General features: G+C 41.0%; 6 protein-coding genes and 1 long non-coding RNA gene across 9 annotated transcripts; 3 read left to right on the forward strand and 4 right to left on the reverse strand.

The window, feature by feature from the left end:
- Window positions 1-495: 495 nt before the first annotated feature.
- Window positions 496-11,638, reverse strand: LOC135585878 (S-adenosylmethionine carrier 1, chloroplastic/mitochondrial-like). Of its 3 annotated transcripts, XM_065167087.1 has the most exons (13): window positions 11,553-11,638; window positions 10,225-10,295; window positions 8,935-9,039; window positions 8,367-8,449; window positions 7,829-7,905; window positions 7,165-7,255; window positions 5,688-5,741; window positions 5,529-5,624; window positions 5,279-5,368; window positions 2,644-2,695; window positions 2,183-2,244; window positions 2,021-2,101; window positions 598-967 (listed from the first exon to the last, which is right to left on the reverse strand). In XM_065167087.1, exons 2-13 carry the CDS (start codon window positions 10,277-10,279, stop codon window positions 851-853), a joined length of 963 nt encoding a protein of 320 aa, XP_065023159.1. In that variant the 5' UTR covers window positions 10,280-10,295; window positions 11,553-11,638; the 3' UTR covers window positions 598-850. The 3 variants fall into 3 exon arrangements, with proteins under 3 accessions (XP_065023160.1, XP_065023159.1, XP_065023161.1); XM_065167088.1 differs by having other exon boundaries at window positions 496-967; window positions 10,225-11,621; XM_065167089.1 differs by lacking the exon at window positions 7,165-7,255 and having other exon boundaries at window positions 8,363-8,449; window positions 10,225-11,627.
- Window positions 11,639-11,680: 42 nt separating this feature from the next.
- On the reverse strand, window positions 11,681-13,070 carry LOC135648726 (uncharacterized). The gene is made up of 3 exons (XR_010501049.1): window positions 12,716-13,070; window positions 12,081-12,123; window positions 11,681-11,997 (listed from the first exon to the last, which is right to left on the reverse strand). It is a non-coding gene; the product is annotated as an uncharacterized LOC135648726 (long non-coding RNA).
- Window positions 13,071-20,737: 7,667 nt separating this feature from the next.
- LOC135649862 (U-box domain-containing protein 17-like) lies at window positions 20,738-23,320 on the reverse strand. Its single transcript, XM_065168769.1, has one exon. It carries the CDS (start codon window positions 23,301-23,303, stop codon window positions 20,829-20,831), a length of 2,475 nt encoding a protein of 824 aa, XP_065024841.1. The 5' UTR covers window positions 23,304-23,320; the 3' UTR covers window positions 20,738-20,828.
- A 6,020-nt stretch (window positions 23,321-29,340) lies between these two features.
- Window positions 29,341-34,136, forward strand: LOC135649130 (uncharacterized). The gene is made up of 2 exons (XM_065167239.1): window positions 29,341-32,333; window positions 32,411-34,136. Exons 1-2 carry the CDS (start codon window positions 29,341-29,343, stop codon window positions 34,134-34,136), a joined length of 4,719 nt encoding a protein of 1,572 aa, XP_065023311.1.
- A 5,974-nt stretch (window positions 34,137-40,110) lies between these two features.
- Window positions 40,111-41,899, forward strand: LOC135648519 (uncharacterized). Its single transcript, XM_065166277.1, has 4 exons — window positions 40,111-40,581; window positions 40,832-40,978; window positions 41,099-41,182; window positions 41,255-41,899. Exons 1-4 carry the CDS (start codon window positions 40,141-40,143, stop codon window positions 41,561-41,563), a joined length of 981 nt encoding a protein of 326 aa, XP_065022349.1. The 5' UTR covers window positions 40,111-40,140; the 3' UTR covers window positions 41,564-41,899.
- A 2,122-nt stretch (window positions 41,900-44,021) lies between these two features.
- LOC135649131 (uncharacterized) lies at window positions 44,022-55,127 on the reverse strand. The gene is made up of 6 exons (XM_065167240.1): window positions 54,985-55,127; window positions 53,534-54,013; window positions 53,161-53,319; window positions 51,359-51,677; window positions 44,306-44,395; window positions 44,022-44,083 (listed from the first exon to the last, which is right to left on the reverse strand). Exons 1-6 carry the CDS (start codon window positions 55,096-55,098, stop codon window positions 44,022-44,024), a joined length of 1,224 nt encoding a protein of 407 aa, XP_065023312.1. The 5' UTR covers window positions 55,099-55,127.
- Window positions 55,128-61,259: 6,132 nt separating this feature from the next.
- Window positions 61,260-70,424, forward strand: LOC135650277 (uncharacterized). Its single transcript, XM_065169566.1, has 9 exons — window positions 61,260-61,671; window positions 62,756-62,883; window positions 66,223-66,279; window positions 66,517-66,630; window positions 67,788-67,856; window positions 67,959-68,042; window positions 68,646-68,804; window positions 69,967-70,047; window positions 70,150-70,424. The coding sequence occupies exons 1-9, from the start codon at window positions 61,401-61,403 to the stop codon at window positions 70,225-70,227; spliced, it is 1,041 nt and encodes a 346-aa protein (XP_065025638.1). The 5' UTR covers window positions 61,260-61,400; the 3' UTR covers window positions 70,228-70,424.
- The last annotated feature ends 316 nt before the right edge of the window (window positions 70,425-70,740 follow it).

A 70,740-nucleotide genomic window follows, 5' to 3' on the forward strand; every position in this document is an offset into this window, starting at 1 on the left:
ATCAAAAATATTTTTTTTTTACTTGAGAATTCTTTATTTTTTACTCATGACTGTGTCCATAAAGTTGATAATTTGTTTCGGAAAAGTACTATATATTTTTCTTTCCTAGAAAAAAAATTGACAACATATTGATTCCATTGATAACATACAATTAACATATAGTTGCAATACTCCCAAAAAAGTCTCATAGCCTGGTGGAGTTTCCACCCCAATGTAAGAAGCCAGTCAGGTGGATTGCCTTTTGGAATCCTGCAGAAGATGCTTGCACCAGAATCATGTCACTGGGCTAGTCTTGGCTTCTGTTTGCGAGGATAGAAAGCAGAAATTTCCAGATCAGTTTTCAGATCTGCAATAGATTTGCACCTGGGATGTAAAGATTGAATCCCAACACCCCAAGCATACAAATGTTATTACAAGCAAATTGGAACAACAAATGCACCCTAAAAGAGATCCATGAACAATACTAAGAAATTTAAAAGCATGAGACAAGTCAGCTCAACCAGTAAATATGGCCAAGGTCTCATTTGTACCTCTTGACATGCAAACAACTGCTGTCATGGTCAATCTGAGAAGCACATGGTTAAGCTCACCCCATAATGCCACTGCAAAGGTCTTGAGCTTTGATTTGCATAACATGAGTGCCAAAAGTGTCAAATAAGGAAGATGGGTAATAATCACAAAAACAAAGCACCATATAGTGCCATTATGCTTTAGATGACCAAAAATACAATTTGGATGGCAAAAAGAACCACCGCTGCTGATCATTGCCTAGAAAGAAAATTTCTGATCACCCTCCTAATGTGGTTGCTCAAGATATAACTTCCTCTCAGCATTGTCGTTGTGCAGTAGCCTAGGGTTTCAGAACCTGATCAAAATGTCTCTGAGAGAGCACCAGTTTTGACCTCTCTAAAACACCAAAGAAGATCGAACCACCAATACCGATCCATAACACTCTTGGCCCAATACCCTATCAAAGAAACTCAAAATAATGAAGGAAAGGAAAGGAAAGCATAATCTTTATCAAGGTACATATAGTTCTCTTAGTGCACCACACATAAAATCTGCAATTGGTAAAAGCTTATAGTAGGCTCTGGGATCTGCATGCACATTGTTGTATTGCAATTTGAAATTAAGGTAGCTAAGTAGGATACTTCTGCTTGCATACTAATCATGTCTTAAAAGTTAATTAATAGTGCGCTTGACATAGTGTTCAATGTAAGTGCTCAAACATATAAGAATTATTAGAGAAAGGAGTTAGTGTTAAAACTGTTGTAGTTGCATTATTCTCACTAGAATTAATTGTCTCAAGCATTTTTAAAGATCAAGTATATGATAGAGTGACTTCCATCAATAGAGATGATAGCGGGTAGGTACGAATTTCACATGAGCAAGAACCTATATTGGCTTGTTATCTAGGTACCTATTTTGGAACCCGACTCAGATTAAGTGGGTCAAGCAAACCCAACTGCCTAAGAAAATCTGACACCATCCCCACCTCACATTAAGAATGACAATGAGTAGGAAAACCAGGTCCAAACTCGAACCCAACTTAACTATCTAGGTACTAAACTCGAACCCATCCCCCAACAGGTACTTACTTTCCCACCCAAAGGGTACCAAATCCAATTTAAGCGAACTAGACATACATGGGTACCCAAAAAACCAAACCTATATAGCTCAAAGACAAAATCAGGACTGCAGGCCATTTCATGGTAGCTAAATTTACATTTTACCAAAGAAGAACATGATTGTTAATTATACAAGGCTTACCAGATTTGGTGTAGAGCATCAAGTTTCTTGAAAGTTGAAACATTAGATGATTATTAGCATTATAACCACAAAGTGACTCCACTAACACATTTTTCAAAAGGCCAAATCTTAGGTAGTAGTCATGCAAGATCTACACATGGCAACATAGAAATTAGTAATTCTCCATGCACAAGGTCATTATTAGGATGATGATGCAGAACTTTCTAAGCTGATGAAATGGCCACAAAGCACCAATCAGGAAGAATCACACCTTAAAGAAAGCAGCAGGACCTTCTTCTTTCAAAATCGTCTGAGCACAACTAATTACCCCCTTGTATTGGTTTGCCGAACCCTGCTACCCAAGCCAAATGAAGTGAAACATCCATCTATGGCTCTCACACATAAGAACAAGTCTAGAAGAAGTACGTGTTACCTGAACCATTAATCTTGTTTTCAGTACATCAAGTGGTGTAGTTATAGCCCCAGTCAATGCACCTGAAAAATGAAACATTCATACATCAGAACTAGTATCTTAGAGAAGTAACAACCTTCCCAAACTTCTAACTGGAGAATCTATTTGGACAATATTGTTATTTGATATTTATCATAAATCTGTATATATATGATGGGGGAAAAGAACTCAAATCCAAAAGCAAGCAAAAAGAGTACAAGATACGACAAAACCATGAGCAAATATTTCCATGTAGGAAATATTTGGCACCATAGTTAAAAGGGCAAGCAGATGTTTGGTATCACGAAAGAGAAAGGATGTCAAGAACTTTCAATTTCAAAAATGAACTACCTACGGAACGCGGTAGAACACTTAATAGAAGAGGCAACAAACAATACGAGAACCAACAGAGTGTGAGGACCAACAACAGAATTTGGGTTTACCAGCAAAAGCACCAATTATAGCATTCTCTGGATCACTCAACTCCCTCTGAGCCTGCATGAACAAAGAAAACAAAAGAGAGAGATTGATTACTATTTCACTCATTCTGCAGGGTAACAGTATCTTTATATTGTTGTAAAATTCCTCTAAGAGAGCTTTACAGTTTTAGGGTGCGACAAATTAAGTCAACCAAAGCATGTTATACAACTGCCAGACCAGGTTTTCAGGTGTGATGGCTTTGTTGGAAATGAATTTAATATTTTGCACAAATCAAACCCAACTCGACTTGTATTTCCATAGGAGATAACATATCAAGATAATCTAGAAATTCAATCAAGTTTGATCTTTTCAAATGAATCAATCAACATACACCTAACTGATTTGGCTGATCTGATGTCTACCAAGTAACTCAGTCCAGGTTTCTTTCAAGACCTCAACCAGATTCAGAAAAGAATAGAAGTGTTTGCCTTGTTCTGGGTCTTGAAAAGGGGCCTACACCTAAACTTTGCTTTTTTTGCCAGTTTGGAATGGATCAACTGAAGGACTGGACATAGAAAGCTTATCTGTTCCTTAAAACCTTGATAAATACATTACTAGGATTTCTCATCTTGTCAAACAACAACAATCGTTCAGGTTAAGCTATTGTTGACAACTTGACATCATATTTTTCACAAGACAACTGATCACCAAAGAAAAACAATATAATGCACAAATGAAGCTAAATGTTGAAGAACCTAGGTCTATTATTATAGGCTGTAATGAATTCCATAGAGGCATGAAAGTTCAAAAGGTTACTCCATCTGGCAACCATGCTGTCTTGTCAAGTTCTGATGGCTCATCCAGTTTTTCATTTTTATTAGTGAAAAAAAGGTTCCAGATATTGCATACCTGGCGGTAACAGTAATTGGCTAGGCATGATACAGTAATATATCATGACATACTGTGTCATAACCTGGCTGCGTTAGCTGGTGGCCATATGGCAAGGCATTTTTAATTTACATGTTAGGGAATATCATGTGTGCCATGTGGTGACATGCACTATCACACTAGAAAAGATGATAAGCAGTGACACAAACCAAAACACATGTTAAAAATATACAAACCTCTATACTGTGCCTATATTGTTCTGCAAATGATACAATGAAGTACTAAAGATATCTGTACCACTGTATGCAGCAGTGCCTTGGACCAGGACTGCCTCACCAGCAGCATGCCTTATGCCAACTGGTAATTCACACGGAGCAACATATTAGGAAACAAACATGTTGCCAAAACAAAGAGAGAAGAAAAGAAAGCGGAAACTGCCAAACAAATAAAAAACAAATATGATGGACATTGCAGATGCTCAAAGAACCTTCCCCATTGTCAGTGAAGGAAACCTCCGCACAGTCATTTTAATTCTTATTAATGGTTACCAGAAACATATCCCAAAGGACCCAAACTCAAAAGAAGGTAGAAATCTCACCCTTGAATTGAGTCACAGCCAATTCTAAAGGCCCAAAAAGTCATTTAATTTGAAAATCCTGCCAATCAGTTCACCAAGTGAAGCCATTTACTTAAAAGGACAAAAACCTGATGAATAGTGTACCCGCCTGATTATGCAATCAAAACATTTTTGCCACATGAAATGTACCAGGTGGCATGCCCAGCATGATTCAAAATTCCTTGTTCTGAACCAAGTCCAAGAATTGGCTTAAGGAATCATTAGTTAATGATGCTGATAACACTGAAATAGCATATCAAACATATGATCCACTAAAACAATGCAAGGCAACTTGACCTTGATCATGGTGTAAGCTTTATGTGTAATGCTCAAATAGTACTTTGTTGAAGCAAAGGGTTACTTGTTTCTCAATTATGCCTGCTTATATAACTTTTAGATGGATGAAATAAGTTGGAAATATTTGGTGCTTTGAGGTCCTAAGTTAGACTAAGGACACTTTGTTGAAAGACTAGCACACATTTTTTAAAACAATCTACATTGAAACATGCCATTTGATCTTCTTCCAGACGCATAAAATTGCATTCACCAAAAAGAAATTCATGTCTGGCTCTTGTCTATACACCACAAAACTGCCTTTATGAACAAAGGTGCTTTTGTAAGTCAGGCCTATTGCATATATCAACCAAAAATCCACAATCACCTAAACTTTAATCTTTGATTAACAAAAAAAAACAATTAACCTGAGTGATATCTTACTAGATTAACAGATTTTTGGCTTTTTCTTGCAACACTAATCTTGTATGATAAGCTTTTCGATCCATCTCAAAGTCACATAAAAGGAATGTATGCACTGATATCAATAGCATGTCAAAAACTTCAATGTTTTCCTACAGTCTTAACAGCAACAACCACACCATTTTCTTAGTTGTTAAAACTTTCTTTTTTAATAACGCTAACAAAATCCAGCCAAGCACATCCAGGAAAATGAATGGTTTACAAGGAATGAGGAGTACATGCTTCACAATTCGGATTCAGCAAAGAATTTGATAATCATAATCATCGTAGAGTATTAAATCACTTTGCTGACAGAAACATGCTTTTTACAGAAAGAAAGAAGAAACAGTTGACTATCTCCAAGTGCACATGCAAAGCATGCTTTGCTAAAGACTACAATGAGTTCATATAAATCTTACCGCAATTTTATATCCAATTCGAAGCTGCTCATATATACAAAATTGAATTGCATCAAATGGTAGATCTCGTAACAGAAAAGAACTGTATCCCTACAAAAATGAGTAGTTGGGCGAAGGTTAGGTAACTCAGTATTACTAAAATAGAAAATGCAATTGGTTTATTGCTGGAAAATGAGCACAACAAATACTGCATTAGCAGCCCAGAACAGGCTGTGCTACTTTCAAAGACTAAACACTAAACAGTACATACAGCATAAAGACCTCTGATCCCTTCTTTAGCAACAATAAGGCGAACAGCATTAGGTGCAGAGGTAAATTGCCCAGTCTGCATCCTTTGTTTGACTACCTAGAAAGAGAAGCAATCAGAATAAATTTGAAGAAAATTAAGATTTCCATTATGTTTTCTCACCTCTGTTGGAACACGAATAAGAGAAGCAGCAACTCCTCCAACAGCACCTGCAGTCTAAATAATTTCTTCTCACATTGATCAAATATGCATTAAAAATAACAAGGTTTCACCAGGTAACAAAACAGCATCAACTAAGAGTAAACAAAGAAATTCTACCATATCAAATTTAAATAATGAAGACTCATGAAATTTGAAAATCAACAAAAAAACCAATTATTGACAATCCACTATTTACTTCGGAGAATGTGCCTCTCTGATATAGAACTCAAACAGAAAATTTTAAGCATAACAAAGCTTTCACAATAAACTGATACCTATTCCTATATTATATTTTTCAGTTTTTTTTTAAATAAAATGCAAATTTTGTTGCTTGCCAACTATGCTCAAGTTTTATGATTATCCTGCATTTGTTTCCATGTTTTTGGAAGGAAGCACTAACTAGAGAAGGCTGTGTTGCGGGAAGGTCATAAGAACAATGAAATATGCATGAGACTTCTCAGGTTAAAGTTATGCCATGTGGCTGACCCCGTATTGATGTGGTCAAAGGCATGAATAGTTGTTTCACAGAACTTGGCAAATTTACCTGCTGTTTAGCATGAACTATGTCATTAGGCATGCAGACATGGAATAACTAAATGTTTTTCAGTTGTCTCTAATGGTCATCTCTACCATCTGTTCAACTTCTTAGCTTCTTCGATTAACCAAAGTCATCCTTGACTCTACCTGACTCACTCTTCCCCTACTTCATTATTTGGTTACATGGATCAGTCCAGGTTGCATTTCCTGTTATGTGTTGGCTCAATTCTGGAATTTTGAGTCATAATCAGATAGGTCCAGTTCACCTTAGCTCTTTCACCTACCATATACATCTAACTAAGCAGAATCAAACTACAATTAGAACACTCCAACAAACACTGACAACAGGCTACCAGTCAGTTCTCATAGAATTCAATAAAAAAACAGAGAATAAATTATTTCAGAGAAAATAAACAAACAGTAAATAAATCAGTAACTACATGCATTTGAATCCCACAAATATAAGCAAATTCTTATAGGAAGTACTACTTGAGGTTGAAATTAAAAGGAACACCAATCTGATCATGAAAAAAGATCATATGCCAAAATAGGCCAGGTCTACTGGCTTACACCTTATATCAACTTAACATTCTTGTTATAACCATTCAGATGCCTATGCTCCATTACTCCTTGTGAAATGATCATTTTCCAGAAATTGTCTTGGAAAAACAATTGCAGCAAAAATTAAATAAAAATTGCATGGACTTATTAAATGGAATAATATCATGTCTACCAACAGAGACATACAGATCAAGTCTACTGACGGGCACTTTACACCAAACTCACACAACAGTTGAACTCAAGCAGATGTCCATGCTTCACAACTCTTCTACAATGTTGACCGGCTAGGCTTTCCATTGGCTGACATACGCAGAAAAATTTTATGAAATTTGCAACTTACCAAATGTGCAAAAGCACTGAGATTCTCTGGAAACACCTTTAGTAATTTTTGTTTGGTAGGTTCATATATACCCACAAATATGCCAGAGGCCCTGTTAATCAAAATTATAAATATATTGGGGATTTTTGGAACAATGGCCAAAAATGAACAGTCATAAATACAAGAAAAAAGAAATCTCTGAGGCAAAAGGAATGCTATTAATAAGTTATAGTCTAAGAAATTAGGACTAAAAGATAGTAAATCAGAAAGAGTAACCATGAAAACTATTAACTCCCTTTAAAATACTCCAAAACTAAATTTCCAGAAAATAAGAAAATATAATGAATTTCATTGAAAGTAAAATCTGATCTCTTAAGTTGTAAATAGTGCATAACAATAAGCCAATGACTATTTCTATCTTAGATATGCAGTCAAATAATGACAAGATGAAGGCAGCACAATAGCAATCTGGTATCACATATAATTACCATGATGAGCCAAATTAGTTATAAAAAAAGTATGATATCATTTTGAAAACTTATCATATCAAAGTTAATGGATAAAACTATAACTTCTTATCATATCAAAATTAATGGATCAAAGTATAACTGTTTGTCAGTTTAGTATATAAAGAGGTCCATAAGAGAATTCCTGCAAGTAGTGCATAGAGTCATAGACTACTCACGGCAACACTCCTGCAAGATTTCCAGCCAATCCAGAGTACAAGCCTTTCCAATGGATTTTGCTTACACCACGAGCAGCCTAATAGAGAATGATGAAGAAAGAGAGGTGCTTTAGCAACTGTTCTGGAGTAAATACACCAAATGTCAAAGTCCAAAAATAGTTAGAACTAGGATTCAGTATCATACAAATGATGATTCTCAGTTAACTGTAATACAATTGTTTTCTTAAAAACGTAGTGTGATCCTATTCAGTAAACAATTTGGTTCACTTGGTTAATCACTAAAGTTTGACATATGAGCATACATTATTTGATAAAGCTTGATAAGGTAAGCAGGGGCCTGAGACATGTCATTGACGCATTGCCTTTAGCAGCCAGTTCCACTAATATTGCACTTAGATATAAACATTCAGACAGTTTATTATTGCACTTAAAAGAATCAAACACTTATAGAAGTTATCCAGATAAGCGAAAAAACTCGAATCAAGAATGACATGCATAAAAAGAAGAAAAAAAAATGTTTTCTGCATGATTAACCTGCCTGCAGCCGAGTTTTTATAGTATCTATTGGATATAGAACTGTTTCAACAACAACTCCAGCAGTAGCTCCAGCTATAACACCATCTGAAAAGAAGGGAAAAAGACTAATTAAGCACGCAAGAGAAATATACATTATAGATTTTGATTGCACCAGAAAAATTACAAAAAATAGTAATTAATATGTCAATCTCATGGACCTTCCTGCATTTCTATCTGCAAACAAAAAATGGAAGTCTGGAGAACTAGATCTCATGCAGATTCTACTTTATCAAATACTAAAGCAAAGGTATAAAGATATTGTAGGCTGAAATGTTTGCGATGCTTCCAGAACAATCAAAACAGTCACAACATGTCATTTGTCCAGACATTTATACACTACAATGACCAACCAGCCAAGCTGGGAGCTAAAGCCTTTGCTCATTGTCCCAGAAAAACTTTGGTTTAGTTGAACATTTAAAAAGCATTACAGTTACCTTGCTAGTATACTACTTCATAAGCATGTCGATGAAAATGATCTGTTAAGCATGACTATTCAAATTAATTGATAAGTACAAAGACATAGAAGTTACCACATAATGCACGTAAAAAGTTAAATGGTTCCTCTCCCATGGTGACTGAAGCAAATGGGTTCCATGGATCCATTGTAGATTTAGACAATTTACTTCTGAATACATCTACAAAACCAAATATCCTGCTGAGATAGAAAACAGTGAAACTAAAACTGATTCATAATTGCAAAATTGTATATAAGCTAAATAATACAGAAATGTTACTGTCACAAAAATCTTACTCTTCTAGTATCTCTTTCCTCTGAAATTTTAGAAAAAAAGATTGTAAGTTACTTAACATTAAGCACTTGATATCACAGACAGAATTTAATTCTTGGTCTGGTGCCAAATCAGGCAACCCACTGGACTGGTATATCCAGGTGGTACATTGTCCAGTATTTTTGAATAAAATAATAAAAATAAAATTGGACAGTATTGTACGGTATCAAGTTGTGTTTTATACTGGTCATCATACCACACTTTATCTCATCTCCATACCATAGCCATTAATGTAATATCCAAATTTTTGACTCCATAGAATAGTCATTCATGTAATATCAAAAATTTTGGAAAAGAAAGGATTCGTTAATGTCTCAGATCTTCTGTTTGGGACTCCTAAGAAAGAATTGAGATGTCAGCTGTACCAAAACACATACTTTGTCAGCAAATGCTGCACATGGTAATAGCACAGTGGTGCCACATGCAGTATCAACAGGTAGTATGTAGCATAACATATGAATGGCTGGTTGGCACACATTACAGAGTGTTCAGAAGGTTGGCAGCAAGCTTCCTGATTCATTATTTGATTACCTATGAGAAGGTAGAAACAAAGGAGAGAAAGTTATCCTTCCTGTCCCACGTGGGACTAAAACCCATGCAAAAGAAAAAAGAGCAACAGGGAAGAGAAATTTTGAGTTCTCTCCCTCAAATCCTAACAACTAACACTAAAGGGACAGTCAGTGAACAAGCCAACCTTATCTTAAGGTCAAACTAACAGACCGGGAACAAACTACAGGTCTACAATGTCAAGAAAACACATGCACATTACATGTATTTATGGACACGATGAATAGAAAAATATATTATGTGCAAGTGACACCAAACATGACTAAGTTGTAAATAAAGATTAAAATTCATGCCATGAAAAGTTTTTAGCAACAAAGAAATAACAGGTATTAGAACAGAGAAGAACCTAATTACATTTATCTATAACACGGCCAAGAAGGCAATGCATTATTGTATTTATTAAATCATATAGTTAGCATTCCCTACACAAAAACCAATCCAGCTAGTAATGTGATGAGAGGCAACCTGGTGATGTAGCAGGACGACTTCCACTATCAACAGAAAGAATTGGAAGGCCCATGACAATTAACTTACGCCTACAATAGGAAATAACATACTTTATTGAGAAATACTCTAAGCAACAGTTAACTGCATCAAACAATTCTAACTAAAATGTGCTTCATATAAAATCCAAGTACATAAAACAATGTTTATTAAGCTTATACAATATATACATTTAAAAGAATTGCTACTTTGTGAAAATATTCGAAGATAATAAAAGCCAGGAAGATGAAATCCATGAGAAGATGCTTTCTTTTGTTTTCTTCATTTTTCTCATTATAGAATCTATAATTGGAACAGAAACACTTGCATACTCTCATTTCTTATTGTTCTTCACATGTTTTTCTCTTCAGTCTTCAACTTCTTCGATATCAATCTACCAATAGTTGGCAAAACTATTATTTTTTATTATTACTCTCTTATCCGTGCACATAAACATATATGTATACACATGTTCGGAGTTGAACACATCCTGTTAGAAGTCCTTGATGGCATTGAAGATGAATTAAATCACAAGAAATATACAAATAAGAAAACATATATGGTTTAAAACTAATACATTCATCAAGATTTAAGAAGATAAAAATATAAGCAACTTAAATGGTGTATAACGTTTGTCTATTTGATTATCAATATAGCATAAAAAATGTCAAAATCCATGGGTGACTCATGGGAAATAAGAGAATAAGATATGTTTGCATTTGTGAATGATCAGGATAGTTCCTATCAGAGATAAACCAAGAGGAAACTGTTTAAGGTTGCTGAAACATGTTGAAATGAGATTTAAACACACTGGTTAAGAAAGGTCAGTCTACTTAGGTTAGTAATACAAGGAAAATTCAGAGGAAAACAAAAAGAATCATCAGAAATAATAATGTAGGACGTGTTGCCTCTTAGTTTGTCTAGTGGTGATGATATAGCTGAAACCAACTAGTTTTAGCAGAGCTATGCAACTAATCTGAGAAAACTGACGATCCAAACTGAATCGGGCTATTCAGTTTAATTCAGCTCAGTTATTACATGCTCGGGTTGATTTCAAATCAGTAGACAACTCAACTAAGTTCTGTGTGGTTTCACCCTTCCTCTAGATTTGTTATAGTTTTCATGTTAAAGATTCTCATACTTCTTTAATTGCAGCAATTACACTATGCAACAACAAAAAAAACTCAAAGACTCGAAGAAAAACATGAATTGAGGAGAGTTGACTTGAAAGCCGTAGACTACAGTACATAGTGCTTGATATAGAGCAAAACGTCCTTAATCCTGCTTGATATAATAGTACTATGATATACCCTCATTCTTGCACGAGGCCGTCAATATGAGATCAGGAAGGGTGAATGTACGCAGCCTTAACCATGCAAATGATATTTCCATGATTCGTGCACCAAAGCTGGGTCATGTTCCCCATTGTCAGATCTGTACCCCAAAGGTAAGCTTAATCAACTTAAAGGTTAAATTCTAACAAAGATGACACACAACAAATAAATATAGACACACAAGTTCAGATTCTTCTAGTGTATATCTATGGTTTTGAAAGGAAAATTAACAATGACAACTAAAAAAACTGCTTACTTAATTCCAAGATCAATATGCTCTTGTATGCCAAATCCAAAGCAACCAGTGTCACTGAAGTTTCTCCTTGACAGCTCGTATTCCTTAACTTTTAGTCTACTTTCTAGAAGTTGCATTGCCTTGTCACCTCTTACTGTTACATAGCACGCGATCTTCTCATTACGCCTGATTCCAAATGACCGGACAGTATACCTTAGAACAATCTAAAAAATACTCATTTAATGCACGTTATTCTTCAACAAAAGTACCCTTTGAGAACACTGGTGTCTGTCCACTTAGCTGCTCCAAAACCTACAAAAGCAGAGGTAACTAGACCCATAAGCAAACAATTTAAACACAGTATAGATTAAGAATAAAAACCCTGTATGCTTATCAACAAACAACCAAGAACTTAAAAAGAATTTAACAATGCAGCACATATAAGATTGATCGACTTCAGATCAAGACTGTTTACGTACCTTGTTATTTACGAACTAAATACATAGAAGATAGCCACTCAAAACTACATTAGCTACAACTGCAGATGAGCCTTTCTGATAGGCGAGGAGATTTTTGAGCATTAGCAAATACTAGAACTTGCATATGCATTGCAGAGACATGTCAATATTGTACTTAGAACATTCACAAGGCCAGGAGAGCGACTAAAAAAAACATACTATCATAAAGATTACAACTTTCAGCTTTGATTTTTCAATATACATTGATTAAATCTCAGCCCAATAAAAAATCGAAATCAGGACATCAAAATCAGATTTTGACACAGAAAAATCAACGACCAACTCATATATAAGGCAAAATCTAGAAATGCAAACAGTCAAAAGTGATCCGCCAAATGAGTTCGATCGACCTGATAACCGATTAATATAGAGAGCCAAGATAACACCTTAGCGGCCCTCGTGAGACGATCGCCACTCTCGGCAACGGAGATGTTGAGGACGAGCTTCTGGACCTTGATCTCCCTCATCGGGTTCGACAGCTTCTTCTCGGAATCCCGCAAAGGGAAGAGGCGGAGAACGATTTCATCAGAGCAGCTTTTCATCAGAAGAAAAGCTCGATAAAGCGATTGATATGATCCAGCATTACAACCATTGCGAGAAGAGAAGAGAGATCGACGCGGGTAGAGTGGCGTAGTCCATTAGCGAAACAGCTCGCGTGGCGGAAGATCCAGTAAGGGTTTTCGGCTGCTCCTGGCCGCCGCCAAAACAACGAAAATGCCACTGCGAAGCTACTTAGCTTCCTATGGACCAAATTGGGATCCTCCAAAGGGGCACAAGAAAAAATTGACCCAAACAGTGTTTGACTCTCTCAAGATGGGGTTTGTGAGCATTTGAATTTTTTTAGATGAAATATTATGGGCAACAAATCAAAAATAAATCATCTCTTGAATTAGATTCTTTATACTATAAGAAAAATAAACCATCTCTTGAATCAAACCAAATCTACCAAAGTAAGAAAACTTTGGAGCATTCAAGCAGTTTTCCCCTTACATAACACATCTTAAAATCCTAGAATATATAATACATATGGCATTTATAGAGTATTCAATACTTAATTCCTATTTTTTTCCTTCAAGTAAAGAAATATTTCCAAATATGGATTCTTTATTGATTGCAAATAAAGTTTTTATTAATCAAAAATACATATCAATCCTAACATTAAGACTAAAAATGTCACATAATGCTTGCTCAGGAGCATCTCCATGAATGCCTTTTACCAGGAAACCAAGAGATCTCAAATCTTTATAGAACACTGGAGAGGAGCACCCAACTGGAACATCTAGGAGAATGTTCCACCCCCAGCAAACCCAGGTGCAAAGATAAAGCTCCTTTGGCTGCCATGACTTGGACATAAAGATGATTCCTTTGGGCTATGTTCCATTTCCTTTCCAGATTTATAGAGGTTGACACATGATTAAGTAGATGGTTCGAATCAATGTAATCCTACATTCATGCACCAACGCATGCAGCAATGTGTACATCAATGTTGAGACCAAGCATTTGTTGAAGTGCATCAATGGATGAGAAAGTTTTGGTGCTGTTAAAGAAAAATAGAACCATGCAAAAATTGTTAGTTCAACAATCAGATAATCATAAAAATAAAAGATATTGGTTCGATAAATCAAGTATTAAGTAAAAACTTTACGGTATAATATGACAGTAATGAAGAACTTTGACTTCCTATAGGGAAGAAAGCTCCTGAAGCATGCTGGAAGCATATCCTGCAGCATATCCAGATATGATCTATGGCGCCGCGTACTATAAATGATGAACTCGAGCCGCAGGGAAAGCAGGAAAGAGGAGGAAGGAAGACGCCGTGAAGAGGGTGGGTGTGAGAATGACAGTGCAGTTCTCCTCTTGGCAAGGAGTCCAAGCAGGTGCAGATGCATGTGCCTCCTCCCTCTCTTGCCAAAGGAGAATTGCCCTGCCATTTTCCCCCACTGTCCATCTCATCTGGCAAGGAGGAGGTGTCTTCTTGCTCATATCATCATCTGCTCATGATCATAGGCAACAAGTAAAGCCATCCCAGTATTTGCTTGAATCTTTGACTATGTTTTGAACTAGTATTTAGTGCAATCTTTTTCTATTTTTCCAAATGAAATCATTGCGTAGCCATCATAGTAACCGATTCATAAGACAGAAAGATGTTAGATAGCTTAGTTGGTAAAGATTTTGATAGAGTATTGTAAGATCCATAAAAAAAAATTATCTTTTTGTTTATTTATCTGCATACAGCAGCCATATGACCAATCGAGCAAAGCCATAACAAAGATACTGTTTCAGTTCATAGTCAATGCGATATATAAATTAACATAAAAGAATTTGATACTTATTTTGAATCTGAAAATAATTATATATAGAGGAGATTTTTTTGTTGTTATGGGAGTGAGATAACATAAGAGGAATTTAGCTGACTTGATTTCTCACAGATTTATCTTGGAGGAGGATTCACTAGTTGGATAAGCTTTACAGGGCTCCAAGTCTCCTCCTTTCTTCCTGCATGACCATCACCACAGTCCCAACACTGGGGGGGGCACCAACTTGAGCTCATCTCAAGTCTTAACCATTATCTTCACAGGCTGAGACTGAGAACTGTTTTCCTTTCTCCGTTTTGCCTCGTCTTGATGCTTCTTTCCCTTCGGCTTCTCGTACTTGCATAGCTCCCGTCCTCCTTAGGGTTTGGCGAGCATCGGCGACGACTTCGACGCGTATTGCCAGTATCTCCGAGGCAGAAAACTCGGGATACATCGTACGTGATTTGTCCTTATGCAACCAAGTAATGTTGGATATCTGCAGCAGCTTCTCATGTAAACAAAAGAAGCTGCAGCAGTTTGTACGTATTTTGCTGTTCCTTTGTATACGTTAAAAAGGGATGAACACAAAGATTTAGAGATCGACCATTATATTGGAGAAATTAACATGAGGATCTTAAATTACATACATGAAGGCAATAATAACATGGAGTGACCCGAACTTGGATGTCTCATTAATCGAGCTGGGATTAAGCTGCTAATTATAAATGTGACGACGACTGGAGGTAGCAACAGAGTAATAATCAAAACACTCATTAATTGTTGCAATACTCCATGTGGAAAGTAAGTTGACAGCCATGGCATTGCATGACAGAAGTTTGCTGCAACTCCAGATGATGCTGGATGTGTAAAGAAGCCTTGTTCATTTGGCAGTATCCATTGTATCTATCTCAACCCTCAGTCTGCTACTCTATGCACTGAGATCAATAATGCTTGCATGAATGCTGCACTTGTGTCACCAGTAGATGCAAATGACCGAGAGGATGGAAGTCTTCAGATTCATTTTGAGAATCAAACCAACATATAGCTGCAGATCACATACTCCATCGTGTATATATCTATGTTTAGACCTTGGACTGGAAGCTGCTAATTTCTCTTCAGCTGCTCTCACATGAAGCAAACTGGCATTGAATTGTGTTACAGAGGGTTCCTCTTATGCATCCCTTGTAATGAAGGATAGCAAAGGATGCTTTCTTTACCTAAAAGTTGAAAGAAACGTAGATTGCAGATAAAGTAATTAGAGCTCAGCGACCTCCAACTTTCTACCTTTCAGAAGCACCAGAAGACCTACGGCCATGAACAAGAAGAGTTGTTGGTACACACGCAAGACCCATATGCAACTGCTTGTTGAAGGTCGTGGTCTCCATGGAGGCTCACCTTGTTCCATCGCTTACGGCGTCGATCTCCTTTGGCGCACGCAAGGGGGGACGAGCTCGCTGACGCGGGGAGCGGCACCGGCGGCGACCACAGGCTGCTCTTCTCGTACTCGAAGTCGAACTCCGACGTGTCCGGGAACTTGGTCAGGAGTGCGTCCGAGACCCGTCTCGAGACCAGTTGGACGATTGCCATAGGCGAGGCTACTTCCTCAGGCGGAGTTATCATCACCTGTGAGTCGGACATCGAGGAAGGGTAAGAGAAGAGAGCAGTGTTCTCTGCATTTTAGGTAAGGGGAAAAGGCCAAGAAAGATGAGACCGGAGGGTGGTTGAAGTGGAGGTTGGAGGCGAAAAGGACGTGGATGTCGGTATGCGCATATGTTCTACATGGTGAGGAAAGTGGTAATCATCATCATTCATGTGGAAACAGGTTTGCTGGTAAAGATCTGAGCTGAGGCTTTCCTGGTTTTGTTTGTTCCTTTGGTGCTGATCTCCCATCTCGTTTAGCTGTATTGGAATCTGTGGATCTGCCTCTCGTTGGCGTTCTCTCACATCTGTGGATTAATCGATTGAGTATTTTTTGTTCCTCAATCAAGTTAGAAAGATAGGAAAAAATATATCTTGTCATAATACAATCATAACTTAGAGAGCCTCAACGAGTTAATGATGACGACCCACCAAAATAATAGTGAGTCATCACTGATCAAGATCCTCAACATATTAGTTTGAGGACGATTGGAAGCAAGAAAAGGTGAGAGAGGAGAACAAGCTATAATTTGGACAATGCAAAAGGAGCTTCTCTCAAATGAATTCACTAAAAAACTAACTCATTTGTTTGTATGAATGTGAACAAGTTTAATACTCTAACATTCTTTTCATCTTAAAGTTATTGTGTCAAATTTCATTCGAAAATATTTAAAAACTCTAACTTTTAAGGACTTTATAAGAATATCGATTACTTATTCATTTATTCTTATGTGGATGTATTTAGATCTCTCATGATATATTAGATTTTTTGCTAAGGTAATAGTCAATTTATTACCAACATAAATCTCGACTGACTTATTATCACAAGAAAGTGTTGCTATATATTCTACTTCAGATAGAGTAATGATAAATTATTTTTTAGAAGATTATATAAATATAATTATTTAAAAAATATATATAAATCCCATTGTACTTTTCTGATTGTCATAACTTCCGACCCAATCACTATCACTAAATCTAACTCTAAACTTTAGATTATGAATAAAATATGTCATAGTCAATTGTCCCTTTAATATATCATAAATTTTTTTTAATGACTTTTAAATGAGATGCGTTAAGAGCTTCCAAATATCTACTTATTAAGCCAATTATAAATTATGCATATCAAATATCTTAAATATCTATCAAGACTTTTGTAATAAGTTAAATTAATTGATTTACCTTCTCCTTCTTTAGTTAGCTTGGTGTCACATTCAATAGCTGTATCAATTGGTTGGCAATTCTCTTCTTCAATATCTTTTTTACCTAGCTTGCTTATGAAATAAACGTCCCTTTATTGCTTTGTTTGATCTTAATGTTCAAGAAATAAGTGCTGAGGTGTAAGTCCGTCATCTTATTTTTCCTCATAGAATTCTTAAATTCTTTGATCACGGAGGAATTGTTGCCGGTAAATATTAGATCATATATATATATATATATATATATATATATATATAGAGAGAGAGAGAGAGAGAGAGAGAGAGAGAGAGAGCAAGCATGTTGATAAGGGAACTTAAAAAAATCACCTTAGGTAAAGTATGTGCCAATTCGAGAATTTCATACTCGAATTATAAAAATAAGGATTGTTGCACATAAATCTCTTCTTGAAGATATTCATTTTAAGAAATACCGATTTGATATCAATTTAAAAGATATTTTATTTCAATTGATTAGTGAAGGAGATGAGTAGTATTATTGTCTCCATCGGAATTACTAATGCAAATATCTTTTTATAGTCCATTCCATACTAGTTGAGCTATATGTTTCTACACTTCTCTTTATACATTCGTTTCGAATATCTCTTTTAACTCCACCTTTGGGCAGTATAATAAATTACCATATATTATTTTTATTAATGGTATGCATCTCTTCGTTCATAGCATTTCTTTATTTTTCTTTTTTATAAGCCTCTTCAAAGATTAATAGAATATAATATATAAAAAAAATAAAATAAAAAAAAGATCATCATAATTAGTATTGGTGGGTACCTATCAAGATAAAGCCTACAAATTTAATTGACCTTGGCGATGATTCATCTAATATCAATGTTAAAGCGTTAGAAGAGATTGAGCAATATAATATATATGTAGACCCAATATTATATGTCACCATTAAAGACACTCAAGATAAGTATAGTTTTACGAGAGATAATGTGAATGGAATAGTAATTGACATTCTATAAGTTCTTAACACGATAGAGAAAAATCATTGAGGATGATGATGATAAAATGCTAGTAGATAAGGATGCATCAAGAGTAATTGTATATATCACGCAAAATTTTATATTATAGTTGTTATTAATCCTTTTTATCTTAATTTTTATTAAAAATGTTTATTTTTATTACAGGAACAAGTGAAGAATTAAGGCATAATATCTTGAACTTGCATCAACTAATAATCTATTAAGTGAAGATATTGTTTCTCAAGTATTAGGACAAGAGAAATCAAGATATATCTGATGTTATGCCATAGGACAATCTCCTACCAATGATGTACTATGATTTTTATATAAATTGATAGGGTTGATGAAAGAATATAGTCTTCTTTTTGTGAATTGTAAGCTATTTTTATGGTTAGTAGTATCATAATTAATTTATATACTATTTTTATGGATAAAGCTATCAATTTATGTTGTCTAATAATATCATAAATATATGAATTATTACTGTGATTGTTCTTTATAGGTTAAAAATATATATTACCACAGTTGAATAACTATAATAATAACGAAACTATTATTGTAGATTTTATTTGTAGGATAAAAGTATTTATTACTGTAACTACAAACCACAGTAATATGTAAATTATTACTATGATTTTCATTTGTAAAGAAAAAATAAATTACCATAGTAATAATATATAGACATGAATATGTGATTGTAAAATCTAAGATTATATATGTCATGATGGCATTTATTGTCACGATTTATGTAAAAATATAATTTGTTATAGTGGAGGATGTCATGGTTGTTAGCCCAATGGCATGGTGGAGAGCTCATCCTATAACCCAAAAATAAGAACATCTTATGGTACAGCTCAGAATGTTATTGGGCTAATTATTACTCATTTAATTGGTTATCTTCAGCGTCTCACTCTTTATATTTTAAAATATTATATCAACATTCTAAAATATCTAGATCAATTTATTTTAATGTTATCAATTTTATCGATGAAAATATGAAAACAAAGAATAAAAAGATAATTTTAACGTTTGGTGATAGAAGATATCGATGGTGGAAGACGACGATTCCATTTGTGTCGACACCGACGTAGTGGCCTGGTCGCCTCCCATAATGATAAGGTCTGCTCTCACCATGATGGCACTCGCCTCTATGAGGAGTGCACTGCCAACCTCATCGTTGCCCGCCTCGTGCCGCTTTGCATCTGCGTCGACATTGATGCAATTACCGAGCATCTACGACGAAGATAGTGGTGGCCACTACAATGTCTATGGTGAAGATGGTGATCACCTCACCACTGACCCGTTCAATGGATCCGAGCCTTGAGCCGAAGCTGGGGTCGTTGGAGCTCCTATCGCTCCCCCCGTTGTCGTGTTAGTTCCGTCACCACTCTCGTCGAGTGGCCCTTTTGCTACTTTACATTTACATTGGCATTGATGCAGTTGCCGAGCAATGAAAGGGTAGCTTAGCATCGCATCGGCATCGATATAGATGCAGAGCGACGTTACTTGATAACTATGTCAACGTCAATGCAGATGCGTTAGATGTTGTTTGGGCTAGGCTAGTGGTCAAGGAAACCCAATGATCCGGTTCGATGGAGGTGGACCGTGGCATCCACGACGGAGCATACTGTCTTGTAGGAGCTATATAAGTCGAAGAGCCGGAACTGATCGACGATGGACGCCACCCTCTATGGTGCGACATCGGGCACTAACTAGAGCTCATCCATGTCGTTGCCATCGTGCGGGAGGCCATTGAAGCATATGGCGAGTGTGGCTATGAATAGGTTAGAGGAGGCGACTGAGCACTTATTGCACATGGTGGAGAGTTTCAAGTGGGAGCAGATCAAGGGAGGGAGGGAGAGGAGGGGTAAGCAGAGGCATCTTGAGCTGCAACAGAGTGGGAGAGGGATTTGGGAATTCTGAGGCATTACTCCTAAAAAAAATAGGATGATAGAGGAGTTTTGAGCGACAATTGTATCGGTTTCGACACATATGTAGAGTGGCACAGGGCGAGCGACGATACGATCGGTGGCACACTCCTTATGTAGGTGAGTGACGTCGTGGTGAGAGCATATCTTATTGTTGTCAGAGACGACCAAGCAACTGCATCAGTATCGACGCCAACGATACTATAGTCCGAATGTAAAATTATCTTTTTACCTTTTATTTTTATTTTTTTAATCAGTAAAACTGATATTATTAGAGTAAATGAATATATATATTTTATTTTTATAATTATAGGAATGTAAATATAATTTTTTAAAGTGTAAACATCCAAACATAACTAATTAGGATGGATGGGTAACAAGTAATTAACCCAAATGCTCTATGACCACCGTCACAATTCACATGAATAAAAGAATTCTATGGCAAATGATGAACATCCTATAGCACAGGCACTTGTACGGCCATGGACACAGAAACCACAGATGCATCCCCGCTTCCGAAGCTTGAACCCCTCGATGATTCGCATGTCATGAACGCTGGTGACTCGCATCTCCGGCACATCCTAACGAGTAACGCAGCCTTCCTTCTCGCTCGCTTTGTCCCTGTGAACGAGATGGCCTGTATCAGCCCACCCAACGCCGGCATCCTCGCTACTCTCCGGGTAACTGGTAAACCACCGCGCCGGCACAACTCCTGCAACGCCGCGACCGCATTCTCCTTCCCCTTTGGAGTTCCCCTCGTCATCAGTCCCACAAGATTCGTGATCGCAGCGTCCTCGCTCCCGACTGCCTCAGCCACGATGGGCTGCCTCACGAGCAATTGGAGAGCAGCCGCAGCCTCTTCGGCGACGCTCTCATCTCTCAGTGCTCCAACCAATGCGAGCACTGCCCCCAGGTCCAACATCCGACACCAGCATTCCGGATGCGTCGACAGATTGAACAACGCCATCACTGCGTCTCTCTTCCCTCGCGTGCTTCCCTGCATCAGCAGATTGGTCAATCCCGCCACTGCACCCTGCTGGTCCACGATCTTTTTCTTGAAGTCGTGAACTGCCGACAGGCTGAACAAGGTGGCTGCCGCGTTCTCCCTCGCCTCTGCAGTCAACCCATGCATCAAGACGTGAACCGTCAGTCTCAAACACCCTTCTTCTTCCATGATTCTTCTCTTGTTACCGTCGTGAATGGATATGTTCAGTATTGAGGTCACCGCGTTTTCTTGAGCGATCGGATGCGATGACTGGAAGAGCCTGCAGAGCAGGGGGATTGCCCCTGCCTCCGCAATGAATAACCTGTTCTCCTTCCTGGTCCTCGCCAGCAACCGGAGTTCGCGGGCAGCGACGGCCTTCGACTCCTGTGAACCAGCTGATAGCTGCCGTACTAGAATTCTTGCCGTGGCTTTGTCTGCTTCGATTGCGGCTTTGCTGGTGCATGCTGCCGCGAGGCTCTCAACAGAAACTTCAGCTCCATCAGGAGCTTCGATTTGGATCCCGTGGGCGGCGCACCATTGACAGATCAAGCTCCTGAGTGCTCTGTTAGGCACGAGGCCGCCATTCGCGAGAGTCTGGCCGGAATTTGGGCAAGTGCGATGGCCTTCAACGATCCAATGGGTGATGGAGGCGCAATCGTAGGTCTGGCCAGTGGAGACGACCACAGGATCTTTCATCAGGTCCAGCGAAATCGGGCAGCACAAGTCCTTGGGGATCGTCAAGGATAAATCGCTGCTGCCCTGACTCGAAGATCGCTTCCTCGATGCCTTCTTTTGATCGCCGCAAGAACTCTCGACCTCCATTTCCTGGAACCCAAACAGCAAGAATCTACAGTACCGGGTGAGCGCGACGACTCCGATGACGACGGATAGGTCCATGTCCTCCTCCTGATTAGAGATCTGTTCTTCCAGTAACTCGATCTCCGCACAGCAAGCACTGGCGTTCCCTATCCCCAGACCGTCGACGTACGTGCTCCGAAGGTCCGCCGGATCCGGCGCCTCACCGTCATCGAACCGGGCCAAGAAAGAATGGATTTTGCGTCGGAGTTTTTCGTCGTGGGGGTCGACGAAGAGGTTGGATCGCCTACACTGCCGCCGGAGGAGCTCTACCTGCTCGCGGACGTCCTCGGCGAGGCAGAGGTCATCGAGGGGGAGGACGTCGAGCAGCGTGGCCAGCTCCCGAGCGAGGTCGTGGAAGTTGCTGGACACCTGGGGGTTCCTCAACAGAAGCCAGAGCCGGCTCGACTCGGAGCAGTACTCTAGGAGGAGCTTGGCCCTATAGACGAAGATGTAGAGCTCCCCAAGGCAGAACGCCGCCGAGGGGGGAAGCCGGGGTGGGTGGGGGTAGGAGGACTCCTCGAGGGACTCCAAGAAGGCGGCGAGGACCCGGAGCCGGCGGACGAGGGACGTAGCGTTGCGGCGCTGGAACGGGACGAGGGAGCGAGCGGCGGCGGCGTCCGAGGAGAGGACGGCGATGGCACGGACGAGGGCGGCGTCGGTGAGGTCGCCGGGGGCGAAGAACGCGCCGGAGAGGGGGTACCGCAGGCGGCGGGCGGCGACGAAAGCCATGGGGGAGCACATAGCGCCGGAGCTCGATGGCCCTCCGGGCTGAGATCCCACGATCACGGAAATTGGGTTCTTCTTCGGTGGTGGACGGCTTAACCTTGTTGTTGTTGTTGTTGTTGGATGGGCGATTCCAAGGTTTCTTAAATGGAGATGCTTGCGCCTTGCGGCCACTAAACAGGGGTGGAGGGCGGCGGAATACCGCGTCCCGACTTCTTTGCGGTGGAAACGAAGGACGCGGCCGACCGCAGTGGCCGGTGCACAGGGACATATTTGACTTTTAATTCGTACGCTTGCTGTGATGGTACACACAGAGGGGTAATTTTGGGATTTCATTCGAAATTTCTTCCGCGATTCCCTTCCCATTCAATTAATCTGCATAGTTTACGGGCAATGATCTGAACCAGTGATTCTAATTGTCAACTCTCAGTCACACAATTCCAATCAAACTTTGCCTTCTTCCAAGTCATTCTGTCATCTTCACCTCTCTTGACCGGCGATTTAGAACTCGGTTCTACACCACAACATTATTTTCTTCTCGTCTGTTCTTCTGCGGAGGCGAAAGAATTCAAAAGCAATAATTTAAATTCAGATTTGACCGTCCTTTTTGTTCAGATAAATAGTATGAAAATTGAGCAAAGAATCATTAGTTATAGGGAAAAATTGAAGAGATTAAAATTATTAGACCGAATAGTTCATCCACATATAATGTAAAAGATCTTCTTCATGTGTGGCATATTGCATCGGATACGCGAGTAGTCGATGGACCATCAATCAAATCAAACATATGAATGCCGATGCAAAGTCTCAGCAAGAACTGGTCGTTTTCTGGCTTGCCAAACCATATTGTGTATGAACAAGGAAGCAACCAGGAAACTTCTGGTATGTGTGGGTCAACTTCTTTTGCAAGGAAAATTTTGATCAGAAAGAAAAGTATAATTAGATTTCATTATAAGCACTAAATTCCTTTTTTTTTTTTGCATTCAAGTAGAAAACAAAATATTAAAAGAAGCAATCACGCATATGTAGAAAAATATAGATACAAAAATCAAAAAGTTAGACTTTGACGAGGGATCATTTGGTTGATCGATCGTTGATGTAACCTATATGTTCATTAGAAATTTTTCGTATTCAACGATGAGTGTATCCACACGATTTTATCCTTTTGGTGCATGCGAACTTCAAAAGACATCTTTAAGAATAAGAAAGACTCGACAAATTTATGAACCCTTGGTTCCATACTCCTCAACCAACGTGGGACTAAATGATCTTATGGAGCCCGTTAAATTGATAAGACCATTTAATCCTACATTGATTGAGGAGCATGAAAACCAAAAGCTCATCAATTCGTTAGGTCTCTTTTATTCTAGAAGTATCTTTTTAAATGATAAACTATAATTTCAAAAAGATGATATTCTTGATTTATCTAAAATTTACCGGAACTATTTAAGTATAAAATAAGAAAAAAAAATGACCACAAAAGCATCGTTCAAATCGACCAAAGCTACACAATTTTAGTTAATGGCTCTGTTTCCTCCTAGAAAATGAGAGGGTTTGCAAATACCTGCCCAAAGCAAGCAAAATGGGAAATACATGAACTCAAGAACAAAAAAGAGACCGCAAGTCACCCACTTTGCTTGGAAATTAATAAGGGTAATAAAAGCGACGAGACGCGCATGACGTCAGCAGTCCTAAATAAAGCCTCACACCCGCAGATCAACGCAGACCAGGGCGCCGATCGAGGCACACTGACGCCCTGCTCAAGCTCGGTTCTTCACGCCACGCCAACACCAATGGCAGACGCTACCAGCCTGCCCCCTGCAAACGGGCAAATTAGGAAACAGTAAGCTTCCCTATAAATATCCTCGCATTCTGAACGAAAAAAGAGGGGGACTGAAACTTCTACTTCTCCATCTAAAACCCACTCCACATCGACTGACTCGATCGTCGAAGGGGTCGGGCCGAGCTTCCGACCCGACCTTTGTGCAGGTACGAAGCTGACGACTTCCCGCTAGGCACCCAGGCGAGGAGCCGCCTCCCGGAGGAAACGGCGATCCCGTCCCGATCGGACCACCTCCTCATACCGCATCAGCGGACCCCAAGGCCACCTCGGGAAGATTCCCCGTCTTCCGGACCCGAACCGAGCCACGTCGGCCCCGAGGTCACTGCTCAAAGTTGTTCACCGTAACAGAAATAAAGAAAAGAAAATTCCCACAAAGTAAACAAAACTTGATTCCAGTAGATTAATTATGTATTCTGATCTAAAGTATTACCAAAAGCAGCACTCCTTTTGCATTGATGCAATCAATACTTAAACTAAATCCTCCTAATTAATCTTATCTTCGGTGTACTAATGCAATGCACCAAATGAAGGCAAACCTTAATAGATCCTACCAAAAAGAGATCTGCCTCCCATCTTTTCTAACTTGCCACCAACTGTTTCTATGGCCACTATTGCCCTCACCATCCCAATCCCATTCTTGGATAAACATCAGTGCTTCATCCATTTGGTTTTCTTCTTCAAAGCTTCTGACTTGGTTGTGCACAAGTAGTTTTGTCTTGGCTTGTGTACTGATTGTGCAAAGAGATCACAGCAGGAGCTGTTAGAGCTAGTCCAGAAAATTTATCAAAGGGTAATTTTGGTAATCCGACGAAAACAATAAAGCGGAAAGAATAAAAGTGACAAGAACACCATATTTACGTGGTTCGATCAATTAACCTTGACCTACATCTACGGACGAAAGAGGAGCAAATCACTACTATAAATGAGACTATTATAAATGCCTTAGGAAGATATTCCTAGACCATAAAACATCAAAAAATACTAAACAAGAAAAACCTTAACTATAAACCCAAATTATTTAACTGAGTATGAACTTAAACCCAAAGCAAACACTTAGGTTTTTCTTGTGGTGTCACGTGGTGCATCTGACTTCAAAGCCCAGACCCTTATTTATAGTTTCAATAGGAGATAACAAGCCTGATTTTTCCGATGTGGGACTATGGGACTTGCCAAACTAACAAATCTCCACCTTGGCATGTCCCAACAAAACTTGCTCCACCTTCTTCATAAAAGCCCCAACGGGCAATCACCAACAATGAACACCAACCAAGTCCAAGCACTGCTTGAACTTGTAAACCGGAAGAGGCTTCATAAGCATATCAACTGGATTATCCTTCGTATGAATTTTCTGAACAAGGATCTTTCTCTCAGCAATAGTATTCCATTTGCATCCAATAATTTTCTTACCCGAAGGCGGCTTCACAAGATCCCAAGTTCTATTCCGATGGAGAGATTCAATTTCTTCATTCATCGAAATCAACCACTTAGCGGAATTATCATAAAAAACTGCATCTGAGTAAGAAGTAGGCTCACCAACTTCACTTGTTTCTTCTACAACAGACAAAGCATATGCAACCAAATTTGCATATCTTTGTGGTGGTCGAATATCTCTCCGTGGTCTATCCTTGGCTATGGAATATTGCTCTTCCTCTGGATCATCTGCGTTAGTAGACTCGGGACCATCTACTGGCATTCTTTGAGTAGAAGAGTTCGACTGAAAAGAATTAGACCTACCAATCTCAAGCTCCACCTACTTTTGTGCACTATCATTTGTACAACTAGTAGATTCCTCTTTAAAAGATAACATAGATAATTCATCAAAAGTAACATCTCTACTGATTACAAATTTTGGGGATTTGGGATCAGAATACCATAATCTGTATCCTTTCGCCCTAGAAGCATACCCAAGGAAAATGCATTTTTTAGCTCGAGGCTCTAATTTTCCTTCATTTATATGCATGTATGCTGGACACCCAAAAATTTTTAAATCAGAGTAATCAGTAGGAGTACCTGACCAAACTTCCTCCAGAGTTTTAAAGTTAAGTGCTGCAGACGGAGCGCGGTTGACAACGTAACAGACCATATTAATTGCCTCTGCCCAAAAGTCCTTTGTCAACCCTACATTTGAGATCATACACCTTGCTCTCTCCAAAAGTGTTCTGTTCATACGTTCGGCCACACCATTTTGCTGAGGCGTCATCCTAACAGTGCGATGCCGAACGATTCCTTCATTTTTATAAAATTCATTAAAATCACCTTCATAAAATTCCATGTCATTATCTGTTCGAAGCCGCTTAATATGTTTACCTGTTTGCTTCTTAATCAAAGTCTTCCATTGTTTAAATGTTAGAAAAAACATCATTTTTATGCTTTAAAAAATAAACCCAAACTTTCGTGGAATAATCATCAATGAAAGTCAACATATACCTAGCACCACCCTTAGACTGAACTTGAGTTGGACCCCAAAGGTCTGAATGAATATAGTCAATAGTACCTTTCGTTTTGTGAACTGTCGAAGAAGTGAAGCTGACTCTTTTCTACTTTCCAAAAATGCATTGTTCACAAAAATCAAGTGGCCCAGTACTCTGTCCACAAAGTAGACCCCTTTTGCTCAATATGCTCAAACCTTTTTCGCTCATATGACCCAAACACATATGCCATAATTTGGTGATGTCAGAATCAGACAATGATGATGACGAAACTGCAACCGAACCTATGACAGTAGTTCCCTACAGAATATACAAGCTACTAGACCTACAAGCTTTCATAACAATAAGGGCACTTCTAGAAACTTTCATAACTCCACCTTCAGCTGTGTATTTACACCCAAGGGCCTCTAGGGTGCCTAAAGAGATGAGATTCTTTTTTAAATCAGAAACATGTCTAACATTAGTGAGCGTCCTCACAATACCATCATGCATTTTAATTCGGATTGTTCCTCTACCAACAACATCATATGCTGCATTATTGCCCATCAAAACAATTCCACCATTACAAGATTCATATGTGGAAAATAAATCTCTATTAGGACACATGTGATAAGAACAACCAGAATCTAAAATCCATTTATTTTTAGACATCGTCCTGTCATCAATAGCAGAGAAAATATTTTCAACATTCTCATCAGTTGCTACACTAGCTTCAACGGATTCAATAGTTTTCTCAATAAATTTTTCCTTTTGCTTTAATTTATTTTTCAATTTAAAGCAATCAGATTTAATGTGCCCTATTTTATGACAATATCTGCACTCCAAATTTCTATGTCTGGATTTAGATCTAGATTTAGATATATTATTATCAAATTCCCTTTTATCTGTTCTCCCCTTAACAACTAGACCTTCAACCTGATTCTCTCTACTTTCCCCAGTGATATCTCTGTCTATCTACTCCTTAGATTTTAGTGCAGATTTAATTTCCTCATACGAAATTATTTCTTTTCCATAAATCATAGTATTACAAAAATATTTAAAAGATTGGGGAAGAGAACACAAAAGTAACAGGGCCTTATCCTCATCATCAATTTTTGCATCTATATTCTCCAAATCCATAACCAAGGAATCAAACTTATCAAGATGTGAGAGTATAGATGTACCTTCAGTCATCCGAAACATATACAAACTCTTCTTTAAGTAGAGACGATTCTCTACTGTCCTCTTCATATACAAAGCTTTAAGCTTATCTCACATGCTCTTAGTTGTAGTCTCCGTAGCTACCTCCCGTAAAACCTCGTTAGAGAGATTTAGAATAATGCTGGATCGGGCCTTCTTATCTATACCCGTAAGATCTTCTTTTGACGTACCATCTAGAATGTTCTCAACTCCCTGTAATGCCAAATCAATTTCGTCTTGAACCAGAATGGTCTCCATCTTAAGTTGCCACATGCCGAATGATAGGGGTAAAAATGGCAACGCGCCACGTCAGGTAGACACACTGCCCGAGGAAGCAAGCGCTGATGCAGACTCGACATTTGCCGACGTCACCAGCCCTCAGCCAACCACCTCAGCTTTGACCTCGTGCGCTCGGTCGAGGCACAGGAGCACATCGACCGAGGCTCGCCATACCCTGCAGCAGCTCGGCCTCCCACGCAGCCCCAGTGGCAATGTCAGACGCCACCGAAGGTACAGTCCTGCCCTGCAAACGGGCACGTCAGGTAACACCCAAGCTCATCTATAAATACCCCTAAGTCCCAAACAAAAGGGGACGGACACAAGAAAGCACTTCTACTTCTCTTCCTCCGAAACCCCCTCCACATCTTTCTCTAACTTGGTCGTCGGAGGGGTCGGGTCGAGCACCCCGACCCGACCTGTGTGCAGGTGCGAAGACGGTGTCGCCTCTTCCCGGAGCTTCCCCCCGACCCGAACCGCCGATCTGCCGACCCGAGCCGCCGACCTGCCGCCCCGAACGACCGATCCCGAACCACGGTGCCGACCGCAGGGAGATCCCGAGGGACGTCGCCTAAGATCCCCGACATCTGGACCCCAGAACCAGCCGCGTCGGCCCCAAGGCCACGGCTTAAAAAGTTACTTACCGTAACAGATTGGCGCTAGAAGGAGGGCCCAGATGTCAGGTGACCAGCGAGTCCACCCTAGCGAATCCTCACCCGCTAGGTTCCCCGCCTCGGGGGAACACCCCCCGCACGACGGAGCCCGCGACGAACGCCCCGCAGCGGTAGCAGAGCGCTACTGGCAACTGTTCAATGACCCAGGCTTGACGCCTCCCGACGGCGCCCCTGCTGGCCTGCCATCAGTATCACCCGAGGCTTTCCATGACCTCGCCCATCAGGTCCGGACCCTAACCGGCATGATCCAGACCATCATCCCGATCGTCTCCCAATGGACCCCCTCGCACACGACTCGGCCCTCGCCACAACAGGAGACCCCTGTCCAGACTCACGTACCACTCCCTGAGCTCCCCGTCTCACCTCAGAACCCCGCAACTCGGCCGAGGAGCCGAGAAGCGGAAAACATGCCGAGTCGACCCGAGCCCAACGCTCCGACCGCTGACTCGACTAATGCCCTGCGGGCTCAGCTGCGCCTCGTCAGTCAAAGGCTTGACGAGGTACAACTGGAAGTCCGCAAGTCAAAAGGAGAGCCCGGGGTGGACGGACGTCAAGCATCCCCGTTCACCCCCGAGATACAAGAGCAGGCGATCCCGTCGCACTTCCGCCTTCCCTCCCTGGACGCGTACGACGGCGCCACCGACCCGACAGACCACGTGGCCGCCTTTCGCGCCCAGATGGCATTATTCGGAACTTCCGATGCCCTGATGTGTAGGACATTCCCCACGACTCTCCGGGGGCCGGCCCGCACATGGTACAGCGGCTTGAAGCCAGGGACCGTCGCCTCCTTCGACCAGCTCGCCAAAGATTTTCAGCTCAACTTCCTGGCGTATGCCCGACCCAAGCCATCCATGGCGTTGCTCCTCGGGCTCAATCAGAAGGAGGACGAGCCCCTCTCCCATTTCGTGAACCGATTTACGACCCAAATCCATGGACTGTCGGACGCTCACCCCTCTTTCTTGATGCAGGCATTTATGACAGGCCTCCGACCCTCCAGATTCTTCTGGTCGCTCGTGGAGCGACCCCCCACCGCGGTTCCCGAGATGCTCCAACGTGCTAGTCAGTTCATCGCAGCGGAGACTTGGATGGCCGGAAGGCGAGAGGAACACAAAAAGGTTAAGTCGGAGCCACCCCAACAGCAACCGCCCGCCGCCTCTCGACGAAAGTTGGACAGACCTGACCCAAGGCCCCCTCTTCCCGCCTTGAATTCTTCTCGGACTGAAATATTCCTACACGAGAAGGAGAAAGGACTGCTCAAAGACCCTCGCCCGATGAGGAACCCGCGGGAGCTCGCGGACCGATCAAGATATTGCCGATTCCATCGGCAGCACGGGCACGACACCGAGCAGTGCTACGAATTGAAGAGACAAATCGAGGAGCTCATCCTCAGGGGACACCTCGGCCAGTACCTGCGGCCGAATAAAGAACGGTCTCCTCGCCCGGAGGGCCCCGTCGAGCGGCACATCGACGTGATAGCCGGGGGTCCCGCATCAGGAGGAGGCTCTACGTCAGGCAGGAAGGCGTATGCTCGAGCCGCCCCCGAAGCCTCAGGGCACGAGCTGGAGCCCGAGATTACCTTTCCAACCGGAGCTACCGAGCAACCCGACCACGACGACGCCCTGGTAATATCCGCCAGGGTAGCCAACGCACATATGAGGAGGATCATGGTCGACACAGGGAGCTCGGCCGACATACTCTACCTCGACGCCTTTCAGAAGCTAGGCTTGGCCAGGAGAAACCTAAGCCCGATGTGCTCAGCGCTCACCGATTTTACGGGAGATTCAATATCGCCCTTGGGGTCCATTTCCTTGCCCTTGACCCTGGGGACCCCGCCGAGGTCGAAGACGGTGATGACCACTTTCCTGGTAGTCGACCTCCCTACCGCTTACAATGCCATACTCGGTCGGCCAACCCTCAACAAAGTCAGAGCGGTCGTCTCGACCTACTACCAGACCATCAAATTCCCGACTCACGATGGAGTCGGAGAAGCCACAGGAAGCCCCCAAGAATCCCGGCGGTGCTACCTTACCGCCGTATCATTGGGCAAGAAAACCAGGACCAAGTCACCCCTGGCAGATCCGCGGGAAACAAAAAGACTGACTCCTCATCCCCAGCCGACGGGATCCACCGTCGACATTCCCTTGGTAGAAGCCCGACCAGACCAGACCGTGAAGGTCGGATCCGAACTACCTGAGCAAGAACGGGAACAACTCGTCGGTCTCCTACGGGAAAATGCCGACGTCTTCGCCTGGTCCCCGTCGGACATGACAGGCGTCGACCCAGAGGTCGCGGAACACCACCTCAACATCCCGCCTGACGCCCGCCCGGTAAAGCAAAAGGCTCGATCCCAGGCTCCCGACCGACAGCGCGCAATACAAGAGGAGGTGGACCGGCTCCTGGGCGCGGGCTTCATAGAAGAAACCAAGTATCCCCAGTGGCTGTCCAATGTAGTCCTCGTGAAGAAACACAATGGAAGCTGGAGGATGTGTGTTGACTACACCAGTCTCAACGACGCATGCCCTAAAGACTGCTATCCCCTCCCGAGGATCGACCAGCTGATCGACGCGACAACCGGTCACGCACGACTCTCTTTTATGGATGCCTACTCAGGGTACAACCAGATTAGGATGGCACCCGGGGACAGAGAGCACACGGCCTTCCTTACCGATCAAGGCGTATACTTCTACAAAGTCATGCCGTTCGGGCTGAAAAATGCCGGGGCCACATATCAGAGGACGGTAAACAAGATGTTCTCCCATCAAATAGGGAGAAACATGGAGGTCTACGTAGACGATATGATCGTGAAAAGCCGGGAAGCCATAACACACCTTGCCGACCTAGCCGAGGCCTTCGCCACGCTACGCAGGTACGGCATGCGACTCAACCCCACAAAGTGCGCCTTCGGCGTCACCTCCGGGAAGTTCCTCGGGTTCATCGTGCACGAGAGAGGAATCGACGCTAACCCGGAGAAGGTTCAAGCTATAATCAATATGCAGTCTCCTCAAACGGTCAAAGACCTGCAGCGACTTAACGGAAGACTCGTCGCTCTGTCTCGCTTCCTCTCCCGATCAGGCGATCGCTGCCTCCCATTTTTCAAGGCGCTCAAGAGCCCGCGAAGCTTCCAGTGGACACCAGAATGCGAGGAGGCCTCCCCCGGCTCACCTCCGTCTCCCCGGGTGAGAAGCTGCGCCTCTACCTGGCGGCCTCCCAGCATGCGGTCAGCTCCGTCTTGGTCAAGGAAAGCTCCGGCCAACAACTCCCGATTTACTACGTCAGCCACATCCTAAGCGGGCCTGAGGAGCGCTACCCTCCAATAGAGAAACTCGCGCTCGCCCTGGTGCTCTCAGCTCGGAAGCTGCGCCCCTACTTCCAGGCACACCCGGTGGAAGTCATCACCGACCAACCCCTTCGGCAGGTCTTAACAAAATTTGATGTCGCTGGACGGCTCCTCAAATGGGCGGTGGAGCTCGGCGAACATGACATAAGCTACCTGCCCAGGACCGCCATCAAGGCCCAGGTGGCAGCTGACTTCATTGCGGAGCTGACACAGCTGGAGAACGCAGGCCCCGAGCAAGCTCCCGAAGCTTGGACCCTGCACGTTGACGGCTCGGCCAACCCAAAGGGCGCCGGCGCAGGGCTGGTCCTCCTCGCCCCCGATGGACGCTCGTTCGAGCGATCCCTTCGGTTCGGATTCAAAGCCACCAACAACGAGGCGGAGTACGAGGCGCTCCTGGCAGGGCTGGAACTGGCCCTCGAGATGCAGGTGGCCGCGATACGCGTCCTCACCGACTCACAACTTGTGGCCGAGCAGCTCAACGGCGGATACGAAGCTCGGGACACGACCATGGCGAAATACCTGGCACGGGTAAGAGACCTAACTGCCAAGTTTCGCTATTTCATATTGTCCAGCGTTCCGAGGGAAGAGAACGAGCGGGCCGACGCACTAGCTAAGCTGGCGTCGAAACCAGTCGCCGAAACACGACCAGAGATCGAGGAGCTCCCAACCCGCGCCGTCGAAATGACAACTACAGCCCCAGGCGACGCTCCGGCCACATGGGTACAAGAGTTGCTGCGCTTCAAGCAAGATGGAACCCTCCCCCTCGACGAAGTCGCGGCTCGGCGCCTGCGTCGCACGCACGCGTGGTACACCGTGGAGTGTGGGCGCCTCTATAAACGATCCTTCACCTACCCCCTCCTGCGATGCTTAGAGCCAGACGAAGCCCAGATGGTCCTAACAGAAACCCACGAGGGGATATGCGGAGAGCATATCGGCGGGCGAACCCTGGCGCACAAGGTACTCCGTCAAGGCTACTACTGGCCGACCATGTCCCAAGACGCCAAAGCCTACGTCCGGCGGTGCAGTTCGTGCCAGCAGCACGCCCGCACACCCCGACAGCCCGCGGCCCCGCTCAGCCCCATCGACTGCGCATGGCCATTCGCACAGTGGGGGTTGGACTTGCTCGGACCCTTCCCACCAGCCTCCGGACAGCGGAAGTACATAATTGTGAGGGTGGACTATTTCACGAAGTGGGTCGAGGCCGAACCGCTAGCTACAACCACGGAATATCAAATAGAGAAATTCGTGTGGAAGAACCTTGTGACTCGGTTCGGGTTGCCCAGGGCCATCATCACAGACAATGGACCTCAGTTCTCCAGCAGAAGATTCCAAGAATTCTGTGTCGATCATGGCATCCAGCTGAGATTCAGTTCGGTGGCCCACCCTCAGACCAACGGACTAGCGGAGGTGACCAACCGGACCATCCTGGACGGACTCAAAAGAAGAGTGACCGCGGCCTGATCGACCTGGACAGACGAACTCCCCAGCGTGTTGTGGTCGCTGCGCACCACCCCCAAAACCGCAACCGGAGAATCCCCTTACAGCCTCGCGTTCGGAACGGAGGCTGTCCTGCCGCCCGAAGTAGCCATCACCACCCTCCGAACACAAAGCTATGACGAGAAGGCTTCGGACGAAGGACTTCGAGTAGCCCTCGATCTGCTGGAAGAACGGCGCGCCAACGCACATGTGAGAGCCCTTTCGTACAAAAGGGCGGTCGCAAAGATTTACAACCGAAGGGTGCGACCCCGACCCATCAAACTAGGCGACCTGGTCCTGCGAAGGACCGAGGTCAGCAACCCGACCAAGGCACGAGGCAAGTTAGCCCCAAACTGGGAAGGCCCATACCGGGTGACAGAAGTCATTAGAATCGGAACATTCCGACTCACCACAATGGCAGGTCATCCCTTGCCAAGGACTTGGAACGCCCAAAATCTCAAAAAATACTTCCCGTGAAGAAAAATCCGGCTAAAGATGGAGCCAGGCCGAGACACAGACAACCTACTCGAAGGGAAAAACATGTTCATTCAAAAAGCGGGTTACATAGAGTACAAAAGATCATCACCCCTCAGGGGCATCCGGGCTGTCATCAAAGGGAACATCGGATGGCATGCCGACATCCAGGTCCTCGGGGAAGGAACCGAAGGGATCCTCCACAACCTCCGAGCCGGGATTACGCACCCTGAAACGAGCAAGGGCGACCCGATACCCATACTCGTAGGAAACCCGCCCGGTCCGAATAAGGCCGAGCTGGAATCCCGGGGAGCCTTTATAATCCTCGATCAGCTTCTTGTCCCTCCCCGGCCTCTGGCGGATCTCAGCATCAAGAGCCTCCGAAACTCCCCGTGCCTCGGCCCGCGACTCCTCAAGGCGCCGGAGCACCTCGAGGGAGTCCGCCCTTGCCGAGCGAGCCTCGGCCACCGACGCTCTCAGGCTCATCTGGAGCTCCGTATTTCGCCCCTCGGACGTCTCTAGCCGCATCTGGAGCTCCGCGGACCGCTCCGTAGATGCTTGGAGCTCCGACCGAAGGCGCACCGCCTCCGCCTCCAAATCCGAAGCGCGTCGCTCCGCCGCCGCAACAGCCTCAGGGCCCGCTCCAGCCCGAGCCTCGTCCGCCTGCTTCCGAAGCTCGGCATTGCGACTGCTCAGGGCAGCGATGACCCGTCCCGCATCACGGACGCGATCCATCAGCGCGGCGGCGTAATGGTTACCCTGGAGAAGCAAAAGGGTCAAAATCAGGCGCCCTAAAACGCACAAGCAGAAGGGCAAGACAACACTTACCCACAACAGCGACTTGGCGGACTTGCTAAGTAGAGTCTCAGAGGATAGAGTATATAAATCCCGAGCTATGTCGGGATGCAGCCCTCCGCGGACGAACCTGGCCGCACAATCACCATCGGCCCACACCCGGCTACCCCGGGTGAGACCGTCCCACCGGCCGACTAGCGGGTCAGTAGCAGCGCCGCGCGGAAGAGCGCCCACCTCCCGCGCCAAGTAAAGCTCGCCCGCCTCCCCGAGCGGAAGACAAAGGAGCTCGCGAATGGAGGGCTGGCGAGGCGCCCCCGTTGCCGCATGTCCACTCGGACCAGCCTCGCCCTCTGTCTGACTCCTCGCGGCATGCTCCGTCGGCGCCACCACGCCCTCAGCCCCCGTCGGCACCATGACACCTCCCGCTGAGGCCATCACCACCTCAGGACCGTCGCTCGAAAGCACCCGCGCCTTCTTCCTAGGCCGACCGGCCTCGACGTCCACGGGGGCCTCGCTTGCTCCCGCCCGGGTGACAGAAGGCGAGCGGTCCGAAGCAACCGCAGGAGCCTCTACCCCTCGAAGGGCCTCAAGACGCACCATCTCTGCAAGAAAAAGCCAAAAACGACAATCAGCTAAGCGGGCGACCCATGAGCGAAAAAGAACTCCTAAAATCGCCCCAAGGGGTATACCTAGAGACACCGGGCTGAGACCTGCCTCCGCCAACCACCGCTCGGACATGTTTCGAATGGCTCGAGAGACCGGGAGGATCTCTCTAAGCCTCTGGAGTCCTCGGCGCCCCTCGTCGTCCAAAACTGGGACGGTGTTATCTATTACACGCGCCCCCCAGCGAACCCCAAAACCCCAATCTCCCGGGTGACTGACGAAGAAGAAACGCTCCTTCCACCCCTTGTTGCTGGAAGGGGCCCCGCTCACCCGAAAGCCCGCTCGGGCGGACAGGTAGTAACCCCCCGACCCCTTAGTAAGACGAAAGCAAGAAAGGAAGAGGTCACGGGTCGGGGTTATGCGGGCATAGTGACACTCTCCCAGAAACGCCGCCAGGTAGCGCCACGAGTTCGGCGCCATCTGAGACGGGGAGATACGCCACCAGGAAACACACGAGGTTATGACGGGGTGGAAGGGAAGGCGCAGCCCGGCCTCAAAAGCGTCTATAGTAAGGGCGAAGCCCCTAGGGATTGGGTCATATGCCCGTTGATCGGGCTCAGGAGCACGAAGGACAAACTCCGCCGGGATACCATAACGATCCCGGAGGAAGCTCAGCGACGACTCACCCACGGTGGAGTCATGGTCGTGCGACCACATCAGGGCCTCAAGGGCCCGGGCTGCCCTCTCATCGGACGACGAGGCGAGATTCGGTGAAATCGCCGTCTCCACGATTTTCGAAGGGGACGAAAGGGAGGAGGAAGACGCCATTTCTCACTGACCTTTAGTAGGGAAAGAGGGAACGACTGATGCAAGACGAGAGTAGGTGCACGAAGCAGCGTGATGAAGACAGATGAAAGAGACCCCAATGGCTAAACCTCAGGCTGCTTATAAGCAGGGCCGCATCCCGCCGAAACGCAACCCCTCGTCTCCCGAAACACGCTTCGAAAACAGAAAAGCATCACCTCGCCTTAAATGAAGTATAACGTGGCTCCCGAGACACCTGCGCGGTCACCCCGCCAGTTGTGTTCCTCGGCCCTCGGCTCTACGTCATCCCGAGACACATGCGCGGTCACCCCGCCAGTTGTGTTCCTCGGCCCTTGACTTCACATGAGACGCACCCGCACGGCCAGCCCGCCTGCGCTGCACTCCTCTGCCCTCATCGGTCCCATTGCCCCCGAGTCCAACCCTGCTCGGCCTCCTGACTAAGTTGCGCACCTCGGCTTCGCACTGCTCGAGACACGTTCGCGCGATCAGCCCACCTGAAGTAAGAAGCCATGCATCGTCTCCCCACATGCAAAAACCGACGCATAGCTCCTTTCGGGGGGGGGGCATATGATAGGGGTAAAAATGGCAACGCGCCACGTCAGGTAGACACACTGCCCGAGGAAGCAAGCGCTGATGCAGACTCGACATTTGCCGACGTCACCAGCCCTCAGCCAACCACCTCAGCTTTGACCTCGTGCGCTCGGTCGAGGCACAGGAGCACATCGACCGAGGCTCGCCATACCCTGCAGCAGCTCGGCCTCCCACGCAGCCCCAGTGGCAATGTTAGACGCCACCGAAGGTATAGTCCTGCCCTGCAAACGGGCACGTCAGGTAACACCCAAGCTCATCTATAAATACCCCTAAGTCCCAAACAAAAGGGGACGGACACAAGAAAGCACTTCTACTTCTCTTCCTCCGAAACCCCCTCCACATCTTTCTCTAACTTGATCGTCGGAGGGGTCGGGTCGAGCACCCCGACCCGACCTGTGTGCAGGTGCGAAGACGGTGTCGCCTCTTCCCGGAGCTTCCCCCCGACCCGAACCGCCGATCTGCCGACCCGAGCCGCCGACCTGCCGCCCCGAACGACCGATCCCGAACCACGGTGCCGACCGCAGGGAGATCCCGAGGGACGTCGCCTGAGATCCCCGACATCTGGACCCCAGAACCAGCCGCGTCGGCCCCAAGGCCACGGCTTAAAAAGTTACTTACCGTAACACCGAAGTTACATTTCTGTCGAATTTTTCGACACCAAATTTACGTGGTTCGATCAATTAACCTTGACCTACATCCACGGACGAAAGAGGAGCAAATCACTACTATAAATGAGATTATTACAAATGCCTTAGGAAGATGTTCCTAAGCTATAAATGTTCCTAGGTCATAAAACACCCAAAAATACTAAACAAGAAAAACCTCAACTATAAGCCCAAACTATTTAACTGAGTATGGACTTAAACCCAAAGCAAACACTTAGGTTTTTCTTGTGGTATCACTTGTGGTGCATCTGACTTCAAAGTCCAGGCCCTTATTTATAGTTCCAATAGGAGATAACAAGCCTGATTTTCCCAATGTGGGACTATTTAACTAACCGGAGTTTTGGTTGTGCAGAAATTATATCTTGGAATATTGATCAAGAGATGGACTCAAATCAATAAATTATTGCGTGAAGAACAGATATGTATAACTCAAAGTGCTATCTATAACACTCAAGGTTTTGGTCCATCAAAGGTGGTGGCATTTGCAACTCGAGTTAAGTCGAGATATGTGAACAAAATACAGTGTGTGTTATAGCTGTAAAGAATATGGGCATACAGCTAACCAATGCTAGAAAAAAAATTGCAACTATTGTAAGAAGCCTGGACATGTGATTACAGACTATCGTGAGATGGTCGATGTCGTCGACTATACTGATATCTAAAATTTTAATTTTGTTATTGTCTCGATGTCGTCGATCGGGAATTGACATAGACTTGATTTTGTCCTGAAGGCACAAGCTTATTCTACATGATGATTGCGTGAGGGGATCAAGGCCAAGGAAGTCCAAGTTGAAATGATCCTAAGGTATTGCTTGATTTGGAGTTTGGTCTCAAGATTTTGTAGATGAACCAAGGTGTGCCTTGGTTTTATCGTGGATTTGCACAAGCGATTTGAATTGTGAGGAGTTTTCGACTCGACCCATTTGATAGTAAAATTAGTATGAGTGAAGTAAAAACAGTAGAAATTCTATCTTCGTTTCTTCTTTAGGATCAATGTTTATACATGGACAGCAGATAGAAAGAGACTGACAATTGATCGAGACGATCACGTACATCATCTTGGGGCTCATTTATGTGGATGACCGAATGGTACGATTCATTATGATGTGTCCTTTGTGACGAACAACTATAGAGGTATCGCTTGTTAGCGTTTATATTATTATATTGAGCTTATAACTATGGTCTAGACTAATAACTTAAAAAGTTATATTTAAGAATTAGTGGTAAGTGATATTAAAAAAATAATATTTATAATGATATGTATAATTAAGAGATTTAGATACTTGAAAATTACGATATATTTTTGAAGTTCAAAAAGTCATAGAAAGATAATACTATTTCAAACAGTATTGAAAGAAACTGTATACATGAATATAAAAAGGTCCATGGGATGAGAGGACACATTTTCCAAAAACAAAACCTAATTGTTATTTTTAACCGGTCCATATATAAAGTATCACAGCAAAAAAAAAAACTATTTTATATTTTAATTTGACAATAACATAAACCCTAATATTCCAACTATCATCATCATCAAGTCACTTCTTTTCTTGCACATAAGACGTATAAACGTACATATTTCCTACTTATTTATTTGACAAAAATAAAATAAAATAAAATATTTTTTAATAGTTACAAGATAGAGAAAATCATAATAATTTTAAATTATCTTATTTTTAAGGCAAAAAAAACCTTCATCAATCTTTGTTCGACCACATAGACCCTAAAGTAGGGCAAGTCCATTCACGGAGTCTTGCTATGATTCTGACCGCATTGGAGCAGCCAAGCATCACAATACAGTAAGACTTGGCTTGAGATCGACGTCTTCTTCTTTCGTAGAGAGCTCATAGCTCTTCCCAATAGAACCATCCATAGGACTGATGCGTTGCTTCCTTACACAGCATCGTTCGGCCACTTAGGATCTTCCTCTTCTGCTAAGAAAGATATCATCTTCTTTCTTTATCAAGGGCGGCAACCTGCAGGTTCCAATCATGTAGGTTCTCACAGACCCTTCTCTTACTGTTCCTTCTGCAACCATGGATGAGGATTCTGGTAACTGCAAAATGGCAGGACATGTTGCTGAGGAAGGTGCGGGTGCTCCCCGATCATCCATGTTGTACATGGTAGCTGCCAAAGCCAGGCATCTTCTGGCGTCTCCTGGCGCCGCCGGGACGCTGATCTTTGCGTCCGTGTTCCTCGTGCTGGCTTACCGGCGCAAGAAGAGATCGTCCACGGCGGGTCCTGTTGACAGCAAGAAGACACCCACAGCGAGTCAAGAGGTCGTCCGCCAGCAGTCCCGGGCGAACCCTGCGCTCTATCGGTCGGTGTCGCTCGCGATGCTGCATGGCGGGGAGAAGGCGATGCAGAGGTTGATGGATGCTCACGAGGCGTGCAGAGACGAGTCGAAGCTGAGCAGCGCCTTGGACGACATGCGCAATGAGCTCGACAAGGATCGGATGGACTTCAACAAGTTACATGTAAGGCTTCTATTTACCCTGGTTTTGGCTTTCTCTCTCTCTCTCTCTCACTGTCTCTCCCCACCTGCATGCTTTACGGTAAGCTTCTATTCTTCGTCTGGTTCTTCTGCTACAAATCGAGATTCCAACAAGCATGCACGAAATGAGGCATTCGAATGCCCGATGGTGCTGCGGCATCCGTTTGTTCTTCTATCGCTCAATTGTTTTCGGTGAAATCCTGCTGGATCTGCAACTGAGATTTTTATGGCAGGCAATCATACCAAGACTAGAGATGAGCGGAAAGGAGAAGGAAGCAATCACAATATTGCAGGAAGCACTGAAGAAAGCTAAAACCGATCAGCAGACGCACAAGGCATACGAGCTTGAGATGTTGCTGGTGGAAATGCTGATCTACGAGGTGCCCAAAACACTCTCTTTATCGGTCATTGCTTCAGTTCCAAACACCACATAAATAATCAATGAAGTGAAAGATATCTGTGATGTGTTCTCATTGACTTTATCCTGCAATATCTGCCAGGGAGAATATAATAAAGCTCTGAATCTTGCGTGCCTATGTAGCAAGGATGTTTCCACGGCAGATGCTCGAGTTCCTCTCTATCAGGTGAGAAAGTGCCTACACGCGTAGATAATTCAAGAAAGTTCGATCATTATATCTACTGTTTCTGGCACGTAGGCTACAGTCTACGCCATGAAGGGTGAAACAGATCGTGCAAAGGAACGCTATGAGAAGTTTAAAGACATCCGGAAAACCTACCATGGTTCAAAGTTCGACAGTACAGGATCGGCACTTCATATGACATTGCCCGAGTTCGATCGATTCGAGATAGTCGCCAACAACCTCAAGAAGACGATTTGGCAAGCTCACCAAACAAAGACGATCGCGCAACCTCCGGAAACGAAAACAGCTGATGGCAGGGTCGACAAAGAGACTCATCACGCTCAACAACAGGAGAAAGCACTTGCCAACAGCGGCAAGAAGTAGATCGAGCGAGCTCACTACACAACAGAAGCTGCCGGTGTTTCTGAGGCCACACAACAACACGAGGGAGTAATGACTGTTCACGTTGTCGTCCATGCAAATGGAAGAATAAATTCCTCTTGCTTCTTCTTCTTCTTCTTCTTCTTCTTCTTCTTCTTCTTCAGATTGTCACCAGACTCCAATAAAAAGTATTTGCTTCAGTAGCAGTACTACTACACTGTAAAGAGAACCTGAACCTGAATCATCCACCATACATCAAACGTGAATTCTTGATGTCTAATGCTACATTTCCAATTTGTATATCCCATTTAAAATAAACTAAGAGGAAGAGTTTTATCCTTGTTCTTGTTGCTTGTTTCCTTACCTATGCTTTTCTCCGAATGTTGATGGAGTCACTGACTGCAAGAACAAGAACATCAGCTTGCTTCTCATGTCCTCCTTTCGTAGGTCAAAGGAGAGGATGGAGTGCCCCGAAACATATAAAGCTTGAGGGCCACACGGAGAAAGCAAAAGAACAAAAGGAAAGCAAAATTAGTGTCCTCTACGATGAAGAATGAACACACAACCTTTGTGTCTTTGACTTGTCTTTTCTAATGTTGGTCAGACCTCTCTCTTCCCCTAACCTATAGTTGTAATGATACTAACATCACAGTGTCTCAATTAGGATCACTTGGGATCTAAGTTACATGACTACTCTTATCTTCTTCTTCTTCTTCTTGTTGCACTCCTGACAAATGGCTCTCCAATCCCAAGTCACCCAGCTCTGATGGGTTTCAGCCACTGTCTTGCACTTTTGTCCTCTCTTATCTTCTTCCTTCTCTTCTCTCCCCCTCCTACCTCGGCTATTGCTCCATCTCCCATCGTTCCTGAAAGTGACCGCCAAGTCTTCCACGTCGCGAAGCCGAGGCATGGGCCTTACCCTTCCCACGGCCGCCGGACGAAGAACAGCGAGTGGAGGAGGAAAGTAAGTAAGAGAAGCCCCGTTTATGACCTTGGAGCGAGGACTTTCTCGGCGATGCTGCCGAGGGGCTTCGTTCCTCCTTCCGGCTCTACCTGGTGCCACAACGATGCGCCCTACTCCATCAACCCCTTGTGCGAGGAGAAATCCGTCTCAAGGCCTTGAAGAAGCACGTACGCCATGGGCGTCCCTTTGATCTGGCCGCAGTGATGCTTCTGTTGGCTTTCCTTTGCTACTTGGCCGTCTTCTTGAACTTTCCAATGGTCTTCTCTTCTTGTTCTGAAGCTGAACACTGATGAGCTTCTCTTCAAACTGTAAAGGTTAATTGTTGTTGTTGTTGTTGTTGTCTTTTTGTATCAGAACATGTCAAACTTAGACTTTTGTTACAGACATCTTTACATGAACCTTAGAATTTGGGGTCCTTGTGGTGTATGATCGGTTAAGCTTCAGTTTGAGGTCTCAGTTCCTTTCAGTCAAGAAAAAGAAATGGCAAGAACATAAGAACATTCATTATATGAGAGAGAGAGAGAAAGAGAGAGAGAGAGAGAGAGAGAGAGGTGGTGGCGTTGGAGACTGTTTTGTGGGGATGGATAATAGCCGACAAAGTGCTGTTCTCGAGGAAGGTTTCTATTCCTTGGCGTATACTCCATGCAAGAGAGTGAACGGCTCAATGATGGAGGAGTCCTCTGATTAGTGAACACACCTCTGTCATACTCTCGATGACACTCTGTCCACATGAGAAATCGGTTTATTTAGTTGGACAAACACGTAGAAACCATGAAGACAGGATTTGGGGTAATAGATTTTGACACAAAAGTGAGATAAAGAAAATTATTAGGAAAATGTTTAGATGAAAAGTGAAAAGAGAATTAAAAATAATCTCAATATTGATAAGAAGTTATAGTATTGTGTTCATACCGTAACAAGGTATGTAATACTATACCGTACTGATATTTCGAGGTTAGCTCGGTATAGTACGATACCGACGTACTGAGCGATACATCAGAACATACCGAATGGTACATCAGGATTTATCGATCGATTTCTTCTTATTATAACACTGTAGCACTAATATTCCATCAGACCAGTACGTATCGCCCGTATCAGGTGGTACCATTCGAAATTACATACCATGGTTCATATCTTTTTTTTCAAATAAATCTTTATAAAATCCACACTTGCAAACAATTCATAAGGTTTATATGGCAAAATCTAAGTTTTATACATATAAAGATATGAAATTGGGCAGTTCCCTCATGCATTGATGCACTTTTGTCTACATATGACACAATACGAACAATCTACTGATAAATAAGGGTGACAATAATTCATTTATTTAACATCTATGTAGAATCCATATCAAAATCTCTAATAGTACAGGCCAATAAAATCCAGCAGCTATCCAGATGCATTACATTTTAACCATTAACATCTATTATTTGAGGGCCAGAATTGTACTTACAACAGCCTATAATGGAATGAGATGTCCATTAATTGAAGGCCTCACTGATGTCCATCTGACTGCAAGCATGTCCCAGTGATAGAATCAGCAAAGAACTCCTCAACTGAAACACAAGTGCGAAAAAGCGCATGTCAATTCTTCCTTGAGCTCGAATGCAACTTAGCGAGAACACATTATAACCTGAAACTACAATTCTAAGACACCATATTGGCATCTCATGAGTGCACAAACACGATCACAGAATCTCATAAAACTCTCTTATCCGTGACTTGGATCCTTTGTAATGTTAGATGAAAGAGTTCAAGCAATCATAAAACTCTCTTACCTATGTCATTCTGGTTGGGGGAGTCAAGCAGGATGTCTGAGTCAGATGGCAGGAATGGAGAAGCAGTGTAGTCTCCCAGAGCTCCAAGATCTTCCATGAACCAAACAGCAATAACATGTCAATATAAGCAGAAACAGAAAAATTGGAATGTAGCAATTTATTGAGACTCAGCACTCAGCTAGAAGATTCTAGTAGGAGTAGATGTAGGTTTTCCAGGTACCAGGACAACATGTTTCTCTCTCACTAAATTTTCAGATGATGGACATGTATTCTACAATTTCCACCAATGAGGTATCCGAACAAAGAAATCTCAGGACACATTTGAAACAAGGTTTGTATTATCATTTTAGAATCATAAGAAGATTTCAATTTTGCCAATTCCACACTTTTGGCAGTTTCAATGGCTTTATCTGTTTTTAAATCAGGTTTCAGCAATTCTGGCCAACACAAAAAATAAATTAAGATATTTTGACAATTCTACTAAGGTGGAAACTTTTCTGAATTTTAATTTGCACTCTTCATCAAAAAAAAAAAAAAAATCCATGCAAATATTACAAAGAACATAAATGAAATAAGCCTGGAGGCTTAAAAGTGAAGGTGGATTGATTTAGCAATTCCTTATTGAGAACCCACTCACTGAAACGCGTGCTAACTTTATTTGTTTATGGTGCTTAAAACTTGAAGAAAAAAGGAAACTCACACTAAGAGTGATCATACTTTGGATAACAAATAGGAGTGTCTGTGGAAAAAATGGCTTCTACAGGAAGGGGAGATGGAGAGGAAATTGCATTCAGTATCCAATGGCTTATGGCATGCTATCATCTAGCAATGAAGCACCCACTGAAATCAAGTTGTGGTTCAGATCCTCTGTTTTAGTTCCAAGAACCTCTTGAACTAAGAATTTTCATTTCAATTACTCTATATGAGAGCCCACAGAATCATGACCCAAACAGTGCCAGCATTTCAACAAAAACAAATCTGTAATTTCCCAACTATTTAGGGTATACTACACGGATCCTTTTCTGCCTAGTAGTAAAATTCTCAAATATACTACTTATTAAATTTGAGTAAAATTTATTAGTACGAATGCAACCTTAATAACACTTGGGATCGTGGCTCAACTTAGACAACCAGTTTTGAGTTCGTACACTTGAGATATTAGAATGTAGGAAACCATCACATTCAAGAAAGTAATCAAATTCAAAATCTTCAATAATAATTAAGCTTAAGATTATAAAATTAACTCCCTCACATTTATAGTACGAACTACATAAATCATAAATAGTGGTGGGCGCGAGAACCAAAGCACCAGCCACGTGAATTCCCTCTCGTGCGTGCATGCAACTCATTGGAGTCCCGTATGATTTGTGTGCTGATGTATCGAATCTCATCTTCTCTCTCTCGTGCATGCAACTCATTGGAGTCCCGTATGATTTGTGTGCTGATGTATCGAATCTAATCTTCTCTAAGAACCAGATTCTCACGGGGCAACAACTTTGAGCCGCGGTCGAGGGGTTAACACGGTTGGGTTCGGGTCCAAATGAGCGGGGATCTTCCCGGACGACACTTGAGGATAAACATTCATAATTTCATAACAGGCAGTCAACTGTTGGCCAAGCTTAAAATATAAAGGATATGAACTTTACACATGTTCAGAATTGCCACTGGACAATTTGATCTGCTAAATGAGAGGTCCAACGTTACACATGCTTTGCACTGCTTTGATTCATGTGGATAAGGAAAACAGTTTCTGTCTTGCAGTGCAACCATAAAGAAGATGTTTCCTATATTCTTCAAATACAGTGAGAGGAAAGATCCTGCCACTGATATCAAATCAAAAACCCTGATGTTGCTGAGAGAATCTCATGTTCAATTTCCCGCACAGCCTGTGTTCATGTGATGAGAAGGTTTACTGACTGTGTGACCGACTAAAGCTACTTTCGATCTGAGACCAATGTCTGCTAATGCAATTACGTTGAGAGTGGATGGTTTTTGTGATTGAAGTAGCATCAGCAGTGACATGGTGGTATCACTCAATGTTAAGAACTCTTTGTTATTATACAGTAGAAAGTTGACTGAATGGCTTGCGCATATGGACATCATGCTATGTATGTTGTGATTGTTTGGAATGATATATACGAGGAATAAAAGAACTTGGTGTGAAGAAGAACAATCTATTTATACAGGTTTTGATGGAGGAATTTTTTCAATCATACACTCGAGTTACTCGCTATGAAGAAGAAATGCAAGAATGTCATTCCATATTTGCTTCTATCAATATATAGCTTCCTCGATGAAGTTTGCTCTGTGATGAAGCCGCCTCTTTGATGAACCCTTCTCGGCGTTCATTTGTTCCTTCAACCTTACGTCGTCATCGAAAATTAAAAATATCAACCTGATTTTCCCTTCATTTATTGGTCTTTCCCTTTGATTTAAGCATTAAGCCTTTGTTTTAACTCATGCCTCACTATGGTCATAATGTCCAAACTCTACACGGATCTATGAATGCTTACAAGAACTCTTTTTTTGTTAGTTGTTCAAGATTTAATGCACCTCTTTAACTGCTTATGTACCAACAAAAGTTACTCGCTTAGCTGTTACTCGACGACTGTCGTCTTTTAAGACTAGTCCATCTTACAAGTTCAAAGACCTATACAACATACTTGATAAGGGATCCCAGAGTTATTTTTTGAAGTTTACATGTTTTAAAAGGATAAAATCGTACGGGTACATCTATTGTCCAAAACGGATAATTTCTTACGAGCCTATAGGATACACCAATAGTCGGCCGACTAAATAATCTCTTATCAATACTCAATTAGGTTATCAAAGTACTATTACCCTAAGTATCAACTCAATTCTTTATTGTAACTCAAGACCAATTTATTGGCCCGACCTATCAATCACTAAGTTATGTGTAACTTTTTCATTGTGCCTCACACGATAATTTTCAGTATCTTCCGCTTCCTTACATGCGAGCTAAGTGATACTTAGCTTCTTCCTATCTTATGCCACACTTATCCACCACATATAATAATAATAATCCTTAGTTTATTGCCACATCTAGGAGACTAATTCTTGACTTGGCATCAGAGATATCCAAGCTCAAATGACCAGCTAGCAGAAGGGTCTGTATGATTGTGAGGGATACTAACAACCCAACATCTAAGGCACTTTGAGTTAACATTTCGGAATGCTGATGAATGTATTACCATAAATAATATATTTGTCAGTGCAATGTTCAGATGCAGATCCTCGTACCAGCAAGACCGTAGACTGACACCATCGACAATGTCATTTAGATCTTTTCAGAGTGAAAGAGTGATTTAAAGATCTGTGCTAAATGCATTATGCTTTTTTTGTGAACCTATTAGTTTTGTTATGCTTTATTGCTTGTACTTTGTGCTGATGCTATACAACCGGGCAATATGTGTGCTAAATGCAAATAAAGTGATTTAAAGATCTGTTCTTTTGGCCATGCATTTAGATCTTTTCAGAGTGAAAGAATGATCATCTTGTGAGCAAAAGTAAAATGTAAAAGTCATCTCATCGTGACAAGAATGATCATGTTAAAGCCCACACTGGTAGTATAAAGTGCCCACTTTGTCCAATATCAAAACAAAAGATAAAAAGTGCACTAGAGCATTCCAAGAAAAATTACATAAAATTCAAATAATGTAAATTTGGTTGTTAATTTTCTCACGTAATTCTAACCAAGAGATATTCCCAACTACATTTCATAAATTTGTTTAAGAAAATGATTTCATATGTGAGTATTAATTAAGGTTTGCTTCATGATCGAATATTTGGAAGGTATGCATCGATTGATTGATGAGAGGATAGTGCGTGGTGTGTCAGATGTCGACACGTGGACACCTACTTCACATCACCGTCGTGCCTAATAGGTCTCCACATGAGGTTAGACGTGCCACGACCCTTCGATAAGCTCGATAGTATAAACAGAGCTTCCTCACCGCCGTTGCAGGCAAGGCTACGAAAGGCCAACCGGTTGAAGCAATGCTCGCAGAAAAGAGACATCCACGTAGATGGATGATCACATCCGATTCTCGTGATGATCACCGCACACGTGGACGGACGACATTAAAGACTTCACACGGTGCATCCCCCCCTGTGAGCCTCCGGCAGATGCATGAATAATCTTTAATTATGATTCGGACGGTGACTCATTCGATAATAGATTAGCAATTTTATATTATATCTTAATCGTCACAAGTTTAGGATACCGATCACGTTAGAAAAATGTGGAATAGAAAATAGAATGTTTTATAGGGGGAGGAGGCAGAGGATAGATTATTTCTAGAGAAATGATGGGAAAAAGAATTAAGTCTCCGATTTCTAATCACCAACTCAAGTTTTTTTTTCTTTTTTTTTCTGTTCTTTTGTGAAATAATCCATCATTGAGGAACAGAAGAAAATGATGCATAAATTTAGAAAAAGCCATCACACTTGTTTTCTCCTTTTTATTTTTTTAAATTTAAATAATAATTTATTTTGAATTCTGAATGTAAACGTCCGAAACCTTATTTCGGATTCATAACTATTGGGACTCTAGCTAGAAGAGTTTGAATCTGTTAGGACTTTAGCTAGAAGAGTCCTAATCTGTTGGGACTATAGTTAGGAGAGTCCTAATCTGTTGGAAAATCGTGAGGAGTCGACATCCCATGCGTAGCGGAAAACAAAATAAGACCAGATTTCCCATAGTTATGTACTTTTTCGTTGTGCGACGATTGGTGCAAGAAAAATCCGCTGATCCGAAAAATCGCATGTATCATGTCAGAAGCGTTACCTAGGGAGATCGTATATCCCCGAATTTCTAGGTCCGATGAAGAGGATGAAGGAGCACTAGCATACTCCTCTCTAGTGGCAATCCATAGACGCAGCGACGATGCTTCTCAGATCACCGCGGGATCTTCCTCTCCCCGTGCACCACGAGGCTGCCAAAGCCAGGGAGGAGGAGAGGAGAGTGAGGAGAATAGGAGGGGCATTTGCCAAGAGCTCCAGCTTATGAATCGAGGAGTTCCTCCGATTTATATAAGTGCTAGAAGCATATCCTTAACGGATCCTGTTCATTGAATTTTTATTTCGTTCACATTGGATCTTTATCCAATCTTCCAATCGGATCTCATCCATAGGATCGGGGCTTCGTAGATATCTTATATATGCATATGTCCGATACCGAGCTGGCCGTGAGTCGTTTCCGTTAGAACTTCTTCTGATATAGTGAATTATTATAGAGCTAATAATTCACTCGACTCATCAACTATGGATGTACTATGCCACTATGCTATAGTCCCCCAGACGGTATAAGAAGATCTAATCCTTCGGACCTGTATGTCCCTTAGTCCTTCGAATGTCCTCAGTTACCATGTATCTATAGTCTCTCATTCATCTAATTCCAGAGACCGTATATTGGGCATGGTAAAATTAGACCCATACAAAATCCTGTCCGAGTCTCGCTTTAATCGGATTCTTCCGGAGAACTCCGAACGACCCTGGTCAAAAATTTTACCTGAGCGAGCATACGCGAGATATTCCTCCTATGAACAGCACATCCAAGCGAAACGATGGGCAACACTTTGCTGTTATCCGAAAGCCCCCAGCCCCATCCAAGCTGAAAGTCTTTTAACTGCAACAAATGATTCCAGGAAACAAAACAGTGTCAAAAGAATGGAATAAACAGAGTTCTTGGAAAGATTACAGCTCAACTTTGTACTGACGATTTCTCCAGCTGCATGTATGCCTACTGTAACTCTACCAAATCGAACCAGATTATGCACCGCCGGAAAATATGAATTCCGAGTGACGAACACAAACTGAACATTCATGCGAGCCAAAAATCAGATTTGATGACGGCAAGAGTCCCAATACGATATGATGAAACTGGAACCAGAAATCGGATTTGATGACAGAAGAGTGCCAAGACTATCTGATGAAACTGAAACGCACTGTAAGCAATATCCATGGGCAAGTACTATCACGGGGAAAGCAGCAGGTTGCTCTCCTAACATGACAACAGCATTAGCAGCTAAATTACCTCTGATTATTAACACCACAAACATTTAGCTTGCTGGAAAAAACCCTTCCTAACCCATTGTTCCAATCCTCAAACGAGCTTCTTCAATATTTCTCATGGGGTTCTATCAAGTTCATCAGCAATCTTCCTCTGCAAATCAGCAATATTTCTCATGGGGTTCTCATGTTCTGTGAGTTTGTCATCAAATTTGATAAAAATAAACATGCAATTGATGATAGATATTATCTTGGCCCCTGATCTAATTTTAATAATACCATCATCTCTAATCGTGGGGATTTGTATTATATTTTGTGGCTCATCTGTATTTGTAACAAGAAAAACCTATGTAGATCTGCCTTGTTTTGTCCTGATTCTTGGAAGAGGTGTAATGTGAAGCATTAGTGAGGAACTTGGTGGCTGTTCTAGTGAAGCTATTACAAGTTAAGACATTATTGTTTTGAATACATACATACATACATACATATTTATATTAGTCATCTGCATCAGTAGATCAAATCTGAGTAGTAATTAAGGTGGTCAAACTATGTCTGGTTTGATTTAATATTATTTTTCATGAAGGATCCAAGTTTACTAGTTCAAAATATTTGTAATATCATGTTAATAATAATAATAATGTCGTCTATTTTTTTGTGAATGGATTCAAGCCTCATTGTAGAACTAAATTGTAATGTTACTGTAATCAGTCAAACGGGCTCTTCCTCCTCCTATGAAAGAGCTAACAGCGGCTTCCAGTCTTCGCAGTTTCCTGGTCTCTGTCGTGCCCACCTTGTCCTGTTTCTTCCACAACCCATCACTCACTCACGGACCGAAGAGCCTCCATCGATTGTTGTTGTTGTTGTCGAGCAATGATCGAGCGAGAAGAGAATGAGTGGTGAGTTCCAACTCTTTCATGACCTGTGAGGTTTCAAGAACCTAACGCATGATGTGTAGCTCTCGGAAGACGATGTTTCTGGATCGACCGAACACAAAGATGCCACTCTTTGGGCAATGGAATGGACCTGCGATACTGTAGAGGCGAGAACAAAGGGGCTCAATCCATGCCTGGTGCAGTGGGGTTGAGGTGGCAAGTCGTGTGGTGGACACAGAAGATAGCTTGGAGAGGGACGACAAAGCATGGCGCTTTGTCCTCAGTTGAACATGGACAAACCACGGATAGCCCACAGTATGTCTCATGGAAAACACCATGGCGACAGCGTTGTGTATTCTTCTGTTCATTGTGCTGGAGGCTATGGCTAGAGATGAATCAGGGAGTCCTCCACAACATGGAAAGGAACAGTGGCTGGCAATCAAGCTTGAAGCTAAAACTTCTTTCTGTGGCTGAAGATCCAACACAGAGATCGGAGAGATGAATTCTGAGAGCTCAAAGGCCGTTCAGCTACACACAGAAAGTCTGCTGATCATAAACAACAGCAAAGAGATCAGCTCCAATGAGATCCACATGCAAACAAGAAGAGGCTTCCATTCTAAGAGGTATAAAATTGAGGTTGTTCAAGGCATTTATTTGACGCTGGAAGATCATATGCACAAATGTGATCCTAGTGGCGTCGAAGGACTCTACTCCACAAAAACTATCCAACACCTTCAACACAGTCTGGAACAAAGATCGGAAACGGGCTGGGCCCAATCAGGCCTATAAATAAAAGGAAATAGCCGGCTTTCTACGTACCGAATTAGTCCCCCATCGAAAGTAGACATTAGGTTAAGATTTGAATGAACTTACGCCGTCTTTCCGAAGCAATAGTGATGGGGCAGTAGCTAATATTTTTACACATTCTAACTTGATGGATAAGACAGATTGCTGAGGTATGTGCAGGTGTTACCTATCAGTGCCCCTCAGCAGCAGAATGAAAAGCCATTAGCTTGGCTCATGCTTGTTCATATTGGTTCCTGTACTTTTTGAGGTGAGTTATGCTGTAGGAAATGGAGCTGAAACTTGAGACAACTCCACTACTCTGCACTCTGTGCTTTGTTCTGCACAAAGAAAAGTGTCTGGGAGCAGTTGTCATCAGGAAGAAAGCAAAGCAATTCTGCAAACCTACAAAGGTAGAGGAGCATTTCAGAACAGAAGTGACCATTTCATGGATGGTGCCAAAATACCAGTACAAAAAAGGTTACCTCGTTATTCTATACCTCTCACTAAATCTGGAGACTGCAGCCTTAAAGTGATCCACACCCAATTAGAACTTCTCTGAACTATTTCAAAGCAGATTCCCTCGAGCAACACCAATCTAGAAAAGAACAAGATCAACATGAAACTGCTCCATATGGATATGAGCTCTGTGCATTGCATTGTTATCCAACTTATCTAACCCAACCTCATCTCATTTAAGTAGTAGGAGCTTCTGTTTGGACAAGGATCCTTGTTTGACACTTAAAATGATGGTGATTTTGTCAACCCACAAAGCTTCTAATGTTCTTAAAATACTAGCCAATCTAAGTTGGAGCAAATTCAAACTATGCTGTAATTATTCTACTTGTTCTTGTGACAGGATGAAATGCAAGGTTTTCTATCATCATCACTCATGCAGCTGTTCTTGTCAGTACTCAGGATAGAGGATTTTTTTTGTCTAAGAATCCACATATTGGATAGAAAGGGCCATGCCCAAAGAGGAGGACAAAAAGTCAGAGAACAAGCAAGTGTGGCCATGGTCCACCAGCTTTTCATGGAGTTCATCCTTTTTTCTTCTCAGAAGGACCAACGATATGACTTATGTAGGTGTATAATTGTCAATCTATATGTAGATTATTTGTTCTTGTTGTGCTTGATATCATAGCCCATAAGAAGAAAATGGTAACTCACCTTGATCCTTCTGTGAAAATTTCTTCTTGTCCTTTTCGTCCTGTACCTGGAAAGCTTTTGGATTCTTTCTTTCATCTTCACATCCTCTATTGTTGATGACAACTTAAAAGTAGGGACAATGTTGATATCACCATGAACATAGCTATCGACTCCAATACTCTGCCAGAAAAGCTCAAAATCAATGACCAGCAACATCTTCATAAGCTTAAGGATGCCTTGTAGAAATTTCGAAACCTTTTTGTATAGTGATTTCAGGCTTATTTTGTTACTTGTGATGTGGTTCTGTAAATCATTAATTGATGCCAGCTAAATGTTCATCTATCAATTGAAAGATAACAGTTGATACAGGAGGTCATGAATTCTTTAACCTGACCTGGATATCTCCTTCACTGTATGTCCTCATCCCAAACGCAGCCTCAAGATCCACTTCATGAACATCAAGTAAACATGGTCCGACGCTGGAAGCATTTGTGCTGTCACTCTTCTGCAAAGGCCCCTCTGCAGAGAAGCAATTCCTTTCTCCAACCGTAGTTTCTTTTTCTGCCTGCAGTGAAGGGAGCACAAAGTCTACTACCTCAGGTGCCGGCACATGAGCTGACTTCACAAGGAGGTCCTTTTCACAGCCATAGAAGGCCTCACACAGGAGATCTCCATTTTGGATTGACTCCATATCTACTATCTCAATGTTGTCTGTCATGATGCTACTTCCATAACCAGATAACAGTAATGTGGCAGCCGCTATGGGATCGAACGCAAGTACTGATTCCTCTAGTATGGGTCTTGGAGCTTTGAACAGATCTCCTTCTTCTCCCAAGTCATACTCAGAGATAGCACATGTCTGAACCAGATTACTCTGTCAAAAATCAATCAAATTAAAAGTTCATTAAATTTCATGAACCTCTGAGTTCTCTTCAAGTATCTCTTTTAATTTCTCGTGATCCTAAAACACGACTAAGGAACAGAATGATGTAGCTTAGAAGGAAATGTTGGAATACTATTCCTCCACTGATGAAGCAATGTGCACTAAAAAATCCTGATTGACTACACAACATAAACCATGTAGTGATGAAGTCAGAATGATGTAGTTTATATAGCATGAGATATCTTTCTGCCTCAAAAGAAGACCATGCATAAAACAAACGAATAAAACACTTAATCCATTTTGAGGTACTTCAAAATAAGACAAGCGTTCTCATTCTCTTCCATTCTATTCTGTGCCAAGAAAGACCATTTGCTAGTACCTGTACTGTTTATGACTACTACACCTTCAGACTGGATGAGAATGTCCTTCTAAGTATGCATTTTTATCACGTGGTTTAATTTGACATTTTTCACTGTTAGAACACTATTAAGATGTTCCATACAAATTGCTGCTTCCAATAACACAGAGACCAATGAATTCAACATCAACATTATATCAGAAAAGAGGAGGATAATTAAGAAAACAAGAGAGGAAGTACTCAAGATCATAATGCACAGAATCAACAATGCCCAGAATCTCCTTCCTGCAACTTTTCATTTCGCATAAAGCAAATGAAGTCACTTGGGATTCCTTTTCCAAATCAAATCATACATAGAAATGATGTTATACAAGAATCCACCATAAACCACCAAATATACTTTACTAGCATGCTTCTGAGGATTATCAAACGAAAGGAAAAAGGAGAAAGATGTTAGTATATGTAAGTGTAGGAGAAGGTTACAGGACTTAGTTGAGTAATGATCGAAGTTAGTGTGCTGGAAATTAAGAACCATGAAATGAAACATAAGCAGCAGAACCAAGTAAACAATAAGGGATGGAACGAGGGAGCAACGCGTGCATACCAGGTTGGAAGCTGCAGCAAAAGGAAGGTATGTGGAGAGGCCGAAGTCTCCGACATCTGTGAATGGAAGGAGATGGTGATCTGCTACTGATGGAAAGCTTTGCATGGCGTACATCTATCTTTCTCTTGGCTTGGAAACTTGAACTACAAGAACGAGAAGGTGGGAAGTATATAATACAAGATGATCATCATTCAAGAAATAGGAAAGATAAGAAAACGACAAAAACCAGAAATTAATTACTTGGGAAGAGTTTTGGAAATGTGGTTTTGGTCAAAATCTAAAATATACCATCTTGACTTCAAATATAAGTTTATTAGGGACAGATAAGAAAAAGACAAAAACCACCAAATACATGACTAGGGAAGAGTTTTGGAAAGGTGGTCTTGGTCAAAATCTAAAATATACCATCTTGACTTTCAAGGGAATATATATATATATACACATATATATATATATATGTATATATATATATATATATGTATATAATATGTATGTATATGTATATGTATATATTGAATTTTGCTAGCTCCACTTCACCCAAATATAATAATTTTCTTGACCAGTCAAAGTTTAAGACTCTTTGACTACTAGTCTTTGATAAGATGATATTATTGGACTGCAAGTATATCTGTGGGGGGCATATTTTTTTAGATAGATTTATATAAGAAATTCTTAACTACATAAAAAGATAGAGCTAGAAAGATGTAATTTTCTTGTATCAATCTTACAAAATGTTTACTATTTCTTGTATTAGAAGATGACCAACTGAGAAAAGAATGCTTGTGTTGAGCATATTAAGATATTTCATTGAATGCATTGTAGATTTGACTACTAAAAGTAAAAAAAAATGGACCACGCAAAATTGTCTAAAGATAACCTATATGTGTATAGACTAAACCGAATCGAGACTAGCGATTTAATGATACGAGGAAAGATAAAAGAAAACTTAAAAACTGTCACTAGATAAAATAACAAAATCGAGGACTCATGATTTGATAAGCAATATTACTCTAAATAGTGAATAATGGAAAAAAAATCTTTAAAGGAATTATATTAGGTTATGAGGAAAAAAATCACATCATAACCTAACAAATAAGAGATGTAGACATGTTATGTATGTGGTGGGTGGGGCTTTTATGTTCTTTTATCGTCTTATATGTGACAATTTGGCTGGTTTCAGCTTGCCCATGTTTTGATGTAGTCTATCTGCCAATGTGTCTGTAGAGGTCACTCAAAGGCTACAAGTTACTGAAAAGAGCCTTATGCTTCCTATGGACCACAAGATGAGATGATTAATGTTTATGAAAGAGAGGGGACGAGCAGGAACAGTAGGAAGTGATGACACAGAAGGAGACGGAGGAAGACAAGCAAAGGATAAAAAAATTGGAGTGTCGAAGATGGACGGAAAAAGACAGTGCAAAGGAATAGGGGACACGAAATAACTGGCGCACGACAAAAGAAGAATCGATAGAGAGAGAGAGAGAGAGAGAGAGAGAGAGAGAGAGAGAAAAGAGGGTCAGAAAAAAAAACAAATTTAAAATAATTATCATATATATATATATATATGAGCAGGAAAAATAAACATGAATTAGTAGATTTGTTGACCAAATGACTCAAAGGTGACAAAAGGAAGAATAATATGTTACTGACACTGCTGACTACAGGAGGTTTACAAAAGTATTATCACTTCGCATGCAGTTCGGCGTTATTGATGTCTTACCAATCAACAAGGAAGAACGAAAGAAAATTCTGAGATCACAAAGAGCCAAATGGATATATTTCAGGATAATCTTTCACGTGCCACTACTTGTTTCTAAAAGTAATTTGCTTATGGCTGCGACAGCACCCTCCACTGCCTTTAGTCTGCCCGTGGGAAGCAGTAACATTGTTCTTCAAGTCATTTATGACCTGTGCCCTTCACTGCTTCTTTGTCTTCTTCTTCTTCCTCACGAGGGCTGTAAGCAGTATTCATACTGTACGAGGAGAATAGGTTGGCTGACCTTTCGAAGGGCATAGACAAGTTTAGCTAGTTGTGGAGTTGGTACAGCTAAAAACATGCCTTTAGCAAACTGGAGAGCTTAAGGTGATAGTTATGATCTTATTGGCTCAGCTAAAAGTTTAAGGTGATAGATATGATAAGATAAATTTAATAATGTTGTTAGCACTCTCAAACATATCTTGAGTTCATATATTTGTCCTTGTAGGAATTATATTACGACTAAGCTTTATGGCCAACGAATGAATATGATAAAATTAATTTAAATAGTTAAAATTAGATATAATAAAAAATAAGAATTTATATTAAGATAAATAGATGAGTGATTAGCCTTTTGGTATGGATGAGGATGAGGATGGGAGATTTGTTGGACTGTGACTAGTATTTTTCTTATTTAAAAAAATTATATTTTATTCCTTTGGCTAACATATGTATGTGTTCTTAGATGAGTCCATGCAGATTGAAAATACTTATTGTTCCTTTTACTATATTCTTCCCTTTCTTCCTGGAGTTCTTCGAGAAGTCAACAAATGTGATATCAAAACCTAGTTCGAAGAAGATCAATAGGAGTACGTCGATTAAAAAATAAATAAATAAATTCAAAAAAAATTATATATATACATACATACATATATATATATATATATATATATATATATATATATATATATACATATATATATATAGTAGACTTTGGAGTAAGTGTTTCTAATCAACTTCTTTCTATCTTCAAAAATAAAAATTATCAGTTTTAGACTGTTAAAATGAGAACTCTATTTAGTTCATGAAGATGAATTTGGTATAAAATAATTTTATTGAGTATAATATGCAGGATCCCAATATTATTGAAGATCATATAAATGAGAATATACAGAAAGATGCATGAGCTCTCTATATACTACAACCAATAGATGAGTCCCTAGTTTTTTGAATTATATCTACATGAATATCAATAGAAGCTTAGAAAATATTAAAAAGTATGTTGGGAGGTACAGATAAAGTAAAAACTTTAAAACTTTAAATTATCCGATGTGAATTTAAAACTGAAGATTCTAAATTTATCATTGATTTTTTTCTTACAAGTCTCTTCTATTGTAAACCAAATGAGGTCTTATGGTGTAAACCTAAAAGATCAAATAATAGTAGAAATTTTTTTACAAAGTTTATCTTTAAATTTTGATATTATTCCTACTACTATAGAAGAATATAAAAATACAAGTATATTGTTTGTTGATGAATTAATGAGTCGCTTTTAGTTCATGAACAAAAAGTAAATAAATCTTCAGATAAAATTTAGTAATATGCTCTTCAAATGAAAATAGATTAGATGGATAAAAAAAAAATTAAAGACTAGATCTCAATGGAGACATCAGAATGATAGGAGTTGTGGATAATCTAACACTTAGGTAGGAGATGAGGTTGATCAAATGAGAGTCAAAGGAACTCTAATTAAAGAAATAAAGAAACTCATTAATATTTTTATCGTAACAAAATTAGATATATCGAAAAATATTGTTAGTACAAAATTATTATATTGATATTTGAGTTGAAATTTGAGCATATCCTTTAGTAACTAAATAGATTTTATATTTTTTTATTATTAAATGTGATCTTATACACCCACTTAAGTCCAATTTCTTCTTTTCGTGGGGATATATAATTCTAAGTCTTAATCTTGGCTAAGGGGTGATTTCATGGATAACAAAAAAGTACGAATATGTTGCTCTCTCAAGCTCTAAAGCGAAGTATAAGTATGTTGCTACTCGATTTAGCTTTAAATAATTTTAATAGATCTTTAAGAAAAGCAAGATAGATTAACTAAAATCTACTATGATAATAAGTCAATTATTATTTGACGAAGAAACTTATCTTCCATGAGCATACCAGACGCATCGAAGTTCGATATCACTTCATTTGTGGACTGGTTGATAAAGAAAAATTTTAAATGTATTACCGCAACAACGAAGATTAGCTTACTAATATCTTTACAAAAGCTTTAGCAAAAGAAAAATTTTATTTTTACTATAAACAACTTCAAGTTTCAACTATTTTGAATTAAGGAGGTGTGACAGAATTAATTCAAATAATTAGGATTAGATATAACAAAATATAAGAATTTAGATTAAGATAAATAGATAAGTGATTGATTTTTTGGTACATGAATAAGGTTGAAAAGATTTATTAAGTTATAATTGATTTTCTTTCTTATTTAAAAATTTATATTTTATTTTTTTGGTTAATATAAATACATGTCCACTATAGATCGAAAGTATATTTTAATTATTATTATCTTTTTCTTTTCTTTCTAGAGTTGTGCAGGAAGCCAACAGGATAATACTGCTGCATAATTAAGCTATTTTAAGACGCGTGATCGCAAACAACAACAACAACAACAAAATGCTCCTGAGTTCATGACATGCCTTCTTTTTACTGATACTGTTCGTCGTCACTAGCGCTACCTTCCACACAACGTTACTGAGCTCCCCCGTGAACTGATGCATCTAACAAAGGATAAGGATTCTAATCATCTGGTCACCTTTAATGAGCCCCAAACCCCAAGTCTAAGGAGGAGGTACCAAAGAAATGTGATGCTGATGAGAATTAATGTGTCTCTCCTTGTGCAGTCCTATTCCCAGCTTCAATCATGGTACGATGTGTTTTGTGTCGTTTGATTTTGGCCGTCCGATGCCGCGGTCTTGTTACCTTCTGCCGGCCTCCCAAGTGTCCCGGTCCCTCATCACGTTGGCCTGCCTCCATGGGACGACAACCAGATCTCCTGTTCCAGCTCAGGCAACTGAAGCATGATTCATGAACTGCTTGAGATGATCACCCAATGCTGCACATGGGGACAAAGAAGTGTCCCCAAGTGCAGGACAAGCTTTCTTCGCCGCCAATGATGTTTGTCGTCCATTTCCACTGCCTGCATCAAGAGCTTGTTTCCATGAAATGATACTCTGGCGACTATTCTAAATGCATCATCCGTGACTTGAATCTTCTTCCACTTGTGCAGATCAAGTTACCTCCCAACTCTATGTCTTTTGTCTCTTGCTCTGAAGGTGGAGCCGTCTTTGACTTGTCGAGTCCCCTCAGGAAGTATGGTTGAGATGCGAGATGGGAGATGAGAGGAATTCGATGGTTGGATACTTCTCCGTACACAAAGTGGATAGAATCCAATTTAAGTCCACCATGTTTTGGACGATTGTGGGAGGCTGTGACCTTTGTGCTTCACTCGGAAACGGCCAAGCAGAAGACGTTGCTCTCTTCATGTCAAGTCTCGATCCGTCCTCAACACCCAAGTATGAGCTTCATGCATCACACAGTATCTAGGTTGTTGGTTCTCGTGCACCACCTTTGATGCATTTGTAATGTCGTCATGGCCATGGGGGGATCACATTGCCCCACGACTGCTTTGGTGGGTCTCTGACCGTCATGGGTTTTCCGAAATGGTAAGGTCCATCAGTGCCTGGAAATGGTAAAATCCTCATTCCATCGCAATCACAGGTACAGTGCTTTTCCGTACGTAGTTGATGCCACTCTCAAGTCTAGGGTTTCTGCATCAAAGACAAGTCCGCAAGTATAATGGTTTTTCCTGCACTTCTCCCTGTCTGAACTAGGGTTTTGCTACTGAATTGGCTAGGCTTTCTGTGACGAGAGAATCTGACCATTGTGTAGGGAACTTTTTCGTAGGAGCCATGAAGAACGCCCTGTAGCTTGAGCAGTATTCTTATTGCCTTCAAATTTAGCTTGCCGTGATCTAGGTTGATAAATTTGATTGTGGTGGAAAAACTCTCTGAGATCCTAGTTGCTCTCTCTTCTACTGTGAAGATCTGCTAAAATGGACTACATGGATAACAGATTGCCTTCATGGTGTCTTTGGAATATATGGATAAACAGATTCTACTACTAAGTGAGCCCATGGCTGTAGGATAGAGTAGCAGGTAGGAATTGACTTGGGATGTGATTGATTGAATGATTCAATCAAGGAGTAAGGCTGCATCACAGGATATGATGGAGAAGCTAGTGGAGAAAGATGAAAGGAGTAAGGTTGCATCACAGGTTAGGATGGAGACAAATGTCTACGGCCAATCAAGTTGTGTGATTAGTAGATATGCGAAGAAAGAGCAACTGTCATATCTTGCCTCAATTCTTGTTATATATATATATATATATATATATACCGAGTCAGCCTTGGTGAGTCAGCTCGGGTGAACTGCCAAGTACCAGTTGAGTGATAAGGAGTCCAGAGTTGAACTGCTGTGCTGCAGCCGGGCCGAACAAACCCGGAAACTATCATGTGTGTGGTCATCCTTCCACTGTTTTAAGGGTGACTCGATCCGACCCAATCGCAACACGGACTGAATTCCAATCTCGATCTTGACGAAAGCGGTTGTAGACGGCGACGAAAAGCCCATATTCGTCGATGGCTTCCCTGACCTTGGACAACGCCCTCCTCTCCCTCGTGGGCCTTCTTCTCCCCCTCCGGCTCCTCCCCCTGGGTCACCGTCTCCTCCTCCGAGGAAGAGGAAGATGGCGCGGCCTCGGCCGGTCCGGATCGGCCCGATCCATCGTCCTCCTCGCCTCCTCTGCTGTCCTGCTCACCGCCATCTTGGGGATCTCGGACACCTCGCCCTCCGGAAGTGGTGCCCTGATCTCCGAGATGGAGGACCTGAGGCTCAAGACTGCTCGATTAGGTTGTTCATCCTGAAGCATAATTCCCACTCCCTCCTTGTTCATTTGCGATTCCGTATTACGTATGCTTCAATTCAAAATATGAGAAGTGTTCTAGATAAAGAGAAGATATTCCAAAATTAGGACTACGTCGGCTACTATTCAAAAGATGTTTTTGTTATGGTAATAGTTGATATTTTTGTTTAGAATTGTTACCGTTGAGAAGATTAAGTTTCTAACCTAAGAAAATGTTGAAAATAGGTAAAATTAGCAAATGTCTTTGAGAAATTTCCCATTCTTTATAGGGATTTTCTATGAGACCCTGGGATTTTAGGGAAAACATTTTTTAAAATCCTACCCAAGAATTTTACTCTTCAAGCAAGTTTAGTTTTACAGGCGCTACTTCTTTTTATTATCGAAGATAATACTTTGTAAGCATGTAGATGCAGTGGAATAGAAATTATTTTTTTTTAATGTTGCAATAGATCATCAGCATTGATCAGTTGATACTTTTAATTTCCTGAATGAAATTGCTAACCCTTTTTGCAATTCATGAACAATGACCAGAGTATCCATTTATTGAATTGGAGAGTTTGACATTTAGTAGGATGGATCAGCTAATCTTAGAAATATATATGTCACTTAAGGGACTTGAATAACATAAATATGGTCAACACTACTTACCTTTTTCTTGTGTATACAGAAGTATTGTAGTTAAACAAGAGAACCTCAGGATAATATGAAACTAGCAGAAAGATGATAAAGTGTTCGTGACATATGAGATAGCATTTTTCACATTAGTTATGTTGTATCTGACAACATTCTAGCATTGTCAGAGTAGTTCACCAGGCCTTGATTTGCGGTGAAACTAGGTGGGCCATGGTAAATGTCATGAACTTGGGAGAATCAAGTTCTCCGTCTAAGAAACAAAAATTGGCAATTGTGATGTCATCCAAAAGGTTTTTGCAGAATACCGTTATACTCTAGATTTTGTCATGATGTTTATGCATTTGAAATTGGTTATCATAAAGATGTCAAAAGTAAAATATGTAGAACTCCAAAAATTCTATTATACTTATTTAAGTGAGTTGTTGGTAAACATTGTAGAATCGATTCTAGAAGAGAGTATGGAAACCATAAATTCCAAAGAAGTTCATTTAGAAGAGAAGTATAAGCTAATTGGGGAGATGGAAGAGAAAATCCAACTTCTACAGAATGCTCTACATGAAATTAAGGTATGCATTTGATATTCCTTAGCAACCATTTTTATTGTCCCCAGCACTACATTTTGTTTGAACACATTCATATTGCATTTTCGTTTAGGTTTTAAGTTTTACGAACTTCAATGTGTACACATTTTGTATTTGAACATTAAATCGATACATGGCTTAAACATATTGACGTAGGAGTACAACAAGTTTTGATACCAAATTTTATTTAGGACAAGTTCATGACAAGTAAATGAAATATTTTCTAAATTGGGAATAAAAGAAGGGAAAGAGAGGGGCAAAGTAAAAGAACAATAGCAGTGAATGATGGTAGATAACTGAAAAAAAACTTCCATACTCACTTTGACTCAAGGAGAAACTCCCAGTGATAAAGGTCACATGCCCCTGTACGACTCTCATGTTGATGATGGAATGATACATTAGAAAAAGAATTGCGGTTTTACACCACTCTCACATGATGTGAAAAAAAAGAAAAAGTAGCTCGTGATCATCATTTTACATAAATGTATAGTAGCATGCTTAATCTCCAAGCCTGCCTATCCTAGATTCTGATCATGGTTCCAAATAAGCAATTAGAGTAACATTAGTGTCGTTCTTAAACTTGAACCAAATAGGAAAAAGAAGCAAGAACAGCTTGCAATTTCAAAGTAAATACCAGCTTGTTTAATCCCCAGGTCATTCCTCAGGTGGCTTTCAGTCAGATTGTTACTGCAAAGAATTTGATAGGACATAATATCACTATCCTCAAACTTTGTCCAGAATAGGGTTTTGGGAGGCTGGTTTAGAGCCAAGTCATCACTTATCTCGAGTGTAAGGAACTTATTGTATGACATAACTTGATTTGACAACCAACGAGTGAAAACAGAAACCATTTATCTTTGGACTTGGTTGTGCTAGTTGGGTTGTGGCTGTGTTTTTAATAGGCGCTATGGCGCTCAGGCACTCGGGCTTCGCACGACCTCCGGGCAATGCAATTCATTGAAGCGTCGCCTGAGCGCTTCTGGCAAGCGCCCGAGTAAAAGTGGCGTAAGACAAGAAATTGGAAGAGAAAGGGGTACTAACCTGAAGGCGAATATAATAGAATCGATCAGTGCTCGGCGACAAAGAATCGATCTGTGCTCGGTGACGAATGGGAGGGCAGAAGATGTGATCTCATTAGAAGGCAAAAAGCTACGATTTTAAAAGCAAGATGGGGGGATGCAATGGCAAAAGACGCGATGGATGGGAGGGTAAAACGCAAAAGTGATCTCATTAGAAGATGAAAAGATAAGGTTTTGAAGGCGGTGGATGGGAGGGAGAAGACTTGTTGGAAGATGTGAGATATCTCTCCTCTCTCTTTCTCTTTCACGGTATACCTTTTCTCACGCCCAAGACGCGATCTGTGATGGACACAATAAATAGCACTCTTCTTCTAATTCCGTTGCATCAAGATGCCAATTGACTCATCTATTTCTAGATTTGGGTCAGAAATCATCCTCTCGAATGGGATTAAGCTCAAATTATGAGTCAACTTAGGCATAGCAGTCAAAGAATTAAATCTTGTAATATATATTTCAAGTAGGCTATGTGATTTCAATTTGATGTGGTATTTTTATTTTTATTTCTATGATCATATTTATTAATTATAATATATAGCTTTTATATTTTAATATTTTGAAACGCCTTGCTTCACTTGGGCCAATGCCTAGTGCCTCAAGCTTTTTGAGACCTTGGTGTCTTTTGACGCCTAGTGCTTTTTAAAATACTGGTTTGTAGAATGTTGCAAATGGAAGAACTCTTAAGCTCTTAAGTGTAGCATTAGGGGAAGGATCTGGAAGCACCTTTTGCATTTTAGTATCATCACACTTTGCAATTCAATGCCCCTGCCTGGGGCTAATACGAATGGTAATAATGGTCTATGAATATAAACAATAGTCGGAAACAATGATGTCAAGAGATTTGTGACATGACATAGAGGAATGGATATATGACGCTATTACAGATTCGAATCTATTTCCATATATAGATGGAGAGATTTTGAAGTGGTTTTCAATGGTGGTGAGGTTGGATGAAGGGGTAATTGGGAGTTCATTCTTGAAGGTTCATATCTAATTGACTTGTATGTCCTATGAGTAGACAGTTGGATTGGTTGTTCAACTGATTGAAGTGAAGTTGACCGAGCTTCTAGTTATATTTTCGCAGCAAAAGCTTGGTTCAATTTGATTAGCAGACCCAAGCTTTCTCAAGATGTGTTGGGTTTCGATGATTGAGGTTGACCTAACTGATGTTGCAACCTTTAAGTTTGCCACCCTCTCCTTTTTTTTTCCTTCTCCTTTTTGTAGTTAAGTTTGTAGTATTTCCTACTCCCCTCCTGTTGTTTCCTTCCCTTGCTCATACTTGCATTATTTTATTTTGACTACTACTCTTTTTCTTCTTATCCCTATCCTTTTTACTTGTGTAGTGCCTCCTTTATATTGAAATTTTCTCGAAAGATACCTTGTTAGTCTCCATCTCCTTTGCTTAATTTTTTAGAGGTCCACTACATCACACTTACCCATTATTGTCTGGAGCAAAATAAAAACCTTTGTTTTATTAAATAATAAAACAATAATTATGTCAAGAAGATAATTTATGAAAAATTAACACTAGGGATTAGTGAGGTCGATGACTAGTGCAAGTACTCTGACCTGCAAAAAATTTTTGGCTCTGGGATTAATCTCATGCTGTCTTGCCCTTTCATGGTGGACCCTAAAAGAAACTCTGAAGGTATTGTAATGACTAAATGCAGCCTCGTTAGGGAATAAATTGTAGAACACTACTAAAAGTTGTGAAGCATCAACAGAGCATTTTTGAAGAATTTATTGAGGTATTGAGTATTGGCTCTTTATAGGGTATTGAGTCTCCCTACTCTTCGATCATTATGAGACTAAATGCAGCCTCGTTAGGGATTAAATTGTAGAACACTACTAAAAGTTGTGAAGCATCAACAGAAGATTTTTGAAGAATTTATGTTCAATTGTCAGCTTAACATAAGCATATTAATTGGTCCAAAAATTCTAGTCTAAGGAAATTTTTGCCATGTTCTATTTGTTCCATATTCAAAGTGGTTATTTTCAGTTTATTGTGCTTAAGTTTAATTGACCTGTCAACCTACATTTCCATCATGGATTAGTAGAGGACTGAGAAATGATTTCTGATGTTGTTTAAATCATGATTAGAAAGGAAAAATTAAGGTCTTGTTCTTTAGTGGGCATAATCTGTATCTTTTAATTGATTCACGAATTAATTTTCTTTCAATAATTTAGCATGTGACATAGGTAGGTAGTCAATGGATGGATGATAACTATATTAAGTTGTTTCTTGCAGGGATCAGTTAGTGACTTATTAAAAGCTGAAGACCGGATTAGTGCTCTGGAAGAAGAGGTCTCTCTCTCTCTCTCTCTCTCTCTCTCTCTCTCTCTCTTATTTTTCCTTCATTCAACTGTATATGAATATATCTGCATGATGTATGCCTGTGTGGTAGGTGGGAATGAGTCTGTTGTTACATGGAGCATGCTTCTCAGTTTGTTGTGCTTGTACTCCAATATCTTTGAATTCGACTCTTGAGTGCTGTCTTTGAGCTATCTATTCTTTTGATACATGAACTTGAATTGTTTGCAGGTTCAACTTTTATTGGAGCAGTCAATGAAGAATGAGAATAACATCCAGACTTTAGAGTCATCAGCAGATGATGCAAGCCAAAAAATGGAGGTCACAGATTATGAGATCAAAAAGGTCATTTTTTTTAGTCATGTGTGCTTGTTTTTAGCATTATATTTCAGTCAAAAAGAATGCTGATGTGAAAATTATGCTGTAAGAATAAAATGCATCACTGTTGTCACTGGTTTTATTGGTTGCTTCAATTTTTTTTTTTTTTCGAATTACAGGATAGCTATATCTTGTGGATTTCAAAATATTGCAGAACGAACATTTCTGAACATATTGGCCTGTCCTAGACAATGCAGAACAAACTTTTGAAATTGTGGAATTAGCTACTGGGACATCCTGGTCTTTGGACTGTTAAATTATATGAGGACTCAAGGTCATGCTGCTGGGTTGGAAATACATGTCAATGCTGGTATGGTATGGCATGCAGTATGTACCTTAATAATGGTCTTTGGGCTATGTAGAATTTTCCACCAGAGACAGTTAAAACCATCTTGAAACCAGGGATAAAAGTTAAACTAACTTCAAACAAGTAGGTGGGAGTTTAGATTCAAAAATCTTTTTCATCAGAAAGGGTCAATCAAGGGCAAAGAAGTTAAAAGCCCATTTGAAATTTGGATACATCTGCCACCTTGACAAATCATGATAAACAATTAGCATACTGAATACCAATTGTTCTTCTATATAATAGCCCAACTACATAGTTAAATGATAGGGTGATACATTTAGTTTATTGATGTACAGGAATAAAGTGTATAATTTTGATACACAATCTCGCATTTGTTATCCTTTTGTTTAAAAGAGAGCGTAACCTTTCATTTGGAAGCAGTTGTATATGTTTGACCTAGACCTCAAGATGCTTGTAGGACATTCAAATAAAAAGTAAAGTGAATTCATATTAGTTTTGGTTAGCCTTCTATCAAAGAGAAGTTATAAAATTCCACATCTTTACTTTTAGCTAATCAAATTGTTTTCCTATGATATTAGCTTAATAAACAACATAAATATCTTTTAACATCACCTATGTGATATTTCTGAAATAAGATGAGACATAGCATGCAGTTGAGTAAAATTATTCCTGCAGGAGCTTTCAAGATGCAATTTAGTTTTTAACTCTTTTATTATCTTTATGAAAATTAATTCTTATTTTCTAAACTCCATTTTGATGAAGTTAAAACCATTTTTATATGAAATAAATTATTAGACTTTGGTACTTTTATGACCAGATGGACAGTATTGTTACAGAACAATGGATTCAAATACGGCAATTAGAGCAGGCATTTCAATTAACAAAGGTACATTGTTACTGCAGTATATGTGGTTTTACATTGGACATACTTGCTGAATACTTCCAGTTATTAACTATAAGCTTATCTATTTCCTATGTTGTTACCTAGATGATGACATCAAAGGTTCTTAGAAGAAGTCTACAAAAAGATATGAACAGAAGTAGAAGGCCTAGCAAGTTTGCCATGAGCAAGGTACTTGAATACTGGACTTTCATTTCTGCTGATAGTCTAAATAATGCAACTAGAGATGGTCCTTTGGTTTCAAATATTACATTATTTTGGACAAACTTTTGTGTCTAATTAATTTGGTTCTAACTAAACTATGAAATATTAAAAAGTATAAGTCCGGAAAACATGTATATGGTATACCATGTTTCAGTGTCGTGAATCACATCATCATCATTGGAATAGGATAATATAAAATTATAGAAGTTTGTTGAAAGATCTCAAATTTGTTGCACTTTGTTGAAATTAAGTTACATACAGTAGTAGAATCAAGGATTTTTCAATTGAACTTTGAACAACAAGGAATATGTTTTGGTGCTTCACATAATTTAATAAACTATGTGAAGTTTATTTGAGCCTTTTATTCTGTCGTGCTGATTGCAGTTGCAGGCTAGATTTTTTTCTGCTTATAAAATGGTTTAATACATTATATTGCAAATTTTTGGAAGTAGTAGAAGGCAAGAATAGGTGCTACTGGAAGATCAAATTGTTTTGTTTTGACATCTTCCTAGTTGATGCTGATAGCAGACTTTGGATCGGTTGTTCCTGATTAGTCCAATGTCATGCTAGGTTGTGCGATTCATCAGGGGCATTTGTCGATTTCATCTCGCAGAAGTTAATCTACCTGATTCATTCTTTCTGAGGGCTTCTTTTTCAAAATCTTCTATATCTCAAGCATACAATCAGCTCAAACTCTTGATGTCAGTTGCTCAAGAATTTCACTATGAGGTGCTAGTCTTTCACATTATTCTCTTATTGATTGTCAGATATAGTTTCTTATCTGTGTGAATTGCTTTTACCATACTAATATCTGGATATTTCTGCATCTGTAAATATAACCAATGATATCAGGATAGGATATCCTATAATGATAAGGCTTTGTTTGATAAGTATTTGTGATGCAAATTCTTTTGTTTCTGGAATTTCTTATAATTTTTTGTTCTCACTATTACAGTAGTGTTGATCTCATGCATGAAGCTCTTTTAGCATATCAGTGAATAACTTTTTTACATAATCAGCTGCAAGCATTACTATATACAATGGCTTCCTTGCATGTCAGGATTTGTTTTGTGCTTTTGCACCTGCTAGATACTGTCATATACCAGAAGTTTCAGACTACTTGAGTTATACGGATATAGCATCCAACTTCTGGAGATATGAAAAAAAGTGGTTACAAGCTTTCAGCCTTTTGTTTATGCTTCTTATAAGTAAAACATTGTATGCTGTGTATTTCTCTTTTCCTCTCCTCTGTATATTCTCTTCAACCTTAAATGCTTCCTGAGGCCTTTTTTTTTGGGGTTCTGCTTGATGGAGTCATCTTTATGATTGATAAGAAATATAACAAAACTCTACTTAGGCTTTCCAAGTAGGAAATCAGCATCCGTAAGAATTTCCCGTGTGGCAATACTAGCTACGTCTAACATTATTCCTTGTGCAATTTTTCCAACATGTTTATATTGCAACCTAGACTAAACTTCCTTCGTAGTGTCCACTGAACTATGCTCATGTAAGTATGCTTCAAATGACTAGTCAATTCATACTGCACACATATCCTTCATCCCTCAGATATCTTGCTGGTTGCAGTCCTTTCCCTCCTTGTCAATATGTTAACTAGCTGCCTCATGCTCCTTAATGTTGAAAGTCTGGAGTGAGAATACCTTTACACTGGAACCAATGCTACCAAACTATAATATTCTCGGTGACCAATCTAAGGGACTTTGGTTGATAAGTTCAAGGTAAGGTTAGTTCTGTTCATAATGGTCAATTCTTTTGGCTGATGAAACTTCAATTAGTTAACATGATGCTGGATTCTTTCCCTGTTAGATGCATTACTAATCATCGTCTTTGAAGTTTAAACTTGACCTGATAAATGTCAGTTCATTTCTTTCAGCTACAAGGTTTTATTAAACATGAGATGCAAATGCATGAGCTCACTGCAGGTCTTGCCAACAATTTGGTCATCTTTATTCTGGTAAGTCACCTCAACTTTTTGTTGCCAACCAGTATCAAATCCTTTGCATCTTCCTTTTGTACTTGCTAGAAGTTCATATCTAACCATGCTGTGGTGATCCAGGCTTCAACTTTGATGATTGCACCCGTAATTTTTGCTTGGAATGTCTCTTCATCATGCTTCAGCTTATTGAAAAGATGACACTTGTCGATTTAGCAAGCAGAGATGAAGGTCCACCTTTTGTAAAACTAGTATATAGTTGTGTATGTATTTCCCTTAGTGAGCAAGTTGGTTTTTGTGTTGCATAAAATGCCTTTATGTGAGTAGGCATCGTTCTTAGCTGTACATGGGGTTGAATCTTGGATTAAATTCTCAATTTCGAACATTTTATTCACTCACATTACGTGTTTATGCAGCTGATGACATACAAACCCATTGGATTGTGTACATGCAGCAATCTTTGTTGGCTAATTAGATGCAAAAATTTAATCAAAATCTCTCATTGACTGAGAGGATCTATAAGCTCTCAATTATGTCGTCATGTATCAACACATTCGTATCTCTCAATCATGTCATGTATCAACACATTCGTATATTATAGTCGGGAGTAGAGAGTAGATAAGTAAATAAGAAAGTTCTTCCCATCAATATCATATCCTTTGGAATTCTATCATAATTAATTTTTTTTTATTAATCGATAACTATAATCAAAAT

This window comes from Musa acuminata, chromosome BXJ3-9 (assembly GCF_036884655.1).
Source record: "Musa acuminata AAA Group cultivar baxijiao chromosome BXJ3-9, Cavendish_Baxijiao_AAA, whole genome shotgun sequence".
Classification (NCBI taxonomy): domain Eukaryota; kingdom Viridiplantae; phylum Streptophyta; class Magnoliopsida; order Zingiberales; family Musaceae; genus Musa; species Musa acuminata.

Excerpts from the sequence above, each read along its gene's own strand:
- LOC135585878 (XM_065167088.1), bottom strand. The coding sequence starts at position 10,279 with ATGGGCCTTCCAATTCTTTCTGTTGATAGTGGAAGTCGTCCTGCTACA. Across the intron at positions 9,040-10,224 it reads TCGTCCTGCTACATCACCAG|ATGTATTCAGAAGTAAATTG; the intron begins GTTGCCTCTCAT and ends TTGGTTTTGTAG. Across the intron at positions 2,102-2,182 it reads AAACAAGATTAATGGTTCAG|GGTTCGGCAAACCAATACAA; the intron begins GTAACACGTACT and ends CTTGGGTAGCAG.
- LOC135649130 (XM_065167239.1), top strand. The coding sequence starts at position 29,341 with ATGTCAGGTGACCAGCGAGTCCACCCTAGCGAATCCTCACCCGCTAGG. Across the intron at positions 32,334-32,410 it reads CAAGCTATAATCAATATGCA|GCGATCGCTGCCTCCCATTT; the intron begins GTCTCCTCAAAC and ends TCTCCCGATCAG.
- LOC135648519 (XM_065166277.1), top strand. The coding sequence starts at position 40,141 with ATGGATGAGGATTCTGGTAACTGCAAAATGGCAGGACATGTTGCTGAG. Across the intron at positions 40,979-41,098 it reads TGGAAATGCTGATCTACGAG|GGAGAATATAATAAAGCTCT; the intron begins GTGCCCAAAACA and ends AATATCTGCCAG. Across the intron at positions 41,183-41,254 it reads CTCGAGTTCCTCTCTATCAG|GCTACAGTCTACGCCATGAA; the intron begins GTGAGAAAGTGC and ends TCTGGCACGTAG.
- LOC135650277 (XM_065169566.1), top strand. The coding sequence starts at position 61,401 with ATGGCTTCCCTGACCTTGGACAACGCCCTCCTCTCCCTCGTGGGCCTT. Across the intron at positions 62,884-66,222 it reads ATGCTCTACATGAAATTAAG|GGATCAGTTAGTGACTTATT; the intron begins GTATGCATTTGA and ends TGTTTCTTGCAG. Across the intron at positions 66,280-66,516 it reads TTAGTGCTCTGGAAGAAGAG|GTTCAACTTTTATTGGAGCA; the intron begins GTCTCTCTCTCT and ends AATTGTTTGCAG.
- LOC135649131 (XM_065167240.1), bottom strand. The coding sequence starts at position 55,098 with ATGTACGCCATGCAAAGCTTTCCATCAGTAGCAGATCACCATCTCCTT. Across the intron at positions 54,014-54,984 it reads TTGCTGCAGCTTCCAACCTG|AGTAATCTGGTTCAGACATG; the intron begins GTATGCACGCGT and ends GATTTTTGACAG. Across the intron at positions 51,678-53,160 it reads ATTTTCACAGAAGGATCAAG|CCACAGAAAGAAGTTTTAGC; the intron begins GTGAGTTACCAT and ends TTGGATCTTCAG.
- LOC135649862 (XM_065168769.1), bottom strand. The coding sequence starts at position 23,303 with ATGGGAAGGGAATCGCGGAAGAAATTTCGAATGAAATCCCAAAATTAC.